Source organism: Hetaerina americana, unplaced genomic scaffold (genome assembly GCF_022747635.1).
Source record: "Hetaerina americana unplaced genomic scaffold, ioHetAmer1.1.p SCAF_16, whole genome shotgun sequence".
In the NCBI taxonomy this organism is placed as follows: domain Eukaryota; kingdom Metazoa; phylum Arthropoda; class Insecta; order Odonata; family Calopterygidae; genus Hetaerina; species Hetaerina americana.
Window position 1 is genome coordinate 5,395,647 of NW_027286719.1, and position 72,089 is coordinate 5,467,735.

The window sequence follows — 72,089 nt, forward strand, 5'->3', positions numbered from 1 at the left end:
ATTAAGAATGAGCGATTTTGAGAAAAAGGAATGCTTATAGCCAATTACAGGGAACTTAAAAGATAGGAGAGCTTATGAAAAACTAAGAAGATAAGCAGAGAAGGAGGTTAATTCAGCAAAAGGGAGATAATGGTTACAGGTTTGCAAAGAAATCAAGAAAACAATTGCAAGGAGCAAAACTCAAGAAGCCTGAATAGTGCTATCACAAATGAGACAGAATAGGCAAGAAAAGTGCAATATATCCTATTCCACATTATTCTATGTGCAGTACAGTGCATAGTGCAATATATCCACAATGTTCCAAGCGCTGAAATAATGTCATGAGCTCTTGGGGACTCCTGGCCCAGGTAATGCAACATAGTGAGACAAAGTTGACTGATAGCTGTATGCAAGACATACTCTAAGAACAAGTGTGATAAATATTCTAAATACTTTAATGAAGGCCTGCATATGAATCCTCTTGGTCACAGAATCTTTCGGAGAAATCCCGATCCCTCATTGGGGTGCCATGGGAAAAGCTCTTTAAGCAGAGTATGCCATTCATCTAAATAGGTGTCAAATTATGGACCCTTTGGCACCTGGCACTTCTCATTAAGGGTAAGCTGGTGCCAAGTTTCTCTCCATCCTTCCTCCATTCCCTGAACATCCCAAACGACCTGCTCATTCCCCTAATAGCCCCAATGGCCTCAGCTGCAAGGTTGCCTCCCTCTTCATGACTTGTGGCACTGCAATACTCGTCAATCAATCAAATCTCCCCAGAAAACCACAATGACAAAAAACAGCAAAACACATCAAACATAACCGTTTCAGCATTCAGTCCTACATCCTTGGCCATTGGGTTCCTCCTCTTTGAAATCACCATTGTTTGCGATTCCTAAACACAACAGGGACATACTCGTATATTATTTTCCCTTTCTGCACTCATGAAGCAAAAATATGCATAAATATACACATATTAGCATTAACGGTTATTCATTGAATTAAGTCCAGGAAGTAGTTCCTCTCTAATAGAATTTTCAGTCATTTTTATTTTTCTCTTTTTATGAAAATTGTTACATTAAGAAATAAATATAAATAGTATTTAAAAATAGAAATATAGAACATTAGGTGAATGCTTAAAGATTAATACAAATAAAAAATTTGGAACATTAATTCATCCTATCACATTACAATAGCATAAATTTCATTGTTTCAGTGAATTAGTAGACACAATCATAAAATTTACAAACTACAGAAATACTTTCAAATTTTATTTGTAATATGGTCCACAATGATTAAAACCTCCTATATTCTCAGTGATGGAAATTAATCTTAAAGTTACATTAATTTATAGCCCCCGCTTCTTAAAATTCACTGCAGTTTGTCACTTAATTATCTTCATAGTCACCTCATTATTCCTTGAAGTGCATAAGTACAACCTCATACCTCGATGCTCCACCTTGAAGCACCATGTCTATTCTAACCTGGGTGGCACTGGGGGTGGCACAGATGAGGAATATACATCGCCTTGAAGGAGGGGTAGATTAGCAGACGTGATGTTAGCATAGTTTGGAAATTCACTCTCACTGGTGGTGGAGAATGCAGGTGAGCTAGGCACTTTGGGAGAATTCTGATCACCTTCAAACAGGGATTTGTTGGTTTTGCAATCAAAGGTTGTCTCCTCCCCCACATTCAGGCATGTATCATTTTCTTTCATTCCAAGGACACTTGGGAAAATATTTTGAGTATTTTGAATTTTGTTTCTAGGTGTCTCATTGCTTGCACTCCTTGACACCTCGAATATCCTTTCACCTAGAACATTTTCAAAATAGGAAAGTAACATGATAAAAGCATCGGAAATCATTAAAAAAATTTGCTAATGACCCAAGATTTTACTCACCATAAGTGGGAATCTCTTGTGTGGGAGTTATATAATAAGCAGTATCATCTATGTCATTTGGTATTGCGCATTCAGATGGGAAGTTGCGTGGCACTGGATATGGTGGTCGGTTCTGAAATAGGGAAATAAATACTTCACTAATGAGTCTAAGTTAATAGCAATACACCCGATTTAAACTAGATTAATCCAGACTTAATAATCTTGAGGCATATTATCTTTTGATCTAAATCACCTCCAAAGATTCTGACGATTGTGTCCCACATTTGGAAGGCTGAGAAGACAGATTAAGATGGACAGGCCTCGGAGCTGGCGGTGTTTCATAAGAACGTATAGACTTTGCCTTCCCAATTTTTAAAGCTTGTGTACAAGTTGGAAAATCACTTCCAGAGTTGGAGTTGCCATTCTGTATTGTTCCGCTTGCAGAAGCCTGAGAAAGATAGCAAGGATAATGGACGAGTGAAATTGGTACGCATTTTTATGTACTCTCAGCTTTGCCTTTCTTGGGCATGTAGTTAATACAGTATCACATTTGCAGCCAGTGCATCATCAAAAATATGTACTCATCACAGCATTTCAATATCTGCTCTAAGATCAAAAACTTGAGCTTTTCCAAATCTAGATATCAAAAATTAAAGTAATGTGATCCCAGTTTAGTTCAAACTCAAATGATTAAGGAGAGATAGCATATGATGAGCAGTTAATAAAAATATAGTTTTCCATATTACACCATTACAACACTTCATTGAAATAAAAACTTATTCCATCATTTCTTATGCAAGTCTTATGGTTGATAAAAGGCAAAACAGCAAACATGGTGACTATTGAGATTAGATTGGCCAAGTGTTCATCTATTATTAGTGTACCAAAACGATAAAAGAAAAATACAGTGAGAATGAATAAAAGCACCATACAGAACCATGCTTTAAACTAATTGGTGATATGTTCCTTCTCAATACATCTTTATTAATTCCTTTTCATTACTAGACATGAAGTTTCAATCATTTTCTCCCTTTGACTTTTGATTAAGCCAATTAATTTAAGAAAGTCAATGCTTTAAGCTGAAAAATACACTTTGACTCAGCCCCCAAAAATCAATCAATCAATCAATAATATACATACTTACTGTAGTTTTAGGATCAATTCCTAAGTTGTACATCCATTAAAAATGTTTATAAAGAATAGTACCAATTTAGCAGCAGAAATATTTTATCAGCATATGCTAACATATTGGTATTTGCACATATTTGCACATGCTACTGAAAAGTCACTAAATAAAGTAATGATCTCTGAGGAATACATACCACAATTAACCATTCAGTTACTTCCCTGAATTCACCCCAAGCCCAGGAATACCTGGTTTTCAAATCATAATAAATGATCAAGAATAAACTTGGAAAATCTTAGAATATCTAAAGATTTTGACCATAAAGTAATATGCCAGAAAGAACTGGGATTAAGACCTTTTTGTCTTCAGGATCAGAGTGAGTGCCACTGTCTCCAAGACTTGCTCCACTACATCCACTTGCTAAGCTCATCTGTTCTGATGATGAAGAACCTAAAAAATTATTATATGTAGTTTAATAAATTCTACCTAGATTTTGGTCACATATTCAATATTTATTTATGTAATAATTATTAAAATTAAGCAATTTCCAAGCAAATAAAATATGTATGTCGTTATCACATTACCAAATTTGCATTTCTTAAAGGTAGAATGCCAAACCAAACAGTTTGATTTAAGGCATGGAAAAGCGTAAAAGAAACATACTTGTTGCACTTTGTAGGCTCAAACTACTTGATGGTCTATGGTGTGTAGCATCATTGTTTTGACTTTTTGCACAATTTTGACTTGATTTACTTGACACTGATTCTTTCCCATCTGTAATAAAATAAAAACTCAATTAATAACTCATATGAGAAACGTAGACTGGTATAAATACTACAAGGAGCACATTAAGACCACAGACACTCAATTGTAGGACTAATGTTAGGGAAAAAAGATCAAAAATAATAAGCAATCGTACAGTGCAGCCCCTTCTTGAGCAGAAGAATAGTATACAATTCCATCAGGGTGAGCACCTACATAGAGGAGCAGAGGCATTGGCTATGAGGGGAGAGATTCCTGGTGCGGGGCAAGAGGAGGGAGGGAAGTGGGAGCATGATTTGTTGGAGCAATGAGAAGAGTTTTAGTTATGCATTTAGGTTTATGACAACATTTGGAGAAGCAGAGATGATGACAGTTTTTTAGGCCTACTGTGGAAATGCCTTTATTAACAAAACTGTTGATGATTTCATCTTTTTGGTTGTGTACTCAAAGGGGCCCCAAATCAACCCAACTGGAGGATCCGAGGGATAAAAATAGAAAATAAATCATAAAATGAAAGGAATAGGGCATGTTACAGGTTGGGAAACTGCGGGGAAATTACCATATGGTTGTTACAGATGCTGTGTTGATGCAGATGGAGAGTTTCATAGATAGCAGATAGAGGTTTCATTTTTTAAAACAAGGGTCCAACATTTTTACAGGTGAACAAAATTTTGTCCATATTTTATATTGAATTTGAAAACTGGGTGGAACTGTCGCGGTTTGTAAAGATATATATGTACATATTTAAGAGTATTTCAATGAAAAATTTTGGAAGGTATTTGAAATATGTCGCCATCAATTTTGATTTGATAATTCTAAAAAAAAAGTTCATATTACAAGGGTCAATTAAGGAGTTGCCTGACAGTTTGTGGCCATATATCAAATTAATTGATGTGATGCTACCCTAGAACATTTGGCTTCCACTCACAAAAAGGGTAAGTAGTGTTTATAAGGTTCAAATATTTTGGGGTAACGTAATCAGATGTAGTCTTTGATGATATGACCAAAATACATCATGGCTGTAGTGCTTGTATGCTCTTATTCAAACTACTGCTACCAAAGAACTTCTTCCAAATAATCATGCATACTGTCAGCATTAGCATGGGATTAGACCAGAGGGCAGGAAATGGGTCAATAAATACCTCGTAACCACAGTGAGGAACCAGACTTTGTACACAAAAGTGATACTGATGAAGAAGCACATGCATATATGGCACAAGTCACAAATTAGATTGTTTGGAACTTTGCACAGGTATTGCACTTCCTCAATTCATCAATAAAGGTACATAATACACTTCATGAAAAGATTTATACTTCTTTTCTGCATGAAATGCTGCATTTGAATTCAAAAATGTATTTCACCTTCACTTTAGGGCCCCACAATGATGAGCACCATTTACATCTCCTAGTTGTTCTAAATTTTAATTGTATTCCAAATAATCAACCAAAAAATGGTTTTGCAATCCAAAAGAAAGTCAAAACGCATAATTCCGACATTTTGACTCACACACTCACTCACAATGAACTAAGAGAAGAGGAATGGTGGAATCACCAAAAGGCGATATGAAGTCCATGCTTGCTCATCATGGTATTTAAAAAAAATTTATTGTAAATCACCAGGAAAGCTTGTTTACCCCCTATGAGGCTTTTTGGAAATTCAGAGAAAGTATCGAGACAAATTAAACAATGAAAAGATCATTCACTTTCAATTAGTTTTAATCAGGGTTCCCCAGGCATAGGTTTGCAGTGGTATTTTGTCCAGCTCACAAGTTATTGAGCTAATGCCTCATTATTATCCTAGGTAACAATAAATTATTATTTTTATTAAAATATTTATCAGCAAGTTACTTAGCCATATACAATCAATCATATTCCTCCACAGCCTAGATTACAAAATATATGAAGTCACCGATTATAGGTAATGTCTCATCCACCCTAACAAACTTACCAGCCACTGCTTTAGCAATTGATACTTCAAGATAGTAGAAGTCAAGTGCGAAAGTGGAAATGTGAAATTTAAGTACTATATTTCTGAATGAGTCTCAGAGAATATATCAGATATTGCTGTAAAAGCAGAGGTCCTATATTCTTGAGTTTCTTACTGCAATTTTTATTATTACTGACAACTAATATGGTGGAACCCAAGAGCATTTACAGCCTGCAAAATCTACACACCTTGGAGCCCTTTGCAACAATTACTGTTAGTAATAACTTCCCATATTCTTAGTATTTAATATTGCCAATTTGTTTCATTGATCTAAAACATTTTCCAAGCTCTGAATTTTTCTTTTATTTATATATATTAATAAAAGCTGAAGACATAACAATGAATTACCCAAAAATATGTATATGCACTGTGACTCTCCGACAGAAAAATTTCAGCCTTCATTGTTAAATATTTTTATATGGTGGTGGACATAATTTTATTACATTGTAAAATCAGAAATATTCATTTAAATACTTGGCAAAGTAGGAAAATCAGCCTGACATGGTGCATGCCACAATCTCCTCCCGGCACCTCCACCAAAATTCCTTATAATAGATGATTCCTGGGAAAAAATATGAGGTACGTCTGGAAACTATCCACTCATGCAATATTTTGAGGAAAATATCCTCCTTAGAACAATGAGGCCTTGGTCCCCTTCAAAGTACTCCCCTTATGACCTCACACTTATACCAGCATATCTTCCACTTTTAAAAACAATTGGCAAAGTCCTTTTTAGGAATGGTCATCAGCTGCCTCGTTGCATTCTCTTTCATCTCATCAACCGACTGTTGGGGAGACAGAGCCGGTCAGTTTCAGTGTCATAGCCGGAGACCCATGACTCATCTCGGCTATGACCTTTTTTAAAAAGGGTGGGTAATTTTTTGTTGCTTGGAGCAACCTGCAACTGCAGTGCAAAATTATTGATGTTGCTAAAATAAAAGAGAAGGCGATGGGGCAGCTGATGACCATTCCAAAAAAGGATAATGCTGATTGTTTTGAAAAGTGGAAGAGATGCTGGGATAAGTATAGTGTGTGAGGTCCTAAGGGGAGTACTTAGAAGGGGACTAAGGCCTCATTGTTCTATGTAGGCTATTTTTCTCCAAATACTGAATGGCTGGAGCCTTTCTGGAGAGACCCCATACACTATAATGGCACCTACCACAGGCCTATCATAGCATGCAATAAGTTAATTATGACTTATACCTGCCAATCAGAATTATATTTGATTTTACTGGTCTAAGATTTAAATTTCCAGCCACCTATGCAAACCAGCACATAAACAACTTGGGGATATTTATTCCCTGTAAAATTGGCTATGTGATTAAAACCACAGACTACTTCTAACCAAAATTTATTATAGTCTATAAATATGGACACTACATAGGCCCTAGTATAAAGTCATTCATGCCTACCTTTTCCTTTGCCCTTGAAGAAATGCCTTATTCTGTCAAAAGGCGTAGGTCTTTTCATATCATCTTTAATTTTCTTCTGTAGCCTTTCATATTCAAATCGCATTTTATCAAGTTGTTCCTGAAATATTTGATGAAAAAGAAATATTTTTAATTATTATCCAGAGGCAAAGAAGACTACTGCAAACTGTGCTCATGCATACCACGTTTCTTCAGTAAAAAATTAAAAACTGTTATAAAGTATCTTTTATACAGAGATACCTAAGCATTAATTAGGTAAAACATAATGTAAGAGATTTATGTGACTTGAAACTAATAACCTGTTTGTCTTTGAAAGACTGCTGTACGTCATTTCGATTCTTCCAATTCTCCACCAGTTTCTCCACTTCAGCAATCGTAAATACATTATTTTTAAAATCATTAATGATTTCAGCCAACTGATCTTGAACATTGTCCAGTTGCTCTAATGATTTTTTTGTTTCTGAAAAAGAGTACGAAAGACCAATTATTTCAAAGAAATATATCTTAAGTTCATTAAATTAATGTCTGATATTCCATCATAAAAATTAATGATGATTCTTCAATGGTTTCTGCTGAATCTAGAATTAAACCCTCACCCCAAGATCAGTTCCCCGATGTTGCTCTTTAAAATTATATCTCAATGCATTTGTTAATATTACATAGCATTTATTTATTATCATTTCCACATTCCAAAAATTCACTTTTATTTTAATTGATAAACTTTAATTGTTATAGCAAGGGGTGACAGGAGTATTGAAAAAATACAGGTAGAAACATTGTAAGAATATATTATGTAAGTGATAGGATACTATTGGCGTGCAAAAAAGCTGAACGAATGAACTTAGTCATCTACATGACAATCATAGGGAGGAAGGAATTGACAGGACATATGAATAATTAGAGGAATTAATATCTGGTGTCCCCCCAAGAGGAAACATTTGGGATACTGGTGGGGAATGTGGTGGTTAGCAAAGAGAGATATGTGAGTGAGGAAGGGGAATACTGTAAGGAGTGACTACACGGAGAAAGCCATTGATTCTGACAGAGAAATGGTTTATTCACAATGAACCCTTGGTGTTAACACTACAACAGACTTAGATATACATGGAAAATGGACTCAGACATTAGTTGGACCATATTGTGGTCAGGCAGAGATTTAGGAACAAGATAATCAACTTGCACAGTTTCTTGGGAGCTGATGCAGATTCAGATCGTAATTGAATGCAGTGTTATGTCAGATTCAAGATAAAAAAACAGGGAATTGGGATGAGGAAATGGAACATAGCAGATTAACCAGGAAAAGAGGAAGAAAGACCAGGAGACAGTGGAAAAATTTATGACTGAAGATAGGGAGATGGTAAAGTAGGAGACTACTTTTGACAAGTAGGAGACTAATTGAGATAAATGGGAACACCCCCAAAAAGAGAAAACAAAAGCTACAAATGTAACTATTGGAACAAAAAATATGCAAACAACCAGGAAACTATGGTTTACAGATTTGATGATTAGAGAGATAGACAAGAGAAGGACTGTTCACACAAAGTTAGGAAGATGGGAATAAAAAGATATGGATAATAACACACTGAGGCTAGAAACTAATTACAGAAAAGAAGAATAATGGGAGGACTAAAGGCAAGGATATGGAGCGCTCAAAGAGTTCAGGTGAAATGGGTGCGTTGTACAGGAAGGTGAATGAGCTATCAGTCGGTACAAAGGAGATTTCAACACACACTGTCAATGACATCCGGAAAGTTATTAATTGAACCAGGAAAGATTGAAGTGAGATAGAAAACTACACATAAGACCTTTATTGTAAGGATATTAGGCCAGCAAATTTAGGCATAGAAAGACATAGACTAAGCAGATGGGGATACCTTAGGTCCAGGCATACTCATAACAAGATAGTGAGGGCATTATAGGAATTTAATTAATCAAGGGAATTTCAATCAAATTAGCTAGTGAGGATGGATAACATCCCTCTGGATTTGCTTAAGAGTGTAGGAAAAAAGTGGACAGAAGAGTCATATGGGCTAATTTATAGTTTATGAGGAAGGAGTACAGCTAAAAGATTTTACTATATAAGTGTTAGTCCCATCCCAAAAAAGAAATAACCTATATGAAGAATGTAGAACAATAATTATGATTTTTCATGAGAAAAAATAGTACTTAGAATCAACAAGAAGAGGATGGATAGGAGGGTATACACTTATACTTATGATGGGATTTTTTAGATCATTTTGGATTCAAGAAGTAGAGAACTATGCATAAAGCCATTGCCATCATGAGGTGACCATTAGAAAGGAATATAGAGCATAATCAGGATGTATTTGCGTCATGGAGTTTGAGAAGGCATTCGATAGAGTAGATTGAGTGGAATTCATTTGAATGCATTAAAGGAGAAAGGAGTACATTGGAGAGTTGGGCAACCTATCTGCAATCTGTACATGTCTCAGAATAATCAAATGTATGTGGAGATTCAGAAAGGGCAGTGTAGGAAGAGAAGTAAGACGGGTGCCCCTTACAACCTGTTATTTCCTATACACGTATATGCAGAGGCAATGGTTGGACAGACATAGGAAGGGCTGAAGGAATGAGTGAAAGTAGGTAGGGAATCCAGGAAATTAGTTAAGTTTTTGAGGGATAAAGCTCTATTTAGTCAGACAGGCGACGGGTTTAAACCATTGCTGAGCATGTCATGAAGTCTGTGTGATAGGTATGGGGTGAAGATAAATGGAAACAAAAAAGGTCCTGAGGTTTTTGAGAAGGAAGAAGGCTAAGTTAAACATTAGAATTGGAGTGCAAAAGCAAGAGCGTGTAGAACAGTTAACCTACATATAGGTAATCAGAAGGATTGCATTAGGCAGAGGTGCTTTCACAAGGAGAAAGGGGTTAATGACGGAGATGGCAGGTAAGGATGTTACGAAAATATAAGTGAAAACTTAGATTTGGAGCATGGTTTTGTACGATGCAGACACTTGGTAACTGAAGCAAGATGATAGGTGTATTTTTGAGGCTTTTTAAATGTGGGAATGGAGAAGAATGAGAAAGGTTCAGTGGACTGAAAGGAAACAAATAAGGAATTTCTAGGCATAATAGGAAAGGAGAGGGGATTGCTGGGAGAAATCAAAAGCAGGTAGGAAAAATGGAGACATAGCATTTTGATTGGGAATGGGCTGTTGAAGACCATAATAGAGGGGTGAACATTAGGCAAATGAGTATGGGAAAGGGAAATGATTGGCACGTTGGATGAAAAGAAGAGAGGCAGAATAATTGTAGGATTAAAGAAGGGTTTATTGTAGCATATGTTCAGGTAGTGTCTTCTTAGACAATGCAAGAATGTAGAGATGTAAATTTTTGTCTACTGTTAATTTAATCTATCTTAAATGGCTGTCTATTAAATTATAATAATATTGCTAATATTTGATTCTCTTTTTAATGAATCTTTTTAACAAATTCAAAATAACTGAATATGTACCCACCACTCTTTTTTAATCTTTGCTGCAATTCATCCTCTTGTGACAAAGCCTCATCGACAAAAGATAAGTATTGATGCTCACTCTCAGCAGTGTCTACAATTGGTGAATGGCCATTCCCTGTCATAAGCATAAAAAGAATTTCAAAGTGCATTTATAAATTGAAGCACATGTTGCCATTTTAAATATCTTTCTGGCATAAATCTCAAATTCCAATATTTGGCTACAATCTAGGGGTTCACCTAATATAACTTAGGGACTCACAATCATAATACAGGTATGTTCATGTTATGATTGTGAGCCCCTAAATACTAGTCTACAGCTTCCACAAGGATTGGACACACATTGAGGCAAAATGGATTGATTGGTAATATAATAGTGGGAAAAATAGAAGGAGAATTCCATGAGGAAGACCAAGGGACACATACATAGGACAAATTAAGAAGGACATAAAACAGAGAGGATATCAAGGATTGAGGGCATTAGCATTAAATAGAGTAGAATGGAGAACTGCAGTAAACCAATCCTATGACTGAAATACTGATGATGAGCTTCCATAAAAATATGCATTTTGATCACTAGCTGATTTTATGCATGATCAGAACCCAATCACTATATTCATTCACTGCATTCAAAAGTATTTAAGTAAAATTTGAGTCAACTTGATTTTATTCTTGCATGTCTAATAAAAGTTATAGAATGGATACAATATCACTGGTAACATTGGTTCTGAGAAAAGATTTTGGCTGCTATGTAACAGTAATCAACCCGAAGGTTGGTTTGAGAGGTGTGGTTAAAGTAAACCTCATGGCCAGCCCTATATACCTGTAGTCGGTGAAATTCACACATGAGGGTATAGGAGAGAGCTCCTTTCCTTCAGCTCTCTGTGGTTCCCAGGGAAGATCTGGTAGCCAAAAATCATACAGCATGAGTGAAGCTGACAGCATACCCCAATATTACATTTATAGGTGTGATACAGCATGTAACTTTCCAGTAGTCTGCAGACTACATGAAATCCATGGATGGAATCATACACTGGTCAAAGCCAGCCGCAATCACTTCTTGATTGGATGAAAAACGTAGATTGGTGAGGAAACCTTGAGTTTTCATGAGAAATGGAAGTCTAAGGGAGCCAAATCCAGGGGAAGAGGATGGATTTTCCACCATTTCATAATGCAAAACCCTCAATTTTGCCTCTGCCACGACACTTTTGTGGGTAGGTGCGTAGTCCTGATGGAAAATGGTTACTTTCTCTGCAGGCAAGGTCTTCTGTCACAAATTTCTGCATCCATTTTCGTCAGAAGGTTATCATAGCTCTCCCCAGTTATTGTTTTACCTGGTTTTGCTTGAGTGTGAGCAAACGCGGCACCCATCTTGGACACAGCTTTCTCATGTCCAAATTTTCAGTTAATATGCAACGCACCACACTTTTTGAAATTCCTACTATGCCTGCTAGCTTGTGCACTTTCAGTCGATGATCATCCAGTTTCACTCTGTGGATTTTCTTCACCGTTTCTGGAGTCATCACCTCATTTGGAGGACCAATGCGATGCTCGCCATGACAGCTCATACAGCCTCGTTTAAACTCTGCTACCCATTATTTTACCATTGTAAATGAAGGAGCCAACTCACCCAGAGTAGAATCCAGTTCACCTTTTATATTGGTTGGGCTGAGGCCTTTCAAATAAAAGTATTGTATCATGTAACGATGACCAATTTTCTCCATTTCCACAAATTCACTGAAAATGTTCGCTATTGATGGCTGCCAAACAAGTACTAAACAAAATAACAGCTTCAAACTTGCAACATATGCTTTATATATTACATACTTTCTAATACAGTCATATTTTTCAAACAACTACTGCCATCTCTAGGTCAGGCTGGTTATTTCCGGGCCTTGCCATGTAGTATCCTTACTTATTCATCTTAGAATTCTATTGAATTAGAAGTATGAATACTCTGATCTTTTCCCTATAATGGTTTGTTCATGTAAGAAAGAGGAACCATACAAATAAATAATATTACATACACAACATGGTAACTAGTAGACAAAAATTTCATTAATCAATAAGTGGCTATTTCCAAATTATGACAGTATTATAGCTGTTTGTCTGATTGCCAGGTGTTATCAATATAATCCATGTAAGGGTTTTTCAACAGCTAGCCTTGATATTCCTAATTACTTATCTAAATATTAATAATAGGTGGTAAAGGAGGTGGGCAGGTTAAAAATACAATAGATAAATTAACGACTAGACCACAATCAAAAGGCATTGATTTGCTTTCAGAGACTTTGAAGTAAGTTTTTAATTTAGTAAATGAAAATGCAATAAGTATTTTGAGTTTTGAAATTTAATGAGTTAAACGTCGGTAGCGGAGTTAATCTAGCATAATAATGTTGGCACATATGCCTCCCTATGCAAACGGAAATGGAATGGGTTCAACAAAAACAATGAAAAGAAATATTAAGGCATAATATGTAACTGTTTGCAAACATTGCTGTGAACAGGAAATATCCTAATTGGCCACATGCCTTCTTCAAAGTGAGAGAATAATGTGGCTCTGCCTTCCATGAATTTTCCCTTCCCCTCTACTCCCTCAACCATTTCCTTCCAGGCATCCTTCCTATCTCTGATGCCATGCTTCAGAGATAGGAAGATTTGGGGCATTCAGGTGAATGCCCCAAAGGTTTGGAATGCCTAGCTATGCTCAAATATTTCATTGTATTATAAGGCTACACAGTTTTAAGTAAAAATAGTTTCAATTGCACACATTTTGGATGAAATTTAACTGCAAACAATATAATTCTTGTGAGGCAAGACTCCTAATTTTATCAATGATAATCAAGAAACAACAGCACTGAATAATTATCCACTGATAGAGTTCACTCATAATGGTTGGAAACTTTATTCAGAAAGAAAAATTACCCACAGGAGTTTCATTGCTTACCAGATAAAATTTTGAAATGCAAGAATACTTACAATTAAATTTATTTTATAGATTTTTAATGTTCCTCATTACAAATTAGCAATAAGTAGGTACCTGCAGGATGCATTTCCATGTATCCATTCACAACAGTATTAAGGTTTATTTGCATGGCCGGTGATTGCACTCCAAGTATTGTGAGGGGCCTTGCTGATGGTGGCACTTGGTACGTCTCACTTAATGGTCTTGGTTTGTGGTAGTCAGTTTCACACAGGTTCTCTACAAACAAGTGAAAAGTTAAAGGATTCTTTTGAAGACAACATACCTAGGTCTATCTATTATGCTAATAAATTGTTATTGGTATTCTGAGAGTACAAGTTAGTAGTTGGCATACAAATAACCCACTAGACAATACATATTTTTAGCCTCTTTAATAATTTTTAGTAAAATTATTATTAGTAATGAAATGGTAGTAACAAAAATAGTATAGCTGATTATTTGTTCACTTTGGGAAACATTCCACATGCGGAAGTTAATGCAGCAGAAAGGTGCTACAATCTTTCAGCAAATGATTGATGCTGGAGAATGCTAAAGAATATGTAATATACATAGATATACACATGAGTGCTGATAATTTCCTTTTTAAGTCCAAAATGCTGTTTAGGATTTTATATTATTGTGAAATATTAAAAAGAAATAAATGTAATTTAAATCTTCCTCTCACCTGGGGTACTACTTTGGTTTTGGCAAACCATCTTGAGGTAGCTATACATACTGCTGAATTCACTCATTTGCTGCAAAATTAAGATGCATGTTAAGTGGTATTTTTAGATGCTAATTCAAAACAGTTCACTGCTATACATGTGACAGTGGGGCTCAAATCTGTTCAGTTAATAAGGAATTGATCAAAACCAGGTTAGATGAGTTATCATGGCATGGGCGTCTCTTTACATATATTTATTTTTATATAAAATACCTTTTTAGGCAGGATGGGGAGTACACCAAGGGTAAGTAAAAGACCTATACCTACAAAAACCCTTTAGGTAGTTCAACAAGTCCAATTGAGTAAAAATATTCACATTTTAATAGATTTTTTCTCTGGTACACAAAAAATTAAACTTCATCCCCTTTGGCAACTTAGCACGGTAAAAATGCTCACCTCCGTCAAGTATCAACATGTTCCCATAAAACTGTTGTGCCTCAAAAAGAAAGTTATGCACAAATATTGAACCCATGTCTAACGCCCCCCTAAAACTTTTTATCTTAAACTTACAACAGTCACAGTATTGTGTATATAAATGGTGTGATGTTTTATGTTATGCTATTTCTTTTATCATGAAGCTAGTTATGCTTGATTTACTACCATATAGTATTTTGGATGAATTTTTAGAAATGAAATTATTCAAAGCTGAGAAAAAGTATTTTGTGTTATGGCATGGCATAGGTATGGGGATCTAAAACAGATAACCTTCAGGCATGAAATCAAACTATTCAGCTGTAAAAATTTAAGGAAACTGGCCAAATTTTGCAAAACAAATTATCTCATAACACATTCAATTATATATTTAGGACAAATGCATATCTAGGAGTTTATAAACAGAAAAATAAGTAGAAGTTTAAAAACAAATATAATATTGATTATATAATTTATTTTCTGCCAACATGGTACCTATTGATATGAATGAATAGTTGAAAAAAAGAAAAACAGGTAAAACACCCTTAAGAATTACTCAATGATGATGTTCTTACCATTAATTAATCTGCTGAAAAATTCTTATTTATATAGCAATTACCACTTCATGTTTATTATTATTACCTTTTCATAAATATTGTCTTTGAACTTTGATAAATTATAATATCCCAAAAACCTAGGGGTGACCACATCATTTTATTCCTCAATGTGAAAAATGCACCGGTGGCACTACAGGCTCTTGTTTTGAAATAGTTCCATATTTTGCAACTCGACCCCAGGACATCCAAAATCCTTCCAGCCACACCAATGCATCCTAAACATTTTAGGAGTGTTCAAACTTTGAAAAGGTGCATGAGCATATGTGTGATATACAGATATGACCTGAAGAAGGCCGAAAGCTAAAACTTTCTGAAATGCAAGTGTCCTTACACATGCTATTTTATTTTTTGTTCTATTGTGCCATCCCATTATTTTTTTGAAAGATCGGAAAGCTAATATATATATGGATTCTCGAGTTCTCTCCTCTCTATTGGTGGCTGAATCGGGTAGGGATTCTGGGATGCTAAGAGCAAAACACTGGTCGAATGAAAGGTTGTGGGAATTGGCGTGTGAAGGGATAGGAAGCAATACCTACACCACACAAGCTGTCATCCTCAACACATCAAACACTCGATTCCTAACTCTCTCTCTCTCTCTCTCTCTCTCTCTGCGGACACCGAATTTGCAACACAACAGCCACTCTCAACAAATACCTTGGCAATATACACCTTGCACTCCTCATACGGGGTTACCCAGAAAAGCCCCTACGAAATAAAATCCACCACTCCACCCGACCACACACACCACATAAAAACAAACCCACATCTGACACAGGACTCAACCTTTGCACCACCTATTTCCCTGGATCACACAGAGTGAAAACATTCCTTAAAGAACTGTTTCCTATTTTACATGACAATGACGCGACCTCATCCTTACTCCCCAATGCCCATCTATCGCATACAGACGACCCGCCAATCTCAAAAACCTTCTGAGATCCACCAACCCTTTGGCGCAACCCCGTGACAAATTTCCCAATATTTCCCCTACTTGCAACCGCCCCCGATGTAAAACCTGTCCTCTTATTATGCCTACTCCCCTCTCCCTACATCCCCTCATAGCCCCCTCACCTCGTTCCCACGCTAATTGCCTCTCAAAAAATATTATTTATCTTTTATCATGCAAACATTGCACTTCCTTTTACATAGGTGAATGCATTACCCCCTTATCCATCCGAATGAATAATCACCGGTACTTCTGCAATTCTGCCTCACTCTCTTCTCTTCCTATCCCTTCATACGCCAATTCCCACAACCTTTCATTCGACCAGTGTTTTGCTCTTAGCATCCTAGAATCCCTACCCGATTCAGCCACCAATATAGAGGAGAGAACTCGAGAATCCGCCTACATATTAGCTTTCAGATCTTTCAAAATTCCCACCCTTAACCGCCATCCATATTTTCCCTCCCAGCATTCCCTGCACCACACCTCCCCTCCCCGTCCATACCCCTTACCGCTCTCCAGCATATTTTCAGTCCTACTTGAAGAAGGCCTCGGAGAAGGCCGAAAGCTCCAACATTTTACCATGTGAGTGTGCTGTTAAATGTTACTATTTTATTTGTGCTCTATTGTGCAGCCCCATTATTATTCTGCTTGTGCGAGTGTTTATAATCATATATATATATATATATATATATATATATATATATATATATATATATATATATATATATATATATATATATATATATATATATATATATATATATATATATATGTGTGTGTGTGTGTGTGTGGGTCGTGGTAGTCCAGTGGGTAGAGCGTTGGACTGCTGACCGGAGGGTCCCGGGTTCGATTCCCGGGCAAGGCACTCTGGGCACCTGCAACTCCACCCAAGCTATGTGATTTTTAGGGTAACAGGTCTACCTGGGAAACCATAACCGGCATAGGGAAAGGAACTGGCCCCCTTTCCCTGATGTGTGAATTTCACACGTCGTCGGGCTTAGTATTGGGTGAACTCTACCATCACCTACTAAACCGACCATCGGGTTGATTACTGTGGGTATGGTTTTTTATTTATACATATATTTATATATATATAAGTCTCATGGATGTGAATAATAATTCAAATGAAGGAGCGAAATTGCATCAGCGAACAATATGTACTCTAGCTATCTACAAGTGCCACAGAGTAAGTCCCAGAAGATATGGATCTTCTATATCAATGTTTATTCATCATAGAATCCCAGAAATTCATCACCACAGCAAAATCATTCCTGCAGTCATTCTCACTTTCCTCATACACAATGCCATCTTGAATTATCTTCATCTGTTGCATTGCTACTTCCACAGTTTTAAAAAGATATTAGAATGGTCTCAATTTAGACTTTCTTCCAAAACTTTTTCAACCAATCACAGATATTAGAAATTGACAGCTTTTCCATTCTTCCCATCAGAGTGACATCATGAGTTGGTGCCTAACAATCTATCTGACTCATTTAAGTGGCAGTGTTTGTGATATTGTAGTAGTGCTCTGCATGCATAGACCATTTCTCTTCAAGAATCACTTGCAATATGGCATTATCTCAAAAAAATTCACAATAAAAAAACCAATTGCTAATTATATTGCTTCAATTAAATCATTTTGGTTGAAACAGTAAGCCTATTCTTCCTGTAGTTTATTATCCAGGTCAGCTATTACTATCATCAGCTCTTATCTTAATGTATCCATGAGGGTAACATGGGAAAGGTTAGAGGCAAAAGTGAATGTAGGTTGGGAAGACATACAAGGCATATTGTAAAAGTAAGGGCCATTTTCTTATATTTTAATGATGGTCGATCAGAACAAAGATATACGATAGATAAAGAATCACCATCATTTGATTGTTTCCGAAGCTGCTGAAGTTATTGCTTTGATTCAGTAGTCGCTTGCCTGGCAGTGAATGCTGTTAAAAATGCCTGCAAAAATCATTGCTCCCTCACATGGCAAAGTCACTGCTGTGATTCAATTTTTGAGTGCATTAGGATCATCAGCTGCCCCAATTCATCAGAAAATGCGCCATATTTTCGGGCCTAGAGCAATGGGTGAAAGACAGGTTAGACGGTGTCGTTAAGTGGAAGAGAATAAATTTGTGATGATTTCATGGCAAGATTGAAATTTGTTCAATTCAATTGGTCACTTAGCACCATTAGTCGCTCACCAATGGTCAATTAGTAATCAGTTGTCAGTTGTAAATATTTTGACTAAAACAATTTCATTCTGCCACACTTAAAGATCTATCATTTTAATATATTTTTTTGACATTTAATTAGAAAATCCAAGTTAACTCATTTAATTCATGTTGCTTTGAGAGAATTGGAGCAGTACTTCGAAATAATAATTTAGGGCTGGTCAAACATACATATTTCAAATGATATTGTTAAGATTTGATCATTAAAGAATGCAGGAGGACCACAAAATTTACAATCGCATTACTTGAATTTTGTCTTTTATATATTCTGTGGAATGGTACCATTTTTCTTCTTTACAGCGATAACTCTCTTTGCATTCACAGTGAGTAATGGTTTACCATTTTTAGAGCTGACTAAAATATTCAATATTCAGAATAAAATCTGAGGAATGACATTAATGGCCTGAAGTTAGTTAAAATATCTCACAGAATGACTTTCAATTTAATTTTGTCCTTTGCAAATTTCCATGCCACTATGGCAAAATATGTATTGATTGCAGCAACTGGAGGGAGCATCCACATTTTAATAACCTCAATTATTTTTAATAAAATTGCCAACAAGGCCATATCTCATGTAACCATTTTAATAATGGATCCTCACATTTTATAATGAAAGTGATTTCTCTCCAGATAATATTTGCCTAGTTCTCCATCATATTTTACTATCCCTTTCCTGACTTTATAACATCTGCTTAAATTATTTCCCCCTTCATATTAACACTAGCTATTTCTAGTCTAGCTGAATATTCCCAGTAGCTAGCTAGCTACTAGGAATATTCAGTACTCAAGAAAAGTTATCGCCAAGCCTTACAGGGTGCTAAAAATTCTTTCAACAACCATACACTTACCAATGCAGACAATAAATCTAGAGAGATTTGGAAAATTATTAACTAATCCAAGGGTCCACATAATTTACAAGATCTTCAACTGCAGGATTCTGCCGGTAATGATATACCAGATTACTGTAAAATGGCCTCCATTCTGATTGACTTCTACCTATCCCATCAAAATCCCACCGTTTCAGTCAATTCAGCTAATTATTCTCACATTCCTAACTCATGTAATTCATTATATATATTCCCATGTTCAGCCATGGAACTGACCAACATAATCAATAAATTCCCTAACAAATTTAGTCCTGGATTAGATGACATCCTAGGGATAGTCATAAAAAGGTCATTTAATGCCATTAAGGATCAGCTGCTGTTCTTAATTAATGAATACCTAAAAACTGGAATTTTCCCAAGCCCTCTTAAATCAGCAAAAATCGTGCCAATATACAAAGGGAAAGGTTGCAAAATGGCAATGAATTCTTATAGACCAATATCCCTGTTGAACCAGTTGGGGATAATATTTGAAATAGTTTTTTATCATTGTCTAGTATCATATCTTGAAACATATAACCTAATATCCACATCTCAACATGAATTTAGAAAAACAAGGTCCACTACAACAGCCACATATCACATGGCGAATCAAATACTTTTAGGATTGGATAATAGAACTGAAACTTCAGGATTATTTTTTGACTTTGTCAATCATCAGTTACTCTTGTATAAACTGAAATGCTACGGTATAAGAAGCACACCCTACAAATGGATTGAATCATATCTAAGTGAACGGCATCAGTATGTTGAGCTCTCAAGAAATGGCTCCAAATTTGTTTCTCCTGGTAGATAAGTAACCTTGGGTGTTCCCCAGGGTTCTGTACTTGGTCCTATTTTATTTTTAATTTATATCAATAATCTACCAGATAAGCTTAATTTCATTAAGGGAATAGACCCAATACTGTATTCTGACGATACAAATATCATTGTGTCAGCCTCCTCAGGACACAGTTTGACAGAAAGAGCAGCTCAGATTTTGAATTCTGAAGTAGCTCAGATTTTCAATGAATGGTGTCTTCTTACTGCCTAAAACCCAATTTAAATAGGTCCAGCCTGATTTATTTCACTAATAAAAACAAAGTTTCCACTGCAATCTCAGTAGATCTAGAAGGTGTGAGCATTCCCTAAAATTCCAGCACCCAATTCCTGGGAGTAATCCTGCATAGAAACATGTCTTAGGAGGAACACATTTTCAAATTACATAGAAATTTAAGCTCCCTTTGCTTCCTCATAAGAAATATTAGATATTGTGTAAATTTAGAGGTCCTTCTATCCATTTACTACGGTGAATTTTATTCTCGTGTTACTTTTAGTATCCTCGTCTGGGGTTCCTCTCCCCATGTGGGCATAATCTTCAAAATCCAAAAGAGGATTATACATATTATGAGCAATGCTCCTTGCAATGCACCATGTAAACCTATCTTCAAAAGACTTGGTTTATTACCAATACCTTGCATATATATATTTAATGCCATCTTGCATGCAAAGGGTAATATTTCTCAGTACAAGTCCAACCACAATTACTATAGTCACTATACAAGGACCTGCAATGACCTGCACCAACCATTTGTCAGAACACAATACTGCTCATGGGCCCAAAGCAATGGCCTTAAGGTTATTCAATAAACTTCCCCATGAAATCAAATATGAAACAAAAGTACCTGCTTTCAAGGAAGCTGTTCAACCTATTGAAATATGTTCTATTCTGTAAATGAATACCTGGATGTCACTACGCATCAATTCCGGCTTAACCAATTAATATGTAATTGTTTTAATGTATTGGTATATATATATATATATATATATATATATATATATATATATATATATATATATATATATATATATATAAATTATAAAATTTTGAAATTTATATCTGATGTGTCCCATATTTGTGTATGTATGAATATGTAACAAATCTCTGGAAAAATTAAAGAAAAGCTAATTTTTAAAACATCCTAGAACAGTTTTTAAACATATTTTAAATATTATATGCCCTGAACTGTTGGGAAGGAAATCTAAGAATTCAAAAATTCAAGGATGCATAGTATGTTAATATTATTCGAACACCAAAAATGTTGGTAGATGCATAAGTACCTCAATCACTAGCTGCCCAATGTCTGAAGATTTCATTTTTCTCTTTTTGAGTCTATACAATGTAAAATATAATGCACATAGATAACAGTATAGATAAGTAGTTGTAAACCAAAACTGAATGACTCATAAAAAAATAAAAGAAAATGAGCTCTACGGCCTTGTAAATTAATAAAATAAAAATAAAACTCCTATAGCCGTAAAAAGTTCATAATATATTAACTTGATTATGCCATAATAATTTACTATGGCTATAAGTGTTTTTTTTTCATTTTATGAATTACTAATGACTATGCACATTACTTCAAGAGTAATTTTAGAAAGAACGTATTTTTTTAATACTTTTGAAGCAGACATGTAAAAGAGCATGTATAATTTTAAATTATATAATTCATATAAGAAAATCCTTACTGATAATTGGATGTCTTTTAATGAATATCCCTTCACTGTTGGCTTCTATAAAGGAGATGAAAGCCCTGCCCAATAACCAGAACACTGACACAATTGAGTAGATTAAATGCTGCAATTTAATTATTTGCACTTTGCAGAGAATATTAATTTTTCAAAAATAAATAACAATGACATTCCTTTCCACATAATCATTACAATAATACATATGCTGACAATTTGGTGATGAAAAGCCTGCTCTTTGGGGTTTTTTCCTGCTGAATTTATTTTTTATTATAACCATTTCATCTCATAACTCCTGTTTAGAATGTCAGTGGCACTTTCAAGCCAATATGACTACCATTCGTATAGACAACAAAAAAGGGCCCCAATGAGTAAACTCTTCATCAATGTCATAACTTCATGGAATTCCTCATAATACCTGTAATTAATACTTGGTTCTGATATCTGAATAAGGTATTACTTCTTTACACCAACAATTTGTGTTTAAACTCAAGAACACATTTTATTGTGCTTGGGAGCTCAGTTGGAATTTTTCTTAAAATGGTCAATAATTCATGGTCATACAACCACCAGTTACTTAATACATGCATTAAAACTCGAATCACCATAATACCACTTTTTATTAATCTGGAGCAAGCAAATGGTTTTTATTTTTTTTAGAAAAATGATACAATTTGATAATGGGAAGCTCAAATTTACATCACGATGTTACGGAGTTTTGAGGTTGCTCCAAGGGCATTGAATCCTATACAGCTAATTCTGCATATTTTTCTTAATAATTAATGAGTTTTCCCACAGTAGAATATTTATTTTTGGTTTAAGATTGTGATAATATTTGAGACCTATCATAATAAATGAGACTGCACTGCCATAACCTGCTTTTTTTCATTATCAAACCCAACTATTTTACTTAATATGAAGGAAGTAGGTAGATCATTCTGAATCACATCTATAGTATGACATTCAAATACAATTCGATTAAAATTTTCTACAGCCATTTCCACCACTTTCTAGAGATAGAACATTCAAAATTTCCACAAACTTCAGACAAATTGGGAACTTCTCACATTTATTTGAGGTTTTTAAAACTCAAAAAGGGTAAAAGAAATGGACATTAATCATAGAGCCTTTTTAATTGGAAATGAGCTCCCAAACCCACCACATAATCCTGCTATTGTTGTCAAGAAACACCCTGTATTGTTAACTAATAGATAGGCCATTTAGAAGCTCTCTTCCCATGGGAAAAGCAAAATGCAAATGCAGAGTTTAGTGCTCCGCTAGTGCCATCAAATGTTTGCAGTGCGGTACACACTTAGTAAATATAAATTCTCATTTTTCAATTTTTTTTCACATAAGTCCTTTCATTTGAAAACTACTTGGTTACCCATGGAATAATATGTATTGATTCCCGCATGCTGGTAGAAAATGTTGTCAATGTCCATCTCTCTCTCTGCACGTCCAATGATCACTAAGAACTATTGACAACCAGCTTAATGATGTACATAACAAAAAGTTTTGGGGAATATTGCATCATGTACTTTGTGGCCAGCATTCCAGTAATAAACAATTAATGTTAATGCGCACTCGATTAATGAGAAAAGAACAAAAAAGCAGGAGTTAGGCGACCAACACAACTTATAAAGCAAATCACATCCTTGAAGCAATGACCAATTCAATCATTACTCTGGTCTATTTCTAGTGGAATTGCTTTCATCACTACTATACCAACTAATAGTAAGTAGCAACTATGGTTATTGAAACCAGCAAGATATGACAGTCACCACCCAAAAAACACCACTCATCAAGGGCTTTCTCTTCTTGGATGGAACACCCAATGTCAATTACTTAAAAAAAATTTACCAAGTATCCTTTTAGAGAATTAGCCAATTTGGTGTGCCCTGCCTTCTCTGCCATTTCTCCTGGCGTCAGTTCACATACATTCCTCATATCACAAGCGTGCTCTCCTCCAGGACACTCAAGTAGCTGCCATGACAATTTCTCCAGTCCAAATCTTGCCGCAAAATGGAGAAGTGTTGGATATTCTTCACTCCCTTAAAAGTTTAGACATGAAGCTGTATTAATATGTTGTTTTCTGCCATATTTGTAGATATACAATCATCTAACAAAGGTTCAGACCAACCCTTAATGGCTGGTGCAATGGTTGGGCATGGTGTTTTCAGCAAGACTTCAGCACATTCACTGCCACTCTTTAGCAACTAAAATATGTCTGTGTGCCCAGAGCATTGAATAACATAGACATTAAATAGGCTTACACAGGATAGCTGTCAAAAAGAGACCACCGATCTTCATAGCAAGCATATATTTTCATTATCATTATTAACATGATGTAAAATGAAAATATTATCTTCGTTCTGAAAATTCCATGCCATTGAATCCAGCATAATAACAGAGGTAGTTGGTAAATTATTAGAACTGTGGTCACAAAATCAATGATCACAGACTGTGCTATGGATGGTCACCTAAGAGTTAGAAATTGCATTCATGCAAAAACAATTTTATCATGGGCACCAACAAATATTCTTTTGAGTAGTGAATATTTTAGATCTACAAAAATTTAAAATACTCACTTTTGGAAGTAAATATGTTACATCAATAGAAATATTCTCCATCTCCCCAAATGTAATGCACAGAATGACAGATCTACAGGTATTCATGTACATGTGGGTGGTTCAATGACTCCTGAGAAAATCCAAGAGATGTTGGTGCTCATAATATTGGGAAAGGTTTGATTTTAGGGAGCCTCATCTCAAACTGAACTGCTGTTAAAGTTTCAGCTCAATCCATCTCATGGTTTCATTTTCATAGTTGATTAAAAAAAAACATTTCTTTATTTAAAAAAATGAGCTTCATTCAGTGATTAAACACTTCTTTTTTAAGGGCTTAACATCAAAAGAGATGTAATCTGAGTTGGATGAAGTTCATTGCACATCTGCTTCTGTGCTTAAAACTGTTTACAACTGGGTTAAAGAGTTTAAATGGGGCCATATATTCACAAATGATGAACATCACTCATGATGTCCAGAGGAAGTGACTTCCTCAGAAATGATTGACATAATCTAGGAAATGATTTTTAGAGATCGACAAATCAAAGTTTGCAAAATAGTTGAGGCCACAGATAGAGAGATACAGTATCACATTGTACATTATTTCCAATTTTTTGACAAAAATTGGGTGCTAAAAAAAACTCAGCAAAATGGGTGCTGCAATTACTCTCAGCAGAGAATAAATGCAATCCTGTGGCCAATTCGGAGGCTGGTTTTGCATTTTTCTATCGCAATAATGATGAGTTTCTGTGCTAATACATTACGGTGGACAAATCATGGATAAATCTGATGGTTTTGAGGCTACACTTTGTGAATATTCATGATCACTGAATAAATAAACTTAGTATTTTTTCACACACTACCACTGCGACAAAGAAACATTCAAAACAGTGGGCTTCTAAAGGTGATCCAGCTACGAAGAAGGCAAAGGCAGTGAAATTAGCCAAATAGATGATGGCCACAGCAATTTGGGGTGCACACAGAATCATTTACATCGATTACTTGTAAAAAGGACAAATGATTAATTGAGCATATTAACGCATCATTATAGCACAAGTTGAGCAAATAAATCATGATGAAATGTCCTCATTTGGAAAAGAGAAAACTCTCTCCCATAAAGACAATGTACAGGTGCAGACGTGCACAATTTCAATGGTGAAAATTATGGCCTTAAAGTTTGAATTGTTACAATATACACCAAATTCACCAGACTTGGCCACCAGTGGCCTCTTCTTATTTCCAAGCTTAAAAAAGTGACTTGGCACAAAATTATTAAAAGTTGAAGAATTGTTCAGAAAAGTTGACTGAGCTAGAAGCAGATGTATTGATACATAAAAAAATAAACTGGAAATAATTTGTTTTGCTAAATTTTCTGAATGACTTATTGAATGAACCACATAGAAAATATGATCAGAAGCTTGTGCAATGGTGTTTCTGATCAAATGCCAAAGTAAATTCTCTGAAGTTCCCACTGCATCAGAATTAAACTTCTTTTGGAGACCTCAAGTTGAAAGCAAACCCTTACCACTAAATTCATTAACTTCCTATTGAAAACAAATTACTCTTGAGATTTTCCATGCACCAGTCATTGACCATTTGCTCAATAGGATATGTATAACATAAAAAATATACTTTAAAAATAAATTATCAACATACAAAATTATCCTTATGTGCCCGTGCATTTTAATGTGTGAATAACACTCATCCCAATAGAAAAATAGTAAATGGAAATCTTACTTGAGAATGGCCTTTGGGGTATTGCTGTAGGAGCTGCATTCAGGAGGTTGAAGTGGGGAGGAATATTTCGCTGGAATGCTGACAGGAGGAAGCTATCCAGTTGATCCCTGTCTCCTGGACTAAACCCTAAGGTCTGAAATAGTTTTAAGATAATTTACATTTTCCCTTTTAAAGTTACCACCTGAAAATTTAATATTTGTGACCATATAATGTCTTACAATTAGAAGAAACTGGACAAAGAGAGCTAACCCAATGCTCCAAAAGTGTAACAGCAGTATTACCTTTTTATATATTCTGGGAACCAGTGATATATGACTCTGTCACTGGAGTGGTACCATTAAATTATATGCTCCCCAAAAAGGATGGTCATTAGCTATTATTAGGTTCCCAGAGCTTTCATTGTGCTACTTTTACTTTAAAATCTTATATTAAATTGAATACTTTGAACAGTTTATGCTACATTTAATGTCAATACTACCAAATTGAATATATCAATCAGATTTGTCATCAGAATAACTCAAATGTAATCAAGAAATAAAAGTCCCCATTAGGAAATCAAAGGAAGGGAAAGAATGAAATTTTACTTTTCAAAGAAAAAAACTTAACTCGTGAATTTATTATAAAGACAATAATATCTATTGACTCCAAATTAACCAGTGTAATCAAGAGTGATTGACTCAAGACTGATTTGATAGGTTATTGAAATGATCACCATACAAAGGTTGGAAATCCTAAAAAACTATCCATCTCAAATTTTGGTAAGAATTTGAGATGTCTGAAAGGATGGCCACAAGGCCAATCACGAATGGCCAGAAATACCATTGGATGGCATAGGCTTGAGGATGCCTAGTATTCCCCTGAAGGCTCAGGAGCAAAAAAACTATCATTTTCAGATGGTCTAAGTTAGGATTTTGCATTTTGGTGCCACTTGTTCTCACTCAAAATACTGTTGACTCGGAAATATGAAAAAACAATTTTAACTGTGTTTTCTCCTCATTCAGCCCTTCACCACCCCCAACTCTTCCTCATTTCCCTTGATATCATTATATCTCTCACCAATCAAAATTCCACAACTCTGTCCACGTAAAACTTACCACTAAACAAAAATACCTCCACTACCACTACCAGCTGTCACACATAACCTCCTATATGCTCTCTTTCACGCTCACTCCATCCACAGCCACCGAATCGGCAACAATCCTAACTTCCTTGATAAATTATTCACCACTTATTTTTCCTTAACCACAGTCGCCCATATCCCCAAAAAAACTTCAAAACATTCCCTCACCCAAACCTTCCCAAGACATAAACTTGCACACCATCTCCATCTGCACAAGTTACTTCCTCAAACATAACCAAACAAAGACCTTTTCCAAGACCCCAGTCGGGAAAATTCCAAAACAATGGTATTCATACTACCTAAATGTGCCCCAGCCACTTTTAAATGAACTTCCAATTCATCCAAAAAACTTAAATCTGCCACACCTTTATCTAAATCTTCCTTTATCCACAAATTCACACCAGCACCTGGCAATTAAACCAAATGTAAAGCATGTCTCTTCTTCAGCACTTCTTGCCTCCCTTCACAGCTCATCAATTTTCTTCCAGTACATTCTACTACCTCATGCACATCCTGTAATATAATTTAAGATATATCCCTCCTTCTATGTTGGACAATGCACCACACCCCACAACATCCACATAAGCAATCATCTTGCCTCCTAAAACTCCCTTTCATATCAGCCTCCCCACCAGTTCCCAAACAGGCTTTCCTCTGCAATGTTTCCTTTAAGGACTGAATTTACATATCGATCATCACCTTCCTTCCCGCCTCAAACACCATTAAAGCAGAAAAAGCATCAAGGCAGCACACCTTGGACTCCTGATGGCTTGCTCGGGCCCAGGTCTGAACCTTGCCCACTAGGTGCTATACCTCCCTCCATCCCATCGACCACCACCCCTGCCGACCAACCTCAAATACCTTTCCACCCCAGTCCTCAATCTTTCCATTGAAATATTTCCTTTGAAAAAGGTGATTGTGCTACCAAAATATTAAAAAAACAAAATTCTTAGGCAAGGCTTTTTTGCTTTGTGTTAATCAACCAGCTAAGAGCCCAAAGTCCCAAATTCCTATCTTATCTTACACAAAATATTTTAATGCCGGCACACATATAATAAACAACTGCACACATGCATATATTGACACACACACGCATTCATACATACAAATTATTACGCAAGTGCTCTAAGAAACTCCCCAACGAATGCACCTACCTGGCACATGAACTCAAGTGGATTGTCCATTGATCGAAGTATTTGGTCCAACTCTCTCATTCTACTCTCACACTTGACCTGCCTGCAGCCTAGAGTTTTGCCATTTTTAATCACATGAACTCCCACGAGCATGGATATTTCAAGGCATGAAGCTATCAGAAAGAAAATGGTAACAAAATAAAGCCATACAATCAAGTTTAACATTTTTAATGAAACTGCAAACATAATGGCTATTCATGAAAATTCACAAAAAAATACTATAAAATTCTACAGTAAGTAAATTCAATTGAAAACCACTACATATTTCTTATGTAACCCACCTGGCATTGCAAATGTCACCGTGTAAAGGTTTCTCCTCTTTATTGAAGGAACTTCAATAGTATCTCCTGCTTTATCAATATTAATGCTCAGCTCATCCTCCTTCTCCAACGGCTCAGTAAGAAGGACAATCACCTTGTTATGACCCTAAGAAAAGTTTTGCAGCATAAAATATGATATTTTGAAAAGACATTATGTCTTTGGGAAAGGTCCGACAAGTCAAAGGTCATGGCTACAAAACTTAATAAAGAGAGATTCAATACAAAGTGGGATTGATCCTGCCATGTTATGCAGCCTAGGCCAATAACACCCAACCAATGCGCATAAATGTGGACTGTAGGCTCTCATTGAATTCGATCAGAGTTGAGGACAATTTTGTTTTTCAATTCATGTGGAAAATTTAGTTATTTTTCCCATATTTTGCCTCAAGCAGTTCAGGAGTGACGGTGTTTGAAGATGTGGTGGCTCTTATGATTAACTCTAAAAGAAAATATGTTGACTCTTGGTACTCATCACTATGACAGAAAATACTATCAGCACTTTATGAGTGACAGTTCCAATAGCACTATCCATTGGATTTGATGTGGTAAGGACAAAAATATCTTCACATACCAGCATTTCAATCCAATGAATTACTTTCGGAGTCAGGTTTAAGTCTATTCATTTAAAGTCAATTTTTATGCACAGTGTTTCATATACAACAATCAATCTTTGCACTAAAATCAAAGAATAACTGAGCCGTGCAAATAAGGAGGAACCTTCAACTTAGGTAGGCTAGGCAGGTAAAGGTGCACACATGTGTCGACAGGGTCTGTCCGAAAAGGTCCGGAAATTTTTTTTTCAAAATTTCAAAAAATCATCTAATGAACCCTTTCTTTTGAATTTTTCAAAGTACTCTCACCCCGACTAGAAGCACATTTTCCACCGCTAGACCTAGTAGGCTCCCTGGAAGGCCTCAACGGAAGGCTTACACCGAAGACCACTCGTACACAGGTTGTCCAAGCTTCTTTTAGCGCCTCCAGCATCCCGCGGCGGTGTATTTTCAGAGTTCTTTCATCTTGGGAAATAAAAAGAAGTCCGGTGGTCATACACAAAATCCGCTTCGTCTCCTGTCATCACTTTGTCCAAAATTTCAGCCTCGGTTTCGTAGCGTTCGAGCGATTCATGGCACTTAAACAGGCGCTGTTCCTTCATGTCGTCGGTGAGAACGTTCGGCACCATCTTGGAGAAGACCTTCCTCCCGCAAAAATTCTCGGTTAAAATGCGGTGATTAACTGATCTAGGCACGCCACGTTTTTTGAATGGCACCCGGACACTCATTTTCCAATCGCTGTTCAAAATATATCGCATTTTTTGGACCGAGTCGTCAGTATTTGTCGTTGGCAGGTGCGCTCATCGTTGTCGACGGTCTCCCGACCCTTCCGGAGCCTCTTGTGCCACTCGAAAGATCGGTTCAGTGACCATCTCCTCCTCGAGACATCCTCCCCAAATGCTCTCCTTATCCGCGTCATTTTTACCCAGTTTAACGCAAAATTTAATCGCATAACACTGTGCCAAACTCTGCGCCATCTTTCTTTCGACGTGGGTATGGTGACACGCTTTGCGCTAAGACCCATCTTCACTACATCACTTCCCGCAACCGTCTATGGACGGTGGCATTCTCTAGACAAACCCCCAATCACTTTTTCCGCAAATAGCTGCGCCGAGCAAGCATACGCGGCCGGCTGTGGAAATTCATTACTAGAACTTTTGGGACAGACCCTGTACATAGGTGTCGGTTAATTTTTGCGAGGTTACAACCCGGAACATACCGATATGCCCAAGAATTATCCAAAACCCAGGCTATATTATTCATAAAATTTTCTGTATAGTTACTTCTATATTGAAATAGCTTCTTATCGTGCATAAAAAATTCATAATAGCAGAAATTCATAGCATGCACGCCAAAATAGGCAATTTAATATTCATAGAAATGACATATTTTTCTCAAATTAAGGATTTCATTTAAGATATGCTCTGTTGTTTGGACTTGACGCATACTTTCAAAACAACATAAGCACAATCATTACCATAGGTATTTAGCCAATAAACTTCACTTTATTTTATTCGTAAATAATAGCAATCATCATTGAGGCAAGTTAGAAAGAATTTTTATTTCCATACCTCCTTCACTTTCTTGGGCATCACTGAAAATGAAGCTTTCTCCGGACGATTTGTTGGTGCCTCAGACATATGTGAGAGTATTCCCAGGGCCAGGTTCAAAAACTCCGCCACGAATTTTGTATCTTTATTTTTAACGTGAAGATGTTTCCATTGGTTATAGGATATTAGTGCTGTAAGAGAGCAATGGCATGAAAAGGCTCAATTAGAAAATAACATATTTTGGCCATAAAAACAGTTACAAATCGGCCAAAGCATTCATTAATCTTACATACCTCACAGAGGGAACTCAAATAATGAATAATACTCAAATATTTGATTTTAATTCAATGCTTCATATTATTATTGGAATAAAAGAGGAGGAACTTCTTTTGACACTTAATTACTAAAATATTGACCATTTTAAAGAAGTTTTACATAAATACCACCGAAGTATCACATATGGAGGAAACTAGATTCCTATCAGATAGGCCAATATCATGCCTATGAAAAACTTAAAAGGGTTCTAGGAATCTTAACGTTCAATAGCTATTGATCTATGTTTGGAATGCTCATTTGTATATTCACAGCATCCCAAATATTGCTATGGCCCTAAGGGTAATGTAATATCATTGGTCTTCCCCATGAACTCCATTGTTGTTGCATGCAGTAACCAAATTCATCTTTCGTGTTTAATGGATGCAATTATTTTACTAAAATTCGCCAAAAGAAACATGACGTGCTTTAGAGCTTCAACGTTTTCTGTTGAAAAGCATGCCTCCAAGAATTTTGCTCCCTCACTCATTCCGTATTTTCCTTGAAGAACTCTCTAAATGATAAGTTTAATTCTCAAATGATCGAGTGTTGATAATTATTCGTCATCCCAGATGGTCAACTGCCGACTCAAAGAGTTTCTCTTCAATTTCATTCCTCATTATCTTCAATACCTTCAATACAACCTACCTTCAATACAATCCAAATGGCTCAAATGTCTAGTATTCACCCTGAAATTAGTCAATCGCACGAAATGTCAAACGTGCCGCATTTTCACCAAGAAATGCACATCCGTCTCTCCACCACCCAAACTCCTTCCCATTCTTCCCAGGCTCTCCCGTCCCTCTCCTCCTGCCTCCTCACGCACTTCACCCTACCCATAGTCCTTCACCGCTCACAGTCCTTCGCCCCTCAGCTCCGTCCAAAACCCATTATCAAGAAAACACATTTCATTCGACTTCCACCGATACACGCAAGAACCACGAATCATATTTCGCGTCGCTGTCACACCCCGTTGTCATTCCTCCGGCTGCGACGACAGAAATTTGAAAACGCCCATGACCCGTGCGCTCTGTTTTCATAGGAAATGAACAAATGACAGCCCGCGTCAGTTCACGCTCGGCGCCGAAATAATTGAGAGGCATGTAACTTCGGCGACGCCGCAACCTGAAGCGGCAAACTGCGACCAGGACGCCGTCTGCGATGCCGCAAGAGATTAGCCAAAGAAAGCGTAGCTTAAGAAACTCCGCTCGAGATAGATTAGCCATTCGAAGTGCGGAGGACGGCAAATCCACACTACCATGACTGTCCCTCACCCTCGAGGCCAGTCATAGATCCGCGTTAACCTGGCCTGGCCAATGATATCAGGCAGGAGAGGGAATAAGTGAAGTTAAGAAGAATACATGAATGGTACGTGCGCGTTAAAGCGTCATGTGCAGGGTCCGATTTTTGTTCGAGAGAGTCCAAGTTTGGAACGCTGCCCACGGAGGGGAGTGTATTACACCGCCACATAAGCGGAAACCAGCAAGCTCGCCAACTCAAATGGAGCCAACTCCGTCCCTACTATCTTCTCTACTACTGCTGCTCACCCAAGTCTCTGTGTAATAATATTACCCCTCGTATTCAAGACTGACCAGATAAAAAGTCGCAATCGGCTACTGAATGTCGACCATCTTATACTGAATGGTCTGCATATCTCTGAGTGGGCGAATCGGACCGCGCACATTCAATATAGAATGAATGCCCAAAAATGGAGTACACCGTTTCGAACCAAAAGGTTATCCCTGACCAAAAATCAATGAGGACACATTCAAGTTCCGAAGTGTTACGTTGCGTGTTACCATAGTTACGCGCAAAGTTTGAAAACTAAAAGTAGATTTCTTACCCGCTCTGTGTTCTTCATTGATACTGTTTTCTTCAACTCCCAGCAACATTGCAATCACTCTCTTTGGACACAGAAGCCGCCCTATTGCCGACCCAGGCTCCGGGTATTGAAACAGATAATCCAAAAATAAAGGGCAAATGATGACAACTTGAAGCCTTACTCCAGCCAATTTCTCTTCCATAGCCACTGGAATAGTTGAGCCGAAATCCTCCAGGCAAACAGAAAGTAACCTGAAAGTAAAAGGTTGAGTCTTAGTAATCATTTAATACTTACGTGGTATGGACCAGGCTACAATATTTATGAAAGTGGAGTTGATTGTAATCCCTCACAAAGGTGACTCCCATTCGGTTATGAAAACCATTTTACTAGATATAGTAGTTTTGATGTATTAATAAAGGTAATTTTCCCTTTTCCCTTTCAACTTTCGCCCTTTCATATATATATATATATATATATATATATATATATATATATATATATATATATATATATATATATATATATATATATATATATATATATACATATATATATATATATATATACATATATATATATATACATATATATACATATATATACATATATATATATATATATATATATATATATATATATATATATATATATATATATAGTTGCCTCTGTAGCCCAATCAGATTTTCCTTGCATCGATGATAATTTGAAGCTAACACACACATGATCATTTCCTGTATATTGAACTAAGTCTTTCAATTTAAATTAAATCTCCGCCTAATTCCAGGACGTGTCTACTTTACAAACTGCTTGCTATCCCTTGTTATTGCTATTATTCAGTCCCCCGTTTAGGTAGCTTTTGGTTGGGCACAGACAGGGCACACAATTCTTCACCTCTCTAAACGAAATTCAATCGGATATCTGACACCATAATACACACTTTAATTCCGCACACTTCCTTCCTCCCTTCATTCCGCCCAAAAGTCCTCCATTCTTCTCACTACTCCCTCGCTAGCCTAACGTTCTCCCATCTATCAATCTTCAACATCCCATTGCCACTCAAAATTCTCAGCATCGACCTTTATGTTCTTTGAATCAATCCTTCAAAAAACTCCTCTCTCCTCCACCACGATGCCTTCTTCTCCCTCAGTTCAGGTTGCAGGTTCCATTCCCGCTTGGGTGGATTTTTCACCACCTAGGGCTTGGGTATTAGTAATTGTCTTTAATGAAATATGTAAGGGTTAGGTGGAAGAAGGGGCTATAAAGCCTTAATCTCGTCCCAATAAATTCGACAAATAAATAAATATACATGTTCTCCTCTCTGTTCATTTCAGCCGGTCCATCCTTCTCCACACCCACATCTCAAAAGCCTCCATCTCCGCCCATCATCTTGTCTCAACATCTTGTTTCAGCGCCGCAAAAAATCACGCTCCATACCAAAGTTTAAAAGAGCCCTTTCTCAATATCCATACCACAAATCCCTGCCGTCGACTACCCCTTCCTTGTGAAAGATTCTTTGCCTAATACAAATCTGCTTTCTATGTCTCTATCACTTTCTCAGGCGCATGTGTATGCTAGTTGATATTATATAGTGTATATATATATATATATATATATATATATATATATATATATATATATATATATATAACCATAAAACATAAACACAGTAATCAACCCGAAGGTCGGTTTGGTAGGTGATGGTAGAGTTCACCCAGTACTAAGCCCGACGGCGTGTGAAATTCACAGATCAGGGTAGGGGGCCAGTTCCTTTCCCTGTGCCGATTATGGTTTCCCAGGAAGATCTGGTACCCGAAAAATCACATAGCTTGGGTGGAGCTGCAGGTGCCCAGAGTGCCTTGCCCGGGAATCGAACCCGGAAACCCCCGGTCATTCTTTCTTTCCAACGCTCTACCCCCTGGACTACCGCGACCTAATATATATATATATATATATATATATATATATATATATATATATATATATATATATATATATATATGCATGCATATCAGTCGAAGGTTTTGCATTAATGCACACGCCACTACTGGTGTAGGTTTGCATAACTATGCTGATTTTGATGTGGTTTTATTCTCTTTTACAGGTGGTGACTTAACACCCCCCGCCACATGCCCTCACGGCGGCTTGCGGGGTATTAAGTAGATATACATGGATGTATATCATTTTGATTATTTTGGTTTGAAATACTTCCGAGATGAATGACACTATTCCACCGACCTAAGTTTATGGACATCTATTTTAATATTTAACTTAGCTTTTCTCTTTATCGAACACCGCATAACTTTTGTTTTGTTCACATCTATTCTCATTTTATACCTATCGCGATGACTTTCCGACGTTCAGTGGTGATTGCAACCCTGTGGCTGACTGGCAAAATATACCTTGATCATCCGCAATCCTGATTTTACGATTTCCCCGCCGATCTTCAATCCTATCTTCAGTTCTGCCTCTTCAACCATTTCTTCTGCATAAACGCTGAAGGGCACAGGTGATAATGTGCACCCCTATTTTACTCCTCTCCTTATCATTGCTCTTCCAGACTCTTCTGAGCAGTCTAAGACATGCACAGGTTACGGATAAGCCTCATATTCCTCCGATTCACTCCTCTTTTCAGCTACACATTAATTAATTCTACCCGATTTACTTAATCAAAAGCCTTCTTGAAATCTACGAAACAGACAAATACATGCTGATTGTATCCTGTTCCACTCTATTAGTTATCTCATTACTGCTATAGCATCACGTGTACCTCCCTATCCTGAACCCACATCGATCACCCCCAAGTAAACATCGACATATATACACTGCGATCCACCAAAAAGGTGTGTGGCAGGGGGTGCAAGCACCAAGTGGGAAGGGCGAGTGATGAGAAAGAGAGGATATGGTATAGGAAGGCAAAAGGGAAAAATATTCGTTGAAGAAACCATAAAATAACGTGTAAACAAATGCATATACTTGCTGGAGGAAGACCCAATTAAAACAAGGGTTAATTCACTTGACAAACTAGTCACTTGTTATGCGAAAAAAGGGAACAAAAATGAATCAAAACCATTTATACGACGGGCTCCCACCAAAACAATATATGCCATGCAGAACTGAATAATAAGAAGGGGTAACTCCACCGTCACATGGACTCCGCCCCTGGGGCAGCGGAGGCGTCCCCACACAGAAAGAGGGACGAGGGATGGAAGGAGCAGCTTGAAAGCAACAATGCGGGGCAAGCAATACTGCAAATGGCAATCCATTGCGCTCATGTGGGAAGGGATATGACAACAAAACACACGAGATTAGAGAAAGAGCATGCTGAAAGAAGACACTTGGTTTTTCCACTTAGACTTTTTTTATGTGGGAATGCATAGTACCTTCTTTCAGCATGAAGGATTTCCACCATATTACCCGTGGAACTGTGATATTTAAAAATGGCATGCATTTGAGTAGAAGTTATAATTCCCTAGACGCTAGACGCTGTGGGTGACAAGTGGGATTTTTGCTATCTACAGTTCCCATCCCGTATTGTCCGTGGGACGAAGGAACCCTCGAGTCTGCCACTTCTGGCATCTTTCGTCCCGAAATTTACGGGGTCGCACCCAAAAGTAGTAGGACTGATTTTTTTTACAAGAATTTTATTGACGATATACTTACATCGACTTAATAATCTTCAAAGTATGCTCCTTGAGCTGCTACACACTTAGTATAACGTTGCTCCCATTCCCCGTACGCCCGCTGGAAATTTTCTTTGGGGATGCCGTTGATGACCCTCGTCGAAGCCTCTTGAACGGCCTTTATCGAGTCAAAACGTCGTCGTCTCGTCTTTTCATCAGGGGGAAGAAGAAGAAGAAATCCGGTGGCGCCAGATCGGGAGAATAGGGCGGTTGCGGTAACGTGGCAACGCCGTATTTGGCCAGGAGCTGTCTGACGACGAGCGCGCCATGGCACGATTTTCGGCACCATCTTGGCGCACACCTTGCGCATGGCCAAATCCTGTGAAATAATGCGTTGGACGTTGGTTGCAGACAGACCCAACTGGTCTGCAATTTCTTCACTGGTTAAGCGTCGGTCTGTGTTCAGCAGTGTCCTCACTCTGTCCACATTCGTGTCGGTTCTTGCCGTCGACGGCCGTCCGGAGCGATGGTCGTCTTCAACGAGCTCCCTACCCTCTTTAAACAACTTGTGCCACTCAAATACCGTGGAACGGCTTAAGGCAGTGTCCCCATAAGCCTGCTTGATCATATCGAGGGTGTCAGTTGCCGTCTTCCGGAGTTTCGCACAAAACTTCAGACAGACAGACCCTCCTCCACCGTTCCGTTCGCGCAAGAGAAAATCAGTCCTACCACTTTTGGGTGCGACCCTGTATATTTATGATCCAAGCGACCAATGTGTGTTGTTGCGCGAATAATTTGCGAGCCCTCAGCGAAGAAACATGCGATTCTGAATTCATTTAGTCAGTTTAACCTAGCATTGAATCGTCTTTCTTCTAATGATTCCCAACCCGACTCAAAAATCATTTCAGTAGTGCTTTTCGTTTTATCGTAACAATTTCCCGAATGAAGTATTTTTCATTCGGATCCCATATACTACATGCATATTCTAAATAAGGCCCTTCAAGAGCGTGGTAACAACGTTTCTCGACCTTGTAGTCTCTTCTGCCCACATTGCGTCTAAAGAATTCCAATTTTTTCTTTTCTTGCCGCAGATTTTACGTATGTGAGTGCCCAAAGTTAAGTCTTTAGTTTTATAAATACCAAGGCATTTTACTGTATCAATGACTTCTAGATCAACTCCAGCTAGTGGGTGAACAAAACCCGTTGATCTTTCAAAGAAATTTACCACCGAACATTTGTAATGGTTTAATCCTCATTTTGTTCACCATTTTGAAATTCAATCAAGATCATTTGTTAGTATTAAGCTATTAAGCGATATTCGTTCCCAGATACCTCCCAATATATCACCGTGTCATCCGTGAGCATCCTAATCTTAATTTTCACTTCGCGGTTCAAATCGTTAACAAAAATAAAGAAAAGCAACGGCCCGATTGCACTTCCTTGAGGTACCTCCGAGGTTACCCGTACGCTGTCGGAACTAGCGCCGTCAAATATTCGATCTTCTCGCCATTATTTTGCTGATAATCCTAATTATCACTTCAGCGTTTCTCGTTTATTAATCCCTAAAATAGTGAGGCTCATATCTCTGCTCATAGTCTTGTTGGATTTCAATTCCCTCATTGCCTTTTCAATTTCGCAATCAAGCATGCTTGCACCAAAACTATCCTCACCTACGTCATACACGCATGTCACCTGTACACATGCTCTCTCTCTCTCTCTCTCTCTCTATGACTTAGCTTGCTGGGTTCGTATATTTGCCATACAGAGTCCATTATTGCATATATTAAATAAAAAGCATAGAAATAATGGCACTCACTTCTTTATTTTAATTGCCTTCATATGTGAATTACTCATTCAAAAATTGATTTCTATTCTATTGGATAAAAATATGATCCACGTATATAAATAGCCTTTTATGACTTGAAACTGTTGGGAGACTAAGGCAACCGAACGGAGGTGCTGCTTAAAAATATTTAACTTTCCTATTCCGTAACCTGAGAAACATCGACGCAATTTCTTGGACTAGGAGTGCTTTCTGCAGATTCCAACGCAACGGTTGTGAATGTGCCACTCGTTTAAACTTTGGACATTGTGCAGATTTATAGGTTAATGTGTGACTTGGGGGCATGTCGAAAGTTATCCCGCGGCAGCCTCTGCGGGCGAAGATTGAATTTCAAAATCCAACGCACACACCACGAGTTATTTGGAATGAGTTTCATTCTCGTCACACGTTGAATACATTTCAAGATGAATATTGGAACGAAACCTTATCGGTCACACTGTTGATATCAAATACAAATAGGGAAACTAACTAATGATTTTAAATATGGTTGGAGAAGAGAGCAAGTTGTCAGACGAGATCCGAGGAAGGGAGAGAAAGTGGGTGGAGGAAATATTGAGAAGTAGTGGAACGTTGAAAGACGTGATGGAAAGGAGAATGCTAGGAAAGGAGAGCAAAGGAAGGAATGGAATACGCATGGACGTATGGTGACAAGTAAAAGGTGTAAAGAAGGAAATTATACCGAGGAGTCAAGAGGAAGTTCACTTGATAAGTAAGCAGTAGTAAGTACTAGTATGTGTAGTTGTTGACCACCCAAAAGTCTACCGCTGAACAGGTAGATTACTTTTGGATTGAATTTAAATAGTAAAGGCTGAGGTATTAGCTTTCAAATTTAGCGCCTTGCGGCCCTGGCTGCCGATAGGAAGGCCTCGCTTCCGGCAGCGTGGCTACGTCCCAAACCGGAGATCATTGTGATGCGTCAGTCAGCTGCGGCGGACTTGCTACGTGGCCTCCGGGCGATTACTTCCTCCCTTTAATCTTCTCCTGTTCACGTGACGTAACTCCAAACTGACAGGTTCAGACTGGTGATAGGCCACAAAATAATGACAGATAACATACACAGAGACATTAATAAACTCAACAATTCAGAAATTTCAACCAATTTTGATTCATTTTACTCATACCAATGTGCAAAATCAAAATCCAAAAATGTTTTCCCTGTGTTTTAAAATCGAAAATTCATGATGACATCATCACCTTGCTGCGATTGCCAAATATTCCCCGCGCGCATCGACCGAGACGTTCCTCCTCACATGCTTTTTATCGCGCCCCTGCGTTGGGCTGAATTTTGAAGATTCAATATTAGAACCGCATCTAAAAACACTGAATTCACTTCAATGGCTATTCCCAGTTATTTATCAAACACACATGCATACTTGCTGAATAATAGGAATAGATATTTCTTCTTTAAAAGTACTTATGCCGCAGATAGAAAATAAAACTAAATGAATAAAAAAAATGAATAGTAACTATTATTTAAAACTGAAATTCCAGGATAACTACTATAGCAAATACTGGGTAAACTTAATTCAATTGTAACTATTGTGATAATAGGTATATTAAAAATTGGATAGACGAATGAAAACATTGACCGGCATTTGGATACTTTTTCCCACTGTAATCGTAAAAAATACCCAAATGAAGCAGAAAATTAGCAGTTATTTTCGTTATACGAAATCAAGGGTTTCCACAATTGCAAAATTAACAAGGTAAAATAGAAACCTAAACTAATTTCCTCGGTGGGAACTACGTATTTCTACAACAGCCATTGGTTGATTGTACTCATTTTTTGGTCGGATCTATCAGATTTTGTCGGTGCATGCCTTCTAAGCGGGGTGATAATGCGATAGTGCTTGTGTGTTTCGTCCGGATCTGTGCGCACTCCGTCCCTTGCGGCATGGCAAGTGAAGGATTAGATGACGACATGGCGCCCCATGACGTCCGAGCATCCCGAACCCGCCGCGGCGTGACTCCGGGTACGGGCTCCGGGAGAGCGCCCTTAGTCCCGAGCTTAAAAGTGCGAGATGAGCGAACGCGAAGACCGAGCAAATTCAGGTAGAATGCATCTCATGATGACGTATGAAATAGAACTTGACTTTCCCACATAGTCCTTGGACGCGTTCTTGTGTTTTGCTCCCGTGATCAGATCAAAATAGCACATTCGGAGCACGGGTGGCCCACGACTGATACAGATTTTTGATATCCATGCAGAAGTGGTGTAAAACAATTAAATGCGATGTTCCCGAACTCACTTTTGAATTTTGTTTTGATAATCTGGCTATCTTCAAAGATTAGGGAACTCCGCTGGTTTTCGGAATTCCATAAATGTGACCCTATTACATTTTCAACAAGACTTTAGTGAATTAGCAGAAAAATGTCCTGATTCGGCTTACAAATTGTAAATCGACTTCTCCCGCGGTCTGGGCCAAAATTTTCGATATTGATGCCAACTTGAGATGACACCGGTCATCGGTCCATCCATCAAAATAAATGCCAAATGAAAGAAGTCAGTCGGTTAGTACAAGCATGATAATGACTTGAATTTGAAATGCTAATCATTTTATCTTTGAAGGAGAGCCTTGTTAAGGGCCAAACACTTTCATTCATCGTTTCGGGAGGTATCTCCATGAAATGCCCCAAGGACGCAGTGTCCTTGGATATACAGAGCACTTGCACTTGCACGGAGGGTGAGGTGTTGTCTTACACCCGCATCATTCACAACCAGGGGTCTCCCTAACCCCTAGGATATTAAAGTTCCTGTTACTCGACAGTACTTAAGTGAATTAGTTCATAAATGGTTTAATGAAGTAATTTTTTTACAAGCGACATCTTCAAAATAATATTTGTCGCGAATTAGCTATTTCTATTAAAATTAAATCGCAGATTAATTTCAGTTTAGGCGAAATGGAAAACTTACGCACTACTATGAAAACTTATGCAAAATTAACAACTTTGAAATTCATGGATCATTGTTCGATGATATTCTTTCGATTGTGGCTGCGGAAGGATTCTGTGGAATGTGAAATGCGAAGTCGCCCGGTGCACCACTCCGCAAACACCGAGATAAAATATGCTCCACCCTCATATACGTGGACGTGGTCACTTTACCATCTTCAACGCCACTTCAGGATTTCCAATTCAACTTGACCTTCGCACCTCAAGGCTACGGTTGTTAGAGTGAACAAATGAAACGGCTAAAAATAATAATATCGACACATTCAAGTGAAATTTATTTGACATTAGAATTGATTATCGATTTCTCATGAAAGGCGAGGAGGGGGATATCTAGTCTTGAGCATATTCTCATGCATCAACGGAGTCGTGCTCGACGGTGAAGTTTTGACTCTACCCTAAGGTCATTATTGGCCACTCTTTGAGACAAAAATATTCTCAGTTTCATTAATACAGGGTGCGTTCCGAAAGTAATGCAATATTTGTTATCAAGTGATTTATTGAGTAGCTTTGAAGAAACACTGAAAATTCTTCAAAGTACTGTCCTTGGTCCTCTACACGTTTTTCCAGAGACTCTACTATGACCGGTACGCGCCCTGGAAGGCGTCTTCGGGGACGTCTCGCAAGGTCTTCGTCACAGCTGATTGGATCTCTTTCCAAGGACGAAAAATGGGTTCCTTTCAGGGCTGCCTTAATCCGAGGGATCAAAAAGAAGTCTGCTGGGGCGACGTCAGGATTATAGGGGGGGCGGGGCAGCGTTGGCAACTGGTGTTTGGCCAGGAAATCGCGCTCTCGAGGCGCGTTGTCGTGATGGAGTTGCCAGGTAGCGGAGATGTCTTTTCTCGTCCCGATGACCCTTTTTCGGAGTCTCTCCGGCACATCCATGCAGTAGGCAGCGTTCTCTGTGTGTCCTTGAGGTGCAAACTCCTTATGGACCACTCCTTTACCGTCAAAAAAGACAATGAGCATTGTTTTCACCTTCGATTTGCTCATGCTTGCCTTTTTGGGCTTTGGGGACTGGTTGGTGTGCCACTCAGAGCTTTGGCGTTTTTTTTCTGGGTCGCATTAAAAAACCCAGGTTAGGTCACCAGTGATGACGTTGTCCAAATAATCAGGTCCATTTTCAATACGCTGCAAAAGTTCACTCGAAATTTCCGCTCGGTTAGTCTTTAGTGACACGGCGGCTCACAGAGGTTTACAATAACTGACGTCCTGCCGCTGCCACAGCTTGGGGAGCACTGAGACTGGTTTCGCAGCAAAGCCCCCCCCCCACTTACTTCAAGTGATTTGATCCCACTACGACCATTAGGAGCGGCGCGGGAAATTCCATTGCATTACTTTTGGAATGCACCCTGTATAAATCAGCTTGGCCGATGCTCTCTCACTCACACGCATTAACAAACACGACACCCAGGAGTATATTAGAACGTAGAGGGGTTGAATTTGTAAATATACTCGTATGACGACGGCGTTGACTTTTTTATCGCCTCTTTCTGCTCCATTCCCTCTCAGCAAGAGTGTCTCATTTCAGCAGCCCACTCAAGAAGTGATTCAGGGCTGAGTGGACCGCCCGAACTCGGAACATACCCATATTGCACTACGGTCCCTCCCTTCCTCCTCAACCCACTCACGAGGCCCACTCATTCCACTCCCAACTCCATATGCCTCTCACCCCCACGCGACTAACTTTACCTCCCTAACCCCATCAATATACTCATCTCATCCTTAACGGCGAAAGTTATTGCCACCGACATTTGTGTGTATGTACACATACGCACACACATACGTATACACACACATACATAAATATATGCATACGAGCACAAACACACTCACACACACACACACTCACACACATATATACGCCATCGCGCTTAGTACTGGGTGAACTCTACCATCACCTACCAAACCGACCTTCGGGTTGATTACTGTGTTTATGGTTATATATTTATATATATATATATATATATAGTATTAAATGAAGAGGTAGGAAGAAGCGTAGTCAACATAGAGCAGGTAACGGATAGAATACTACTAGTGGAGATAAAAGCAGAACCGACGAACTTAGTTATTATTCAGGTATACATGCCACCGAGCAACCATAAGGAAGAAGAGGTCGATAAGATATACGATCAGTTAGAGGACATGATCGCGTGTGTTCCAGCAGGGAAACATTTGATAATGATGGGGGATTGGAATGCGACGGTAGGCGAAGGAAGAGATGGTGATGAGGTGGGCGACTACGGTTTAGGTACGAGGAATGACCGCGGGGAGAAAGCAGTTGAGTTCTGCAGGAGACAGGGGTTAGTCATCACCAACACTTGGTTTAGACTCCACAAAAGACGCAGGTATACATGGAAAATGCCAGGTGACTCGGGAAGATATCAGCTAGATTATATCCTGGTTAGACACAGGTTTAGGAATAGTGTGATAAATTCCCACAGCTTTCCGGGAGCGGATGCGGACTCAGACCACAATTTAGTTGTTATGAAATGTAGCGTACGTTTCAAAAAGATAAGGCAGGGGCGGCGAGTTAGAAAATGGAATGTAGAAGCATTAAATGGGTTGAAAAGGAAGGAATACAAACAGGCGGTAGAGAAAATAATGGAGGATGATAAAGGGCTTATTACTATCGAAGAAAAATGGGAAATGATCAAAAAAGGGTTGTCTAAAGCCGCAAAAGACACTATTGGAACCGTTAACGCTAAAAGGACTAGAACCATGGATCACGGATGAGATGATTACAAAGATGGATGAGCGGCGAAAATGGAAGAATATAAATACAGAATTAGGCAAAATGAAGTACAAAGAATTGAACAATAAATTGAGGCGGGCAACAAATAAGGCAAAAGACGCATGGTGGAAGACGCAGTGCGAGGATATGGAAAGTCTCCAGAGGAAGGGTGAAATCGGTGCGCTGTACAGCAAAGTTAAATCGTTATCGGGAAGTAAGAAAGGAAGAGCTATGCTAATAGTTAGAGATAAGGCGGGTAAGGTAATAGTTGACGCAGGAAAGATCCAAGAGAGATGGAAGGAGTATATAGAAGAACTGTATAGTAAAGAACTCAGACCAACACAGTTAGACATTGAAAAAGAAAATGACGTAGAGGAAGACAGCTTAGGTCCAGGCATACTAGACAATGAGATAGAAAGGGCATTAAGGGAGATGAAACTAAATAAGGCCGTGGGGGTAGATAACATTCCCGTGGAACTTTTAAAATGCTTAGGAAAATGTGGGAGGAAGAGGCTATATGGGCTGATCCGTAGTATTTATGAGGAGGGAATCTGGCCGGAAGACTTTGTGAGAGCAGTTTTAGTTCCGATTCCGAAAAAGGTAAAGGCCACGTCATGTGAGGACTATAGGACAATTAGTTTGATATCCCACGCAGCTAAAGTTGTTCTCAGGATCATAAACAAACGGATAGAGAGTAGGGCAAATGATTACTTAGGGGATGATCAGTTTGGGTTTAGGAAGGGGAGAGGTACACATGATACCATTGCAGTAACGAGATTATTAATCGAGAGGAATATAGAACACAACCAGGAGGTATTTGCCTGTTTCGTAGATTTCGAAAAAGCGTTTGATAGAGTGAATTGGGAAAAACTAATGAGTATATTGCAGAAAATAGGAATAGATTGGAGGGAAAGGAGGCTAATCCGCAACCTGTACATGTCTCAGACTGCTCAGGTGCGGGTGGGAAACGGGGAGTCAGGATGGGCAGTGTTAGGAAGGGGTGTAAGGCAGGGTTGCCCATTATCACCGTTGCTGTTCAACCTGTATGCAGAGGAAATGATCAAAGAGGCATGGGAAGAACTAGAGGTAGGAATGAAAGTGGGCGGGGAATTCGTAAAATCAGTTAGGTTTGCTGATGACCAAGCTTTAGTTTGTCAGTCAGCCAAGGGGCTGCAAGCATTGCTGAGTGAATTGGAAATTCAGTGCGACAGGTATGGGATGAGAATCAACAATAATAAAACAAAGGTTATGCGATTTTCTAGCAAGAAAAAGGGCAAGCTTAACATTAAAATAGGAGGGCAAAAACTAGAGCAGGTAGAACAGTTTACGTATCTCGGTAGTGTTTTGGACCAACACGGTCAAAGTAGTAGGGACGTAAGGAGAAGAATTGCGCTAGGCAAAGAGGCTTTCACGAGGAGGAGGGAGTTGATGACGGGGACTTTGAGTAAGGATGTTAAGAAAAGACTCGTAAAAACTTTGATATGGAGCGTAGCTATGTACGGCGCGGAAACGTGGTCATTGAAGCAGGAGGATAGACGTAGACTGGAGGCTTTTGAAATGTGGGTGTGGAGAAGAATGGAGAAGGTGAAATGGACAGAGAAGAAAACAAATGAGGAAGTACTTGGTATGGTGGGCGAAGAGAGGGGTTTGTTGGGGGCAATCCTATGGAGGCAGGAAAAGTGGATGAAGGGGGTGTTGACCGGCAGTGGGATGTTGAAGACTGTGATAGAGGGTAGAATGTTGGGCAAAAGAGGAAAGGGAAGGAACAGGATAGGGATGTTGGACGGGATGAAGGGCGGAAGAAAGTACTCAGAGATGAAGAGGGACATGGTGTAGAGTAGAATTTAGGGTTGTGTTTTGTTAGTAGTCACAAAATATTTGTTTGGTAGTTGTGTCCATCGAAAAACCTACCTTAACCGGTAGATTACCTTAAAAAAAAAAAAAATATATATATATATATATATATATATATATATATATATATATATATATATATATATATATATATATATATATACACATATATATATACATATATAGATATATATATATAAACATATACATATATATACTATATAAACATACACATATATATAAACATATACATATATATATATAAACATATACATATATATAAACATATACATATATATATATATAAACATATACATATTTATACATATATATATGTATAAATATATATATATATAAACATATATATATATATATTATTATAAGGTACTCTACCGGTTAAGGTAGGCTTTTGGATGGATACAACAATCAAATAAACATTTTGTGACTCCTAACAAAACATAATCCAGCGACCTACTCTACATCAGGTCCCTCTTCATCTCTGAGTACTTCCTTCCTCCCTTCATCCCGTCCAACATCTCTATTCTCTTCCTGCCCTTCCCTCGTTTGCCTAACGCTCTCCCCTCAATTACAGTCTTCGACATCCCACTGCCGCTCAATACCCCCTTCATCCATTTTTCCTGCCGTCACATGATTTCTCCCAACAAAACCCTCTCCCCGCCCCTGCAGAGTGAGTAAGATCCTTCATTTAAAAGGTTAGGTTACAGTGCTCAGCAAACCCACTGTGAAATGATGGATGTTTACGGAAATGATAGCCCGTCATATGACACAGTTGTGAGGTCGAAAGGGAAGTTTCAAGCTCTCCACACGTCACTCACAGACGATCCAAGGAGTGGCAGGCCATCACGCACGGGCGATGCTACCGAAGTGAAGAGAGTGGAGGACTTTATCCTCTTAGACCAAAGAGCAACCACCCGATTGATAATGAACGATACTGATCTTAGTGTGTGGAAAATCATTCACGAAGAGCTCCACTGCAAAGGTGCCAGCATGCTCGGTCGGCGAAACCTTTTCCGTATCGAACACGGCGCGACGCGATCGGCAATCGAAGCGATTTGGCATTGGCAATTTACAAATTCCGCCCTATTCTCCCGGTCTCGCCCCAATTGACTTCCTCTTATTCCCAGAACTCAAAAAACCATTACGGTGTCGGAGATTGAACAACACCAAAGGCGTCATTCTAGATGTGGAACAATGGTTTTCGACGCAATAAGCTGAGTTCTACTAAAATGCTAAAGGTCTATAAACGCCGAGAGAAACGTGTAACTCTGAATGGTGACTGTGTAGGGAAGTCTTAGGAAAAATATATATAAGATTCTATCTCTATTGTTTTTTAGAAATAATTGCAAGTTTACGATGCCCCTTCGTACTTACATGTCACCCTTACTCGAGAGCTCTCCTGGGTGAAACACCCAGGGAAAGCTAGCAAGAAATTAGCATTTATTGAAGAATATTGGGAAAATATGACGAGAGGATAAAAGAAAAAAGCTATTGGGCTTCTAGCTAGGCCTCATTTATAGCATGCTCCAAGTCTATAGCATCCTAATGAAGTTGGAAGATTTGCCGACTTCTATTGCGCGTAGCGCATAGGAGCTGGATTTGTAAAATGTTTTGATTGACTAATCGGTATATCTAGATTATTAGAGATTCCCTCACGTTGCAAATTTTAAATTGCAGATGAAATAGGTGCAATATTCCCAAGTTTTCCACCAGGTAAGGTTCACAATCTCCGCCCGGGTTTTGATGAAGGAATGACTTGCTCATTGTGTTCCGTAAAATGTTAATTCCCCGCACCCTCACTTACGCAAATTCTCAATATGAGAATAAGGAGAGTTGTGTGCAAAGAAAACATTTGTTTTGTTAAGGATTGTGGTTGGTTGGTTGTTTTTGGTGCTAAGGAGGAAGGAGAGGGTAGGTGTGAGGAAGCGACATTTTCCTGAAGAACATGAACATTTCTTCACAGATTCAGTCCCTTAAATTAATTGCCAAAAAAGCGGCTGAGTGAGTACCCCGAAGGACAAAGCATTAAGCAAACTTTATAAAGTGAGGGACATTGAGGCAAAGGTAGATGGAGGGTAATGTTCGGAATTAGCTCATTACAATCTGGTCAAGACGGGTAATCAATGAAAAAAATCAGTCGTCGGTACACAGTTCATGATAACGATCAGCGTGTAAATACAACAATTACAGTAATTAATTGCAATACATAATTCCTATGAGAAACACATAGCCTATCAAAGGTGTTCTAACACCCCGCTGCCGAACACCTCTGGGGTGTGTCACAGGCTTTAATATAGATGCACGAATAAATATGTCCAGAGTATTTATTTTTCTGATTCAGCATTTTCTGCGCCTGATCGAGCTGTCACTTGAGGAATGGGTAACCAATAGAGACAAGGGAAGTAAAATAGCACGCTGCATTGGCAAATGCTGCTGACAGGGTAGATGTAGGAAGTAAAGAGTATGGTGACAAAATTTCAGCTCGATAATTACCTGAAGGGCGGAGAGTTTCTCCGTTTGCTGATGTGTTCAAAGCAGGACTTGAGATAGTTGACCCATAAGTCAGCCACCTGACTCTGACGACTGGAAATGATGAGTATGTCATCCATTTCCACTGCACCTTTCCCGTTGGCTGAAAAGTAAACAGAAAGTATTAAGGCATTTACCATTCTTAAAGGTATGATAGTAATTCGAGGAAATCTTACGATAAGGGAAAAGTGTTTCTATTGACTAAACCCGTCAAGTAAAAGAAATAACACAAGCAACTCGACCAGTATTGTAATTTTTTTCAATTATCAATTTCGAATATTAATGCGCACCCTCCCTCTCTCTCTCTTTGCAAGAACTTCGTGAGAGCAAATAGTTATTTAGTGGCATGGACTATCCAACAATCACCATTTAAAAGGTTTGCCACCTCTGATTCCGTTTAACCAACAAAAGATAATTATCAAGGCTTTTTTGAAATTGTATTCGAAGAAATGAACATGAGTCTATTAGCATTCAGTGAAATTTATCGGAGCTCTCTGGATACAGTCAGTATTTCTCCATGCACTTAATTAACATATTATAATTCGGCATGCGATCATACGTATCCGACATTCTTAGAGGCAGAACTTCTTAAAAGAAAGTTAAACAAATCAAAAGAGGGTGGAATGTCCACTGAACTGACGGATACTACGGCGAGTATATCAGAACGTTAAAGAGAGTATTTTCAAGAACCTGGACTTCGTTTTGCACCCAAAAATTAATTTAAATATTAATTGCTAACTTCGTGCAACTGGCATGGCATTTTGCAATGGCCAAGGAAAAAGACTGAACAAATATTTAATTTTACATACATGCATACGTGTATACCCCTATATATAATATACACACACACACACATATATATATATATATATATTATTAGGTAATCTACCGGTTAAGGTAGGTTTTTGGATGGACATAATTACTAATTCAATAATTTGTGACCCCTAGCAAAACACAACATCAAATATATATACATATATATATATATATATATATATATATATATATATATATATATATATATATATATATATATATATATATAAACACAGATGTAGATTTTTAGAATATAGAGACACAAAGAAAGGACACTCACAATTTGTTATTTCATTTGTTATTTGTTCACAAATAACAAATTGTGAGTGTCCTTTCTTTGTGTCTCTATATTCTAAAAATCTACATCTGTGTTTTTATATATTTGTGTGTCGCCGATGAGCGTTCCATTTCGAAGATATTTTATATATATATATATATATATATATATATATATATATATATATATATATGTTCAACAATTGTACGGAAAAACTCACACGAGCGGCAAAATAATGGGCTGACACAATATAACACAAATAGAATAGAATAGCAACATTTAAAAGGACACTCACACGGTAAATTGTTCGAGCTTCTCAGAGGCATTCTTCAAGAGAGACTAAAAATATGCTGTTGCTTTGGAGAGGGGAAAGAGGTATGGGCGGGGAGGGGAGGTGTGGAGGGAATGCTGGGAGGGAAATTAAAGATGGCGGTTAGGGGTGGGAATTTTGAAAGAACGGAAGGCTAATATGTAGGCGGATTCACGAGTTCTCACCTCTATATTGGTGGCATATATATATATAAATATATATATATATACAGTATATATACATATATATATATATAAATATATATACAGTATATATACATATATATATATAAATATAAATATACATATATATATGTATATATATATATATATATATATATATATATATATATATATATATATATATATATATATATATATATGTATATATATGTGTACATATATATACATATATATCTATATATATATGTATACATATATATCCCTCCCCGGACTACAACATTGACGTGGTGGAAGGGCTTGTGCGTTCCGATGACCCCTAGAGCTGTGCTGGCGGGGGTAATAATTATTGCTCCTCGTAGGGTCGCCCATGCCAGATAGGTCGAAGGTTAGGAGCGAGACGGAAGATAGTCCACGCAGTCTGTTCCCCAGTGAGGCGGCTGCAATGACGTCTATTCCCAGGGGGCGGCCAATAAGTGATGCTGTCACGTTAAAAACACTATTGAATAAGGCAACGGGAAACCACCTCAATCATCAATCCCAATATAAATATGATAGTCAATTAAGAGATTTTGAATCCTGGCAACTACGGGGTTCGGCCCTATCGACCGTGTGTCGTGCCCGGCAGCGGAGGAGGCAAGACTTCCGTGGTCGTCATCCCACGAAACCCTTGCAAGGGAAAACCAGCAGCAGCAGGACAGAAGACGCAGGAGAAGAAGACCAAATTAGATAGAATAGGAACGTGGAATGTTAGGACAATGATGAGGACAGGGAAATTGGAGAATGTTAAGCGAGAGATGGAAAGGGGAAATATAGATATTTTAGGTCTATGCGAGGTGAGATGGAAGGATAGCGGGGATTGCTGGAGTGATAATTGTAGAATAATATACAGCGGCGGGGACGAGAGCCAACCAGGGGTTGCCATAGTATGAAATGAAGAGTAGGAAGAACCATAGTCAACATAGAAAAGGTAACGGATAGAATAATACAAGTAGAGATACAAGCAGAACCGAAGAACTTGGTTATTTTTCAGGTATACATGCCAACAAGCAACCATAAGGAAGAAGAGGTCGATAGTATATACGATCAGTTAGAGTACATAATTGTGTGTGTTCCTGCAGGGAAAGATTTGATAGTAATGGGGGATTGGAATGCGACGGTAGGCGAAGGAAGAGATGGTGATGTGGAGGGAGACTACGGTTTAGGCACGAGGAATGACCGCGGGGAGAAAGCAGTTGAGTTTTCCAGGAGACAGGGGTTAGTCATCACCAACACTTGGTTTAGACACCACAAAAGACGCAGGTATACGTGGAAAATGCCAGGTGACTCAGAAAGGTATCAGCTAGATTATATCCTGGTTAGACACAGGTTCAGGAACAGTATGATAAATTCGCACAGCTTCCCGGGAGCGGATGCGGACTCTGACCACAATTTAGTTGTTATGAAATGTAGCGTCCGCTTCAAAAAGATAAGGCAGGGGCGGCGAGTTAGAAAATGGAATGTAGAAGCATTAAATGGTTTGAAAAGGAAGGAATACAAACAGGTGGTAGAGGAAATCATGGAGGATGGTAAAGAGCTAAGTACTATCGAAGAAAAATGGGAAAGTTTCAAGAAAGGGTTATCTTAACCTGCAAAAGACACCTTTGGAACCATTAACGCGAAAAGGGCAAGGAAACCTTGCATCACGGATGAGATGATTACAAAGATGGATGAGCGGAGAAAATGGAATAACGTAAATACAGAGTTAGGCAAAATAAAGTACAAAGAATTAAACAATAAATTGAGGCGGGCAACAAATAAAGCGAAAGAAGCATGGTGGAAGATGCAGTGCGAGGATTTGGAAAGTCTGCAGAGGAAGGGTGAAATAGGTGCGCTGTACAGCAAAGTTAAATCTTTATCGGGAAGTAAGAAAGGGAGATCTATGCTAACACTTAGAGATAAGGCGGGTAAGATAATAGTTTATACAGAAAAGATCCAAGAGAGATTGAAGGAATATATAGAAGAACTATATAGTAAAGAACTTCGACCAACAAATTTAGACAGAAAAGGAACATGACGTAGAGGAAGATAGCTTAGGTCCAGGCATACTAGACGAGGAGATAGAAAGGGCATTAAGGGAGATGAAGCTGAATAAGGCAGTGGGGATGAAAAACATTCCTGTGGAACTATTGAAATGTTTAGGTAAATGTGGGAGGAAGAGGCTATATGGGCTGATTCGGAGTATCTATCAGGAACGAATCTGGCCCGAAGATTTTATGAGATCAGTTTTAGTTCCTATTCCGAAAAAGGTAAAGGCTACTTCATGTGAGGACCACAGGACAATTAGTTTGATATCCCACGCAGCGAAAGTTGTTCTCAGGATCATAAACAAAAGGATAGACAGTAGGGCAAATAATTACTTAGGGGATGATCAGTTTGGGTATATGAAGGGGATAGGCACGCGTGATGCCATTGCAGTAATGAGATTATTAATCGAGAGGAATATAGAACACAACCAGGAGGTATTTGCCTGTTTTGTAGATTTCGAAAAAGAGTTTGATAGAGTGAATTGGGAAAACTAAGGAGTATATTTCAGGAAATAGGAATACATTGGAAGGAAAGGAGGCTAATCCGCAACCTGTACATATCTCAGACTGCTCTGGTGCGGGTGGGGAACGGGGAGTCCGAATGGGCAGTGTTAGGAAGAGGTGTAAGGCAGGGTTGTCCATTATCACCGTTGCTTTTCAACCTGTATGCAGAGGAAATGATTAAAGTGGCATGGGAAGAACTGGAGGTAGGAATGAAAGTGGGCGGGGAATTCGTGAAATCAGTTATGTTTGCTGATAACCAAGCTTTAGTTTGTCAGTCAGCCAAGGGGTTGCAAGCATTGCTGAGTGAATTGTAAATTCAGTGCAACAGGTATGGGATGAGAATCAATATTAATAAAAAAAGGTTATGTGATTTTCTTGAAAGGAAAAGGCTAAGCTAAACATTAAAATAGGAGGACAAAAACTAGAGCAGGTAGAACAGTTTACGTATCTCGGAAGTGTTTTGGACCAACACGGTAGTAAAGACGTAAGGAGAAGAATTGCACTAGGCAAAGAGGCTTTCAGAAGGAGGAGGGAGTTGATGACAGGGACGTTGAGTAAGGCCATTAAGAAAAGACTCGTAAAAACCTGGATATGGAGCGTAGCTATGTACGGTGCGGAAACGTGGTCTTTGAAGCAGGAGGATAGACGTAGACTGAAGGCTTTTGAAATATATGTGTGCAGAAGAATGGGGAAGGTGAAATGGACAGAGAAGAAAACAAATGAGGAAGTACTTGGTGTGGTGGCCGAAGAGAGGGGTTTGTTGGGAGAAATCCTATGGAGGCAGGAAAAGTGGATGAAGGGGGTATTGACCGGCAGCGGGATGTTGAAGACTGTAATTGAGGGGAGAATGTCAGGCAAACGAGGAAAGTGAGGGAACTGGATAGGGATGTTGGGCGGGATGAAGGGAGGAAGAACGTACTCAGAGATGAAGAGGGGTCTGATGTAGAGTAGGATGTTGTGTTTTGCTAGGAGTCACAAAATATTTATTTAGGAACTTTGTCCAGCCAAAAACCTACCTTAACCGGTAGATTACCTAATAATATATATATATATATATATATATATATATATAATTGTATATATATATGCACTTGAAAAGTGAAAGTCTCCGGTAGATTACCTAATAATATATATATATATATATATATATATATATATATATATATATATATATATATATATATATATATATATAATATATAATATATATATATATATATATATATAAATGTATAAATATGTATATATGCACTATATATATCTATATATATATATAAAGGAGAGTGTTTGTTTGTATGTATGTAATTTGTTTACTTTTTTGCTGTCATAGAAACAGCATTTTTCCAACTATGCCAGCAGGATACTTTTGCAAGAACACTATATTATTCAGAATTACCGAGATATTATACGTGGAATACATCAAGGAAAGTCTTTTGTAGAAGAAAAATGGGCAACTTTGATCCTGAGAATGATATTTATTCATGTGACGCATTGGGCCGAGTCTACACAGTCCATCCTAACAACGCCGAATGTTATTTTTTAAGAATGCTTCTACATACCATTAGAGGACCTCGCTCATTTGCAGAATTAAGAACGGTAAACGAAGAAATATGTGAGACATTCAGAGAAGCTTGCCAGCATTTAGGGTTGCTAGAAGGAGATCAACACTGGGATGACTCATTGCGAGAGGCCAGTTTGATTTCTCTTCCAGGACAAATCCGAATTTTGTTTGCCATCATAATAACCTCCTGTAATACATCTAACCCAAAAACAATATGGGAAAAATGTAAAGAATCAATGAGTGAGGATATACTGGCTAAAGTTCGAAGTGAAAATCCTACATTGGATATTACGTTTAACTCCGACATTTTTAATAAAACTTTGATTATTTTGGAGGAAAAGTGTATCACCATGGTTAACAAGACTTTAGTGGAACTCGGTCTTTTTGCACCTGTACAAGATCAACAGGGTGTATTTTATCCAGATTATATGCGTGAAACTAGCTACAATGTCTTAGACTTAGAAGCATACGTCGCGGTTAAAAAGCCACTTCTTAATGAAGATCAGAAATTCGCGTACGAAACAATAACGGATCAAGTAGATAAACAAGAAGGAGGTATCATTTTTCTTGATGCTGCTGGTGGCACGGGAAAAACATTTTTAATTAATTTAGTTCTCGCTGAAATCAGGGTTCATGGAGAAATTGCTCTAGCCGTTGCATCTTCAGATATTGCGGCGACATTAATGGAAGGAGGAAGAACAGCTCACTCCGCGGAAGGAAGCGTCCAGGCACAAGTTCTTATAGAATGTAAATTGATAGTATGGGATGAGTGTACGATGGCTCATAAAAAATCTCTTGAGGCCCTCAACGCAACACTTCAAGATCTTAGAGGAAACTGCAGTTTAATGGGAGGAGCTCTGGTACTCCTGTGTGGAGACTTCCGTCAAACTCTGCCTGTCATTCCAAAATCGACTCCAGCCGATGAAATTTATGCCTCTTTAAAACATTCTGTTCTATGGAATCATGTCCAAGAAATTAGCCTTAAACAAAACATGCGAATCCTCTTAAGAGATGGGAATGCTCAAAATTTTGCAAATAAACTTTTGGAGATTGGAGAAGATAGATTAATTATTGAAGCATCTGGTATGATAAAATTGTCATCAGATTTATGTGTATCGGTGAAAACTGTCCGCGATATGATACAAGCAGTCTATCCCAACGTTAATCAAAATTATAAAAATTTAGAATGGTTGGTAGAAAGAGCCATTCTTGCTCCTAAGAACGATGATGTTAATTAAATTAACAAGGAGATACTAGCCATGCTGCCAGGAGACGTGATTGAATATAAATCGGTTGATACCGTAGTGGATGCTGACGAAGCCGTCAATTATCCAACGGAATTCCTAAATTCACTTGATCCAGCTGGATTGCCACAACATCGCCTTATACTTAAAGTAGGATCTCCAATCATTTTATTGCGAACTTTAGATCCACCAAAACTCTGCAATGGGACACGATTGTGTGTGACAAAATTAATGAAAAATATAATCAAGGCAGTCATTATAACTGGAAAAGGAAAAGGTGAAATAATTTTTATTCTACGGATACCTCTAATCCCAACTGATCTTCCCTTCAACTTTAAAAGATTACAGTTTCCAGTCCGGGTAGCTTTTTCAATTACCATTAATAAATCACAGGGACAGTCTTTAAAGTTTTGTGGTGTTGATCTAAGATCGCCATGTTTTAGCCACGGGCAACTTTATGTTGCTTGCTCCAGAGTAGGTTCGCCTAAAAATTTATATATTCTTTCTCCTGGATATGAAACAAAAAATGTAGTTTATAAACAGGTGTTAAATAAAAAAGATTCTTAAATTTGTATGAAGTAATATATTATTTTACTTTATAATTTGTTGTTTTTATTTATGTAGTATATTTATATTACTGTTTCTCCCTAACCCGTGCAAAGCCGGGTATTCAGCTAGTATATATATATATATATATATATATATATATATATATATATATATATATGCACTTGAAAAGTGAAAGTCTCACGGACGTGAGTAATAATGTATAAAATTTAGCTTTTAAAAATAAAGACCACGTTTCCGCACCGTACATAGCTACGCTCCATATCCAGGTTTTTACGAGTCTTTTCTTTATGTCCTTACTCAACGTCCCTGTCATCAACTCCCTCCTCCTTCTGAAAGCCTCTTTGCCTAGTGCAATTCTTCCCCTTACGTCTTTACTACCGTGTTGGTCCAAAACACTTCCGAGATACGTAAACTGTTCTACCTGCTCTAGATTTTACCCTCCTATTTCAATGTTAAGCTTAGCCTTTTTCTTTCTAGAAAATTGTATAATATTTGTTTTATTAATATCGATTCTCATCCCATACCTGTCGCACTGAATTTCCAATTCACTAAGCAATGCTTGCAGCCCCTAGACTGACTGACAAACTAAAACTTGGTCATCAGCAAACCTAAATGATTTTACGAATTCCCCGCTGACTTACTCCAATTCTTCCCATGCGTCTTTAATCATTTCCTCCACATATACGATGAGCCTCACATGTGATAATGGACAATCCTGGAAGTAATATGAGAAACTTTTATTTTTTAATTGGTTTTTCATTCATTTAGTTTTCACGTTTTTGAGATATTTATGCTATGGCACTCGTCCAAGCGCTGAAACATGTGACGACGTTTTTAGGCATCCGTCTCCTCCACGCTGCACGCGAACCCATTCGGCATTCAATCTAATTGCATGAGGGTCCCATAAACTAGCAGCATATATATTTCTAGATAACAAAATATACCATGTTATGTCGATACACTAAACGAGTTCACTTTCTTGTGCCAATAACAATTGTCCTATAACAGTTCAATCCGTTTTCTTCCATCGAATCGAAGTACAAGAATCTTAATACTCTTGATTTTGGTAAAAAATATAACATCCTGTCCGCCTCATTCATCCAAAGCTATCCGAGTAAGAAGCAATTCTCGCGATTCAAATAAATCATATGGAGAACAATGAAAGAATGCCACTAGCGATCGGGAATGCGCAGGCAATGAATGCTCTGGGTGTGGCAAAAGCGAGTGACACAAGGCTGCTGGAGCCGATGTCCACGGGCAAGGAGAGGGAGGTCACATGGCCCGCCAGCGACTTCCCCTTCCGAGTCCGCCTCAAATCAAAGGATGCCTCTATTCCGGTGTGTGCATCGAAAGGCGCGGGAATGAGTGGTCGCCATGTCGGCGGTCGACGTCGACGCGAAGTGAGCCGACTCCGGACAAAAACCGGCGATGCCAAGTACGGAGAGGACGGAGTGAGCACCACTTCCGGGGGGAGGGGGGTTTCTTTAAAAAATAAATCTTCCGCACGTTCCGCACCTTCCACTTTCACAGTTCTCATGCAATTTACGATAATCTATTCCCTTGCGCAGCATGTTATGCAGCATGTCATGTGAGCAGATTCTTTTTAGCAGTGTTAAGGCGTGCCGGCAAGTTAAGCGATTCGATATTCTCGGTTGTTTAAGTCTTCAAACCCAAAATCGTACCAATTTTGTTATTCTTCAACAAAAACTCCGCATTCGAATGCGTCGAGGGTATCGAGATGATGCGGGGGATAACGTACTGGCTTCCCACCCAGAGGGCCCGGGTTCAAATCCCGGCGGTGTTTAATATTTTTCAGAGGTATCTCTATCCCTACTTGAGGTGCTTTGTGGAGGGCACTTTTAATGAGTACGGCGTCCGTCGGATGGGACGTTAAGCTGCGGACCCCTTTGGCGCCTTTCCTAAAGAGTAGGCTAATGCCGACGCCGGGTTTCTCTCCACCCTTCATCCTTTCCTGTCCATCTCCTATGGCGCAAATGACCTCAGCTGTCGGTCGCCTCCCCTCAATACTACTACTACTCTCGAATGCGTCTAACTTTTAGGTCAAATGCACTTCTTCAAGTGCTCATTTTTGACGACACTTTTTTTGTGTGATGCAACAGTGTATTAGTTTTTAAGGTCAAAAATGCAATCTTATAGAAATGAAAGACGTATCAGAATAAATTGAGTAGCTTCAGGCGTGATGTGGTGGAAGTCGAACATAATGAATAACTGATCGAGGCACTTTTCCACCTGATAACATTTTTTTAATTATTTTACGACCGGGTTTCAATGTGTTACAGACCTGATGATGATGTAATAAATCGAAACCCGGTCGTAAAATAAGTTAAAAAATTATCAAGTGGAAAAGTTAAATATTAAAAAAGAAAGTGAACTTCAAACGAGATTGATGGGGGTCCTCTTGCCCATTGTCCTTTTTCACTTTTGGCCACGCAATTGCCGAGCTAGAGAATGCCTTGTGTTTAAGCCGCTAGAGAGGCAACGAAATAGGAAAAGAATTTTACTTGCTAGCTGCCTGCATTCATCGAACTTTACCCCTAGCCTCCCGATTACGCTCAATAATCTAAATTCGCCCCGCAGTGCACAAAACAGCACTTGTGAAGCGGAGGGTTAACAGTGGACTAGGATAAAGAGAGAAAAAAGAGAGCTTATCAAAAGAGAGAGAGGTTGCAACAGCAGCGTAGGTTTTCTGTCAATTCGTCTCCATAGTAGGCGTTTGTAAGTTTTTGGCGGTCGCGGAAAAGCATTACGCATTGCTATGGACTTCGTGAGCGCTAACAGCCTAAATGTGGCTAGACCTTTATCATTTTCTTTTCAAATTCTCATACTTACTCCTTCGTCTCTTCATGCTATCCAGCATGTCCATTCCCTTCCCCCAACTTCCCTTTACCCAGCATTCTCCTCCCTTCCATTACAGTTTCAAAGGCTCACTTCCTCTTCATACATGTGTCTCCCATCCACTTTTTCCGACTTCCACGAATTACGGGCAAAAGCCTTTCCTCACCCCATGCCGTCATCCTCTGCCATTCATCATCTGCCTCACTTCATCGTCCGTTTTCCTCTAACGTATTTTCGCCATGCCCACATCTCAAAAGTCTCTAACCGACCTGAATCTTTTTCTGCAGAGACCAGGACGTCTATTGAGAAATAATATGCAGTTCCAATTTTTACAGAATTCTCAAGTTCATCGAGAATCAACGAAACTACGAAATACTTAGTGAGCAGGGACGTTGATGGCAAAGCGATGTTATTTCTTTACTACGCACCAGAATCATAATGTGAATGCCTCACATATTTAGGTTAGGGCGTAAATATCACGACTAAAAACAGCCTAGGGTGGAGAAAAACCCCACCAACTCTTGAACCGCGACACCAATGTTTAGCGGACGGATTGGACCATCTAAATAACATTTAGATGGATTGATACGTGATTTCTTTCAATAAATGGCACTCGTCAATATAATAATCAATAAAATGCCAGTAATAGGAAACCGAGATGTAATAAGGGGAAAACGTAATGCATTCAACGTAAAGAATTACCATTCTTTCTGCAAATAATACAGCATTTGCTCAAGTGCATATGGCAAGGGCAAAATACGAAACTAGGTTCAGAGAAAAAGTTCAACGTGGCCTAATATATTTTCAATATTCATGGCAGTTGAATTCGTTATCCACATTTCTCGTGAACATTGAAAAATTTATCTTCACAATTCTAATTTGAAATACCACCATCACAAAAACGATCGACAACCGAAGCTTGGGTCGATATGTTTCCCGATGAACTTCGAGCATTGCACTCTCATACCTCGCAATCGGCTCCCATACGAAAAATGCTAATCCGGCACCGCCAATAGGCAACATCCATGCGACATCATCTAAAATTATCTCGATTGTCCGAATCCTTCATTCCGTAATGAGGTTACCTTCAGTCACAAGTAAGTCCATTCCCAGTGCCGGCAAATTCACACCAACAGTTTCTTTCATCCCGCCAGGGCAAAATCTCCGCGGGAGGAGGGGGGAGGGGTCCCCGCACCTGCAGAACGGAGCCGCTGCCCAGGCAGTGCCGAAAGCCACGACCAATCACTCACTCCCCTAAGCGATCGCTCCCTCAGAGGCGGTGATCAGATACGCACGCTCTCCAGGATCAGCAGTCACACTGAAGGGACTTGCCGGCCGCCCCAGTCCCTCGCCCCCCCGACCCGCCGGCCCCCGGAGCCACGGCGTGCCTCCACTTCCTTCCGCCCCCCCGCGGACCGCCCCTCCCGCCCCCACCCACCTCCTTTCCTCCCCCTTCGACCACTTCCAAGTTCGAAGTGACCGGGGGCAGCCGTGGCGCTATATTCAAGGCGCACCGACTGTCTTTGAGTCACAGGAAGTCAAAGCGACGGGCGGCTGATAGCGGAAGGGAGGCGACGCCATAATATGCGGATGGGGTGGCCGAGGGGAGGAGAGTGTGGGGCCCCGGGCCCCCCTTCCTCCCCGGGCCCAACCCTCGATGGCGCACGACCCCGACCTTCCCCGCCCTCTTCCATCCCACTCCCCCCAATTCAAAGGTGAAGACAATCTTTGACCCCGGTGTTCGGGGCAAGACTTGCCCCCGGGTCGGACCCAGGGAAGGGAGCGCAGCATCCGCCGCGGAACTTGGCGGAGGCCCTTCGCAGAAGACATGCGGGGCTCCCTCCACGGAAGGAGGACACGCATGCCACTAAATTTAAGTTTTAGCAAAAATATAACACTTTTGCCCACTATTTGCCTCAAGACTGCGGCAACTAAACATCGCGGAATTTGAATTTTTTGCTACCACTCCGATAATTGTGCAATAAATATTCCTTATCGCTTTGGGTTACTCACTCTTGCTCGCAAATTTGCCATAAATATTTTCTCTTCATGGTATAATATATAATCTACCTTGAGGTAGACATTACGCGTATTCATTTACCAGTTACAATGAAAGTAGCTCTTCTTCCTAACATGTGTGCGGTCCAACACTCAAGATATACATGGGACATGCATTGATTTACAGCCAGTACCAGATCTTCACTTGTGGATTTGTAGTGTCAATTATTTGTTTTGTAACTTGGCAAAGAAAAGTTGTTGTTGAGGTGAAATCATGCCTAGAAGGTCTAAAATTAGATTATAACCCATTTATCAGTGTGTGTACTGACGGAGCGCCATCAATGATTGGTAAAGTCAATGGCGTCACATTTTTGCTTCGATTTTTTTTAAAACGTCCTGTACTGAAATATCACTACACGAGTACGTACGTATTATACACCAAGAGGTACTGTGTGGGAAAACTTTGAATATGCAGCACGTTATGTTGCCAGTTGTGAAATTTGTGAATAAAATTGGAGCAAGAGCGTTAAACAGACGAGGATTCAGAGAATACTGTGAATTGTTGGACTTGGGAAATGGTGAACTAATCCTTCATTGCCAAGTGCTCTGGCTTTCTAGAGGTCAGGTTGCGAGAAGATCTTGCAAAAATAAAAAAAGCCGTTTCTAATTTTTTGGAACAGGAAAATAAACTGATGAAAGAACCCTATTATTAGACAATATCTGGCTATTTGACTTGGCATTTTTAATTGATGTTACTAGCCATCTCAATGATCTAAATTTAAAACTAAAAGGCATGAATAAATTATTTCCTAACTTAGTAAATAGCATCAGTTCATTTAAAATGAAATTAAAAATTTTCATCTCCCATTTGGAAAATAAGGATTTGAGTAAATTTCCACATTTGAAAGAGCAGAGTGAATATGCTGTGGATAATAGCAGTTTGACTAAATATATTGAAAAAATCAAGATATTGCAAGAGTCATTTGAAAGCCTTCCTTGATGCATATTTTGTGCTGCATATTTAAATGAGATGGTGAACAATTTATACAGGCGTGTGATAGGGAGCGGAGATGTCTCTCAAATACAGCCGTATTCAATTGAGGGTCAACTAATGCTAATCTCAAGCGATTCCGGCGCAGGAATATAATAAAAAACTATTATTCATTTACAGAAAATTCATGTGCATGTGGCAGACACTGAGTGTAATGCACAAGGCTTTTCCGCAACTGTAAAAGATTTTAACACCCAATATTTCTCTTTTTGTTCTTTAACTATCATGTCAAGGTTCGACTAATCAAAGCTCGCGAAATAGTGAATGGTCCAAAAAAGTAGCACAAGGTACAGTATTTTCAATTTATCACGAAAGATTGGCTGTGAAGAAAACTCGGCATGTATGGGTACCGCGTTAGCTCTCAGTGGAAAAGGGACGCAATCATGTGGTCGGTATGGAGGCTGGTTCGGCGCTTTTACGTCGCTATCCTGACGAGTTTCTGCGTCGATACATAAGCGCGGACAAACCATGGATACACTACTCCAATAGAGACAAAGGAACAGTCAAAACAATGGGTTTCTCAAGGCAATACGTCTCCGAAGAAATGTTAATCGGTCAAATCGGCAAATAAGTTGATTGCCACTGTTTTCTGGGAATCATCTACATCAACGACTCGCAAAAAGGACAAACAATTAATGTGGATTATTTTTCATCCTTATTGCACCGGTTGATCGCAGAAATCAATAAAAAAACTTCCTCATTTGGCAAAGAAAAAAATCTCATCCATCAAGACATGGCATGTGTGCTCAAATGCGCAGTTTTGATGGAAAAAATTATGGAATTAAAGTTCGAATTATAACACCATCCACCGCATCCACCGCATTTGTCCCCCAGCGACTTTTTTTTTCGATTTGCAAACTTGAAAAAAATGGCTCGGCGGAAAACAATTCACGTCGAACGAGTCGGTCAACGCCAACACAGCAACCTCCTTTGAGGACCTTCCAACATCCTAACTTTTTCAACGGCTTAAAAAAGTTGGAGAAACGCTGGGAAAAGTGCATTAAGCTAAAAGGAGTTCATGTTGAAAAATTGAAAAAAAAATCTCCCCAAAATAATATGTTTTCCAATTTTCATGCGGACTCATCGAACGACCCACGTCATTAAGGGGTGGGAGAGGTCGTCTGCCATTTCGGGGCGACGGAGTAACTGGAAGAAGGGGGGAAGCGCCGTCATTAATGCGGCGCAGATTTATCGAGAGATAGGCTGGTGTGGGCATTGGGGCCGCCGCAGCCTCCAATGAATCAAGTTGGTAACGAAAGGAGACCGGCCGCACCCGTGATCCACGGCGGTCAGCTCTGCCTAATTATTTCCTCGCTCGCATTTCTTCCACCTCTAGGAGCAGGCAAGAAGAAAAGATAAGAGGAAGGCAAGAGGCCCATGGAACCATTCTCCAGGCAAGTCATCGTAGTATACACTTGCAATTCGCGGTCGATTATTCCCAATTTCCTCGCAAGGTTTCATTCCTTAGGTTACGTTTCAGCTGTTGAGCGAATTTGAATTTTCTCGGGGCACTGATTATGCTAAAAAATACGCGAACAGAGAAAAGATGAAGAGGTGATGGATAGGGCTGCCGGAAAACCAATGGAAGAAGGTTGCACAGAACTTAGTTTCTTTTCTTAAGGATTGAATTTTCAGAAATGTGCTTATTCGTCTCCGTCGACTCTGAGAAAATCTCAGATGCACGAGGATGTTAGTATTTCCCACTGTTTCCCCGGAAAATGAAAAATCTGTCAAAATAAGAGTGACTTCCAAGCGAACTGCCACTATCGTATGTACGAGGAGTGTTCAAAAAGTAAGGTGACTTCATATTTTCATGAAAAAATATTTATTTATTGTTCAATATTCAAGATGTCCCCGTCAAAGTAACCCCCCCCCCCCCAAGTTTAATACCCTAGCGCCAACGCTTTTTCCAATCCTCGAAGCAATTCTAATGAGCACTTTTTGGTTTAGCCTTGAGCTCTTCCAGCGATGCAGTCTTCATCCCCTCAATCGTTGAAAACCTCCGTCCTTTCATAGGTCTCTTCAGTTTTGGCAACAGGAAAAAGCCGCATGGGGGCCAATCCGGTGAATATGGTGGCTGAGGCATGATTGTTACCCCCTGCCCCCTGCCACACACCTTTTTGGTGGCTTGCAGGGTATTGATGTAGATGTAGATGTAGATTGTGGTGTTGTTTTTGGCCAAAATATCTCTCATAAGCAACGATGACTGAGCAGGTGTATTTTCGAGATGCAAAAGCCATGAATTGTTTTTCCACAATTCTGGACGAATTTTTTCGCACTGCTTCTCTCAAACGGCGCATATCTTCGAGGTAATACTCCTTTTTGACCGCACGACCTTGTGGTACGCAAGAACTCCTGATGCACTCCACCACGGTAAACGAAGAAAACAGTGAGGAAAACCTTGACACATGATCGAACTTGGCGTGCTTTTTCGGTCTTGGTTCTCAAGGGTCCTCCAATTGGGACCATTAGGCTTTGGTTTCGACGTCGTACCCATATACTCATGATTCGTCACCAGTTATGACCCTTTTGAGCCAATCAGGATCATCAATGACGTCATTCAACAGATCCTGATCGATACTCATGCGACGGTTCCTCCGGTATAAATGAAACAGTTACGGAACAAACTTTGCTGAAACACATCTCATTCCCAAAATATCCGAAAAAAATCGCATGGCAGGAGCCAACCGATATGCCATCTTCCTCAGCAACTTCTCTAATAGTGAGTCGACGATTTTTAATTACAATTTTCTTTACTACTTCAACGTTTTCATCTGTTGACGTGCTGGGGCGTCCAGGGCGAGGTTACTCATTGGCATCTTCTCAGCCATCTTGGAAGAGCTTGTACCGCTTATTAACACTTTTATTAATCAGAGAAGACTCAACGTATGCCACTGCCAGCATTTCAAGTGTTTTGGAGCACTTAATTCAGTTTTTAACGCATACTTGGATGCAAAATTTTTGATACATATTTTTCTAGCAGAAAATCTCCGAGCACACCTAAACATATATAACATTTGTATCTGTCAATGCAAACTAAATATTCTATACTATTGAAATTGTAAACAAATGTTTGGGACATGCGAGCTAACACAACGAAATAAAAAAATTGAATGGATGTTGCCCGCGAAATTTGAAAGGTCACCTTACTTTTGGAACACACCTAGTGTGTGAACATACGGCTTACGTGCCCACCGGTCCTAATTATTACAAATGTATTTGACTTAAAACTACTTATATTTTTCCATTTGGCATATCTATAATGGTAAACAATAATCATTAAAAAATGCTTCGTTCTCCAATCTCAGTGAGTTGACTAGACCTTTGTAGGTCTTTGAGGTTGTCCTACTTTTATTTTCGATGCATGTGCCGCGGTACAAGATAAAAGACTATGAAAATAAGTTTCAGTTACTAATATAGGCCCAGGTATGTGCACCAACGGACACTTTTACTCACTATATTACCTCGTTTTTTCTTTTATTTTAATCCTAGGAACCTGAATCTCTATTCGGCGATTACCGTTGGCTCCCACAGCACCCGTGAACAATCAAACTCTTTCTCTAGCGGCATCTATGCGCTGCGCAGCACTCCATTTCCTCATCTCGTCATTCATTCGAGAATTTTTCTTCGCCCAGCCTGTGTGCTCCCCTTTCACGAACGCCCCCACCGCATTCCCAGCATACCCTTACACTTCCAACGGATCCTGACACGACAAAAATACACTCTACACTCAAATGCGTCATTCAATCTTGATACTCGAGTAAAAGCGAATCTGTAAAAATGCCTTAGGCCGCGCCAAATAGTTTTCATCATTGCTATTGCATGGCCCCTTTGCATTAAGTATCAACCAATTCTAATCCATCATTGCCTAAAATCGTGGATTACCACTTCACCGATTACTCACTTTAAATTAAACATTTAGTTTGTTCATACATTAAGTATCAATCAATTCCAATCCATTAATGCAAAATATCGAGGGATACCACTCGACTGATTACTCACCCTAAATTAAACATTGATTTTGTTCGTGCTTTCCCGCATCGACTAGTGAAAATATTCTTGAGTCACTGGCATTCTAGCGAACATATTTAAGTTTGTCGGAATATCGGCTTCTAATCTCACTACCGTTTTTGTGATGGCAACCTTCTTATCCATCACATGCATGTATATTTTTATGAAATGATTGGCTCCAGTAATGTTCTTCAAAAAATCAATATCACCTATATACGTATATGATATCAGGTGTTTCTAACAATTTTTATTAACTAACATAATTCACAGAAAATATAAGGCGGGTATTACATATAGATTTGCAATAACACACAGCCAGTCCTCATCGAGTTTCAGAAAATAGCTTACCCAAGATTCATTTTTCAAATAATTGGAGATAAATCGTGAACTACAACAGTATTTTCTTAATGTTTACACTTTAAAATAATAAAATATTCAGATAAATATTCCATACTATGTATTTACATTTCCAATAAATTAGCATGGCTACTGCATTCACGACTCCCTATTCTTTCGATGTATTATCTCGAAAACGACCGCTCTTCAGCGACTACACAAATATGCGTATAAACTGCATAAAAACCAAACGAAGCATAGAAACGCAAAGAAAGGACACTGACGGATATGGTCGGCATTTCGATAGCCAAGCTGATTCGGAAAACGACGGCTGGGTCGTCGGAACGTCAACCATATTCGTAAGTGCTCATTATTTTTTTTCAATCTTAATCTAAGCTTTTAACCAGCGTTAATACATTCATGTGTGGACACGTTATTCCATTGGTGTTTTATCTTCTACAAGGCCATAATATGCATCAAAAATAAATTTCACAGTACCGACAAAGGCCAAGTCAAATCACTGAGAATGAAGGACGAACCTATTTCACGATTATCGCTTGCCATTATAGATACATTGCGAGACAAACGAAATAATACAATAATTATAAATATAACACGTATTAATTTACCAATTACGATGAAAGTAGCTCATCTTCCTAACATGTGTGGGGCCTAACACTCAAGGTATACATGGGACATGCATTGATTTATAGCCAATACTAGATCCTCACTTGTGGATTTGTAGTGTCAGGCATTTGTTTTGTAACTTGGCACAGACAAGTCACACGGTTGGCGATTTTTACGAATTAAATAATTTCTATCGTCCACTTCATCATTTATTCATTATCGAGTGAGGATATCGGTTCGCGCCATACTCTAATAACCAGTTTCTTATTGAGTTTGATGCTCAATCAGGAAATTTTCCTCATTGGATTTCCTATTGTAGTGATGCCAGCCGGCGTACCTAAGTCCAAATAATATTGTCGTTCGAGATCGCTATCATCAGTATTTCCATCCGATGATTGTTTTACTGCGGCACTCCGTTCTTCTCTTTCCAGCAGCGATTCCCTCACAGCCTGTGCCGCCTGTACCTGTGCCTCACAGCCTGGTCGAACTTTCGGGCGTTGAGTCATCGCAACCCTGCAAAGGTCAGCTCGTGAGACCATCGACCCAATCGGAGTGAAGTAATGGCGAACTGACTTGCGGATTGAAAACTGATTGTTTGTGTTCCTTGAATCGTTCCCGTTTGTATTTTTCCTTGTTCACTCATTTGGCACTCAGTCAATTCTCATTTTCACATCTAAAGGTATGAAAAAAGATTCGTATTAAACTTCGGTAAGTGGTATGACGCTATAATTAGGTCTTTCGACGATAGGGTATGAAAATTACAGTTGTATCTCCCGCCCTACCGCTATCATAATAGTTTAGTAAAAGCTGACTCAGAGGCAATCTACGTAAGACCACTGACTTCGCCAAAAATACGAGGGTCATCCGGAAAGTAGTACCCGTTCGTGAAATAAAGACACAAAAGTAAATATTAACAAACATAAAAAATTTTATTTGAAAGAGGATACTTTAAACTACTTCTCAACATAATCTCCAAGCAAATTAAGGCATTTGTCATAACGTGTGACAAGTTTCTGTATTCCTGCTGCATAGTCCTTCGCCGCCAGCTCATTGAGATACGCGAGGGACCCATCTTGCACAAATTTTTGCATAATGCAGATGGTGTTTAACAATTTCATGAACAATTGTTCGAGAAACATTGGGAAAATGCTCACAGATGTCATCAATTGTGACGCGCCGATCGTTCCTCACGAATTCGTCAACTGAGCTCACCAGTTGGTCTGTAATGACAGACGGTCTCTCCGAACGCTCATCGTCGTGTGTGTTCCCCCTCCCCATGTTGAAGTTGCGACACCACCGCCGAACAGACGACTCGTCCATTACATTGTCTCCATACACCTCCTTTAATTGGCGATGAATATCACATGGGCGAACGTTTCTTGCATTGAGGAATTTAATCACTGCCCTCACTTCACAACTGGCGGCGTTCTCAATTTTTTTAAACATTGTAAACAATCACAGAAACAATACAGGCAATGCTAGCGTCACGCAACTTGGCTCAGAGAAGGCAGACAAGCCACTGAAGCTATCTGACCTCGTCCAGCGGCTACTCGCGTCGTCAGCACTTCATGCGGCACGAACGGGTACTACTTTCCGGATGACCCTCGTAATTTTGCCAGATTGCTCGTCATGGCCTCATTAGAGTGGAGTGCCTGATTACCTTTTTCCTCTTGTATCCACAGAATTAAAATCATAAAAAGTTGGTCCATTCAATTCGGTGTAAACAGATGACCACATATACGCCTCACGCAAGTGATGAAGGCCAAAAGGGATGGTTGAGGCGTTGACTTCATCACTCGACGCCTCAACCTGCCTTGTTAGCCTTCATCACTGGTGCCTAGGTGATGAATCTTCGAGTTGCAAGAGGTTTTTGGGGATTAATTTGGATCAAATAGTCTTTATCGCCATTTATTGGCTTCAATGGGGTGAATGTGGATTCTAGGAGCAATTTGGTGGATTTCCAACTGAGAGGGGAGGGCTCCCTGTCCGCGTGCGGTCTTGGACCGATCGCCGATTGAACAATTGCCCTCGCTATCAACTCCGTCTTCCATTCATTTCTCGTGACTAGATCGGAGATATATCCGCCATTCGATTTAATGGGTTATAAAGAAATGCAATTTCCTAAAACTTTCACAGCGTAACGCCTAAGTAGCTTAATTAGTGAAAGCTCTGAGCCAAAAATCGGATCCGGGTTCGAGTCCCAGTCAAGGCGATTGAATTTCACGCTGAGAAAACTTTAGATTTCGATGCTAATTGGCGGATGAGTCCGTCGACGTAGCTGTTGTGTCATCTTCCGTAGTCCCTTGAGTGCTCACAAAGATTTTGATTTTACTATTTCTAAAGTTTTATCTAAACTTGAGATTAAGCGTGGAGTAATTCATTAGTACGTGTTGATATCATGCCAATTTGAATGCACTTTTTTCCCGTCATTTAGTGGAAGACAAAATAGAACACAATATTTTCTTACCCACAAAACTCAATTACTTCTATTAATCGAGTAGGTGGTAACGAATGCACTATAATTCGTCCGTTAATGTTACTCATTGAAAATATTCCTTCTGATAATGAATATTGGTAGCACACTTCTATGACACCGGAAACGATGAAAGTCGAAGACGGCATTAAATTTAACTGCAAATATGTGGGAGTCAATTTAACTGAATATTAATAGCCGTTGTATGAACTCCATTGTAGAATTATCATGAATTACAATGGTGCTCTACCCCTTATCCCGAAGTAAAAAATAAATTTGGTTTGGGAAATGATTGAGATTCTTCTAATCATCTCTCATGTTAGTTGCTTAAGTTTGCATTGATAAAGGTTCCATCGAGGTGCATGCCGGCTGAAGGGAAGAGGAGTGTACTAGTCGTCGATCGTTCTGCATTTGTTCAGGGAACAAGAGGCCGTTGAGTGTGCCACTCGTTATCATTGAGGAGGAAATGGACGTCCTAGGGTTCAGACGCTCCTAAATGTTCGCATTAATATAATTCTTAGAACTGCGGTGAGTGGGGAAACCCATCGAACGTTTTGACGTAAGTCTATTCTCACTCGACTCTCTGCCTCCGAGGATTCAACTCCAAGAGCAGACAAGGATTCTGACGCATAGTTTCTAAAATACTGTCGTTGAATCTAGGGATTCCCCTTGATCTGTGTCCTCTAGTTTTCCTTCTCAGCGGCGATAAGAATCCCATTCAAAAGTGAACCATTTTAGAGTAAAATTCATTGAAAAATGTATTTAATTTACGACTCCTCAGTATATGACGCTTGCATAATTATTGCCGACGGAATGTTGAAAAGAATCACGCTAAATTTATTGAGAACCAGTTCTGAAAGTAGCGCCTCAAAGGGCAAGTAAGGGTGGCTTTTCAAGTCACGGGTGCGCAGTGACCAATGCAAGAAAAGTGAAATAGACCCTGAGATTTGAATTAGTACCAATTTTCGAGAGATTCAAAAGACCATGGCGTCCAATAGTTTGACCGATACCGAGATATTTCCTATTTTTAATTTTCATTCGTTCCTATCACATAATATTTACGTTTTCTTAGGTGTGGTCGCTGTCATATACTTGCACGACCTATTCCGTCATTCTCTCTCGCGGATTCGTCCCCTCTTCCCAAATATATGAAAATGTCGTAGGTGCTTCTTGTAAGTTTGAAACCACCCTAGCATGAACCGTCGGAGTACCAAAATTTATGACTTTTTGGTCATGGCTTGATGGAATTAATTCCTTTAAAAAAAGTCGAGTCTGTAAAATCAATCATTATTTTATTTTTTCTTTTTTACACTGCACGAGCCAATGATTAATGCACTGCAGGTGAGATCACATTTGATTTCAACGTCGTTTTCGACCAAATGAAGAAGGGATGGCATGAACTTGGGGAGCGATCGTTTCATACCTCAAATAAATGTATTTACACTTACAATTTACCTTTATAAATTTAATTATTCATTCCATTTCATAAATTCATGCGCAACACATATATTTATTCCCTTATTCCATATTGTTTCATTGAAGCTCAAAGCTCTGCAAACGTATAGACTTAGTTGGCCCTCACAGCTGAATTATTAGGTGTTTTTTTGTAGATTTATTTAGCATTAATCCGAAAACCGCGATTATTTGGCCTTAAAATCGGGTTTTTATAAGCTAAATAAAAACAAAAAAGACAACCACAAGCACTCAAGCTCTAGGTGGAGAAGAACTCACCCGAGCGGGAATCGAACTCGCGATCTCTGAGTTGACAGGCGTAGACGCTATCCCGCCGCCGCCGGCGTTCAAATAGATTCATTATATTCTCTCCTTGGTTTATCCTGGCTCTCATTCATTTTATTTTTCCCGGTATACCTTCAGTGTTAACCTTCTTTCGCGTATGCACTTATGCAGGATCCGATAGCTCTGTTATCTCGATTCCACCACCCCCCGCCCACTTCAAATGTAAATTCAAATTGGCAAATTTGTGGCAACTCTCTATACTTAAACAACTTTCAAAAATGTTATGGATGATTTGTCTAAATGAAATGACTGAAAGACGGGATTTTAGCGTGAGTTTTGTATTCGTTTCGATACAATCAATTCCCACCAATCCTTCACCGTCACCAATCTTAGCAACTCAACAAGTAAAACAAATCCTTGTTACTAAGAAAGCGGGGGATCGAGATGGTGCGGGGGCTAGCGTACTGGCTTCCCACCCAGAGGGCCCGGGTTCAAATCCCGGCGGTGTTGAATATTTTTCAGAGGTATCTCGATCCCTGCTTGAGGTGCTTTGTGGAGGGCACTTTGAGTGAGTACGCCGTCCGTCGGATGGGACGTTAAGCCGCGGACCCCTTGGCGCCTTTCGTAAAGAGTAGGCTAATGCCGACGCCGGGTTTCTCTCCACCCTTCATCCTTTCCTATCCATCCCCTATGGCGCAAATGACCTCAGCTGTCGGTCGCCTCCCCTCAAAACTACTACTACTAAGAAAGCTCGCTTTCTGCTACGTGCTTTTTATTATTCAAAGTCTCAGCTTCATGAGCATTTGCACATGATTTTCTTGAAGATTTAACTAGCGAACTCT

At 38.9% G+C, this 72,089-nt stretch overlaps 1 protein-coding gene across 1 annotated transcript; it reads right to left on the minus strand.

The window, feature by feature from the left end:
• Positions 1-1,150: 1,150 nt before the first annotated feature.
• On the minus strand, positions 1,151-60,269 carry stumps (DBB domain-containing protein stumps). Its single transcript, XM_071584045.1, has 18 exons — positions 60,100-60,269; positions 48,596-48,734; positions 33,106-33,335; positions 30,972-31,141; positions 28,811-28,955; positions 28,491-28,642; positions 26,217-26,349; positions 23,776-23,966; positions 14,286-14,355; positions 13,679-13,840; positions 10,643-10,756; positions 7,463-7,623; positions 7,146-7,263; positions 3,648-3,758; positions 3,340-3,434; positions 2,112-2,306; positions 1,880-1,991; positions 1,151-1,791 (listed from the first exon to the last, which is right to left on the minus strand). The coding sequence occupies exons 1-18, from the start codon at positions 60,158-60,160 to the stop codon at positions 1,454-1,456; spliced, it is 2,697 nt and encodes an 898-aa protein (XP_071440146.1). The 5' UTR covers positions 60,161-60,269; the 3' UTR covers positions 1,151-1,453.
• Positions 60,270-72,089: the final 11,820 nt, after the last annotated feature.

Bases quoted from the DNA above. Each gene is read 5' to 3' on its own strand.
- stumps (XM_071584045.1), bottom strand. From the start codon at position 60,160: ATGAAAGAAACTGTTGGTGTGAATTTGCCGGCACTGGGAATGGACTTA. The intron at 28,956-30,971 runs GTATGGAAATAA...AACTTTTCTTAG, and splicing joins TGCCCAAGAAAGTGAAGGAG to GGTCATAACAAGGTGATTGT. The intron at 28,643-28,810 runs GTGGGTTACATA...TCTTTCTGATAG, and splicing joins GGTGACATTTGCAATGCCAG to CTTCATGCCTTGAAATATCC.